We start from the raw sequence: 60,948 nt of genomic DNA, 5'->3' as shown, positions 1-60,948 counted from the left end.
TTCTGACTACTATCATCAGGGTGGAGGTACAAAAGAATTTGGTTCACCTAGAACCCTCGGGTTCTTAAACAGTGCTGCACAACACAAACACTACCTTGGCAATGGAACACTGCAGAACAGCCTTAGACAACCAAGAATTTATTTTCTGATTGTATTTGGCACTAATATTTTGGGGGGGTTTCAGTTTTTCCTTCCATTATCTTGTAGGGTATGTATAATTTATGTTTTTCCCGAGTCGGTGATGTTGCTGCAAGCAAAATTTTCATTGTACCTCTACCTCATTTTCAGTCTGAAAGGCCTCGACCCAAAATGTCACCCATTCCTGCTCTCCAGAAGTGATGCCTGTCCCACTGAGTTACTTTGTCCCATTGAGTTACTCCCAGCATTTTGTGTCAATCATCATTTTCCTTGCGACAATAAATTTGACTTGACACCTTGCATCATCAGAATGACTGTAGAGCAACAGTTTAATTAATAAATGAACTCTAAGTGGTGTGAACGCTCCCATCTGACTGGATAGATAAACACACGAACAACCAGTGTCAAGTCACTTTTGTTCTGTTGTATGGTTTTATTGCAGATGCATTTAATTCTGTTCATTAACATACTTTAATAAAAAGAATACATTATTAGTTCACAATTCTATACCAACATCAAAATGGCATACATGATCAAAAATGTACACCGGAGGTACATAATGGCATTACTTTGGTGCATTCCTAATTTGAATGCTCAATGTGCAATATTCAATGTAAAAAGAACCTCAGCTTGCGATGTCTCAGTTAAAACGTGGGTCTGTGCATAGAAGCATTTGAGTAGTTTAAATACATGCAGTGATATAGAACATGCTGATGTATATTACACCCTCTACAAATATTTCTAAAAGGCAGCCAAAGTAACAAAGCAACATAAGCAAAGGGAATAGAATGATGTACAGTTGTTTATAACAAGGAACTGCAGATACTGGTTTATACCAAAGATACACACAAAGTGCTGGAGTAATTCAGCGGGTCAGGCATCATCTCCGGAGAACATGGATAGGTGACACTTTGAGGGTGCCAACCTAAATGGGTGCTCGATGGTCGGTGTGGATTCTGTGGGCCGAATGGCCTGTTTCACTAAACTAAAAGACAGGAGCATCATGAAAGCTGCAGTTATCCAGGGACGCTGCCTGACCCGCTGAATTACTCTAGCATTTGGCATCCAAGTGTTTTCTGGGTTGGAGGGGATTTACAGTTGTGTATAATTCATATTTGTTTGATACAATTGCATTCATGATGCTCCTGTCTTTTAGTTTAGTTTAGTGAAACAGACCATTCGATCCACTGAGTCCACACTGACCAATTGATCACCCATTCACACTTGTTTTATGTTTCCCACTTTCTCATTCATTCCCTAGACACTAGGGAGTTAGTGATTAATCTACAATCCCACAGAGTGTACGGGTTGATCGCTGGTCGACACGGACTCGGTGGGCCAAAAGGCCTGTTTGCACGCTGTATCTCTAAAGGCTAAAGTCTGTCTGATATCAGTGACTTCCCGTGAAATTTCCAGCTGCACCTTTTACAGAAGGATCTCACCTTGTAAATCTTCTCTGCACCGTACCCAGTCGAGGAACCTTGATCCTTTGGTTAATCATCATTCTTTGCATTGATGTTGCTTTCATTAAGATCAGCGAGAACACCCAAATCATGCTTGAAATTTGCACATTGGTTGTGACAGCAAAACAGAAGCAATTCTTTATTTGGCATATTTACATCAACCCATTTTTTAATTCCTCCTAGATATTCATCAACTCCTCCCAGAGTCTACCACTCAGCTACCCGCCAGGGACAATTTGCAATGGCCAATGTTGGGGAAATGCTGAACTTCCTAAGCTTTCTAAGGAAATAGAGGCATTGGTGTGCTTTTGTGGCCATTGCATCGATATGGCTAGGCCAGGGCAAGTTGCTGGTGATATTTACTCCCAAGAACAAAACTTTCAACCATCTCTACTTCGTGCCATCAATGGATACTGGGGTATGGGTAGTGCTTTGCTTCGTCAGGTCAATCACAATCTCCTTTGTCTTGCTGACATTGAGAGAAAGATTGTCATCTTGGCATCAGGTTACAAGATTCTAAACTTCTTCTCACGGCAGGTAGTGAATCTCTGGAACTCTTTGCTCCTGAGAATGATTGAGCCAGATCATTAGATATGTTTAAGGTGACAATGGACAAATGTTTGTAAGGAGGAGGAATTGAGAGTCATGGGGATCTTGCACAGACGACGAGGCCAGCGGAGTCCAGCCATGATCACATTGAATGGAGGGCCAGGCTTGAGGTCCCTGCTGGCCATTCCTGCTCCTTTTCCTGTGTTCCATGTTGAAAGGAGTCTTCATATTGGGAAAAGTCGATGATGGATTGGACATGCATGGGAATGGACAATCAAGGATCCAAACTGGTTGGAGATATAGGTTTGGCTCTGGGGATGAGATTAGTTTAGTTTAAGGTAGACACAAAATGCTGGAGTAACACAGCGGGACATGCGGCATCTCTGGAGAGAAGGAATGGGTGACGTTTCAGGTCAAGACCCATCTTCAGACGGTTTAGTTTAGTATTGTTTAGAGATACAACATGGAAACAGGCCTTTCGGCCCACACCGACTAGCGAACCCCATACACTAGCACTATCCTACACACTGGGGACAATTTTTACCAAAGCCAAATGAATCTACAAACCTGTGCGACCTTGGAGTGTGTGAGGAAACCAGAGCACCTGGGGAAAATCCATGTGGTCACAGGGAGAACGTAAAAACTCCATGCAGACAAGCGCCCGTAGTCAGGATCGAACCCGGGTCCCTGACAATGTACGGTAGCAACATCCAACGCCACCCCACTTGCCTCCAGTCACCTCGCCCATCGCTCCCCACGCACAAGCAAAAGTTTTAAATACAAAAATATTTCTTGCTCTTTCTCACCACTTCCAGAAGGGCCAAAGAAAAGTTTCTTTACAGGATGCTTCAAATATATAAAATTTAAGCCATTTCCCTCAGACACAATACAAAAATAGTGAAATAATCTGAATTATTTGCAGCTATGTACATCTTCAGATGGAACATTTTGCCCACATTCATTGCCGATAAATAAATTGATTGGGAGGGTGAGGACATTGAGGATTCTACAGTGATCGATTCTCCATCAGAATCTTCCCATTATTGTGAGGGAATCCATCCTTTCGTCAGACTTTGTACTTCTGTCGGCCTTTATCACTGATCACACAAATGTGCTGTGTAAAAAGATGAAAAGAAAGGAGGTCAATGACAGTGGCATGTTTTTCCTTGGTCAGCAAGCTAAAGTTAACTTTAAAATGTCCACTGGAAACCAATGTTGGTGGTCGATGGTCGGCATGGATGCGGTGGGCTGAAGGGCCTCTTTCCATGCTGTATCTCTAAACTAAACAACCAAATAAGATCCCAGGAATGATTGGGTTAACATATGATGAGTGTTTGATGGCATTGGGCCTGTGCACGCTGGAGTTTAGAAGAATAAGGGGGAGACCTCATTGAAATCTACCGAATAGTGAAAAGCCTGGATTGAGTGAATGTGGAGGGGATGTTCCACTAGTGGGAGAGTCTAGGACCAGCGGTCATAGCCTCAGAATAAAAAGACATACCTTTAGAAAGGAGACGAGGAGGGGTTTCTTTAGTCAGAGGGTGGTGAATCTATACAATTTATTGCCACAGATGGCTGTGAAGGCCGTCAATTGATATTTTTGAGGTTGAAATTGACAGATTCTTGATTAATAAGGCTGTCAGGGGTTATGGGGAGAAGGCAGAAGAATGGGGTTGAGAGGGAAAGATAGATCAGCCAAAATTGAATGACAGTGTAGACGTGAAGGACGGAATGACCTAATTCTTCTCCTATAACTTATGAAATCAACAGTGCAGAAATCAACAGAGCAGCTCAGTTGTGCAGCTGGTAGAGCTGCTGCCTCACGGCACTAGAGATGCAGGTTCAATCCTGACCTTGGGTGAAGATTGTGTGGAGTTTGCACGTTCTGCCTGTGACCAGAGCACCCAGAGGAAACCCATGTGGTCATAGAATTGCAAACTCCACACAGACTGCACCCGAGGTAAGGATCGAATCCGGGTCTCTAGTGAGATTGCAGCTCTACCAGCTGCACCACTGTCATCTTCAATGAAGATCTGTTAATGAAATAACTTTTCCATCTGCGATTGTTCAGGAATGTAACCAATTTGCAACGGACAGCTGATGGAAAACTGGTAGATGCAGATGCTGGTTTATACCAAAGATAGGCACAAAATGCTGGAGTAAGTCAGCGGGTCAGGCAGCATCTCTGGAATAAATGGAAAGGTGATGTTTCAGGTCGGGACCCTACTTAGTAGCACTGGATACTTACGTTCAAATCCCGGAAATGTTCGTTGTAATCAAGGGCATATCCCACCACAAACCTATCTGGAATTTCAAATCCTACAACTGCAAAGGAAGAAAAATTAACACAAGATGATCCACTGATGCATTTTTCATCGCCAAACATGACTTAGTTCAAATCTATTCGCAGTTCATTGAACGCACCCTGATAAATATTTACTCCGCCATCTTCCCACCAGAGCATTTAATGGCTGGAGGGGTGGAGCCGAATGAAGAACGTCAATCACTTTACACTTGCAGAAAGGTCCAGAGACAGAGGATTTGGACTTAAGACCATTGCAAAATAAGATAAAGGTGACACAAAGAAAATTTAAAAAACAACTTTCCAAGCAATTAAATTTGTTTAGTTTAAAGATACAGCACGAAAACAGGCCCTTCGGCCCACCGAGTCTACGTTGAGCATCGATCACCCATTCACACTAGTTCTGTTTATCCCACTTTCTCATCCACTCCCTACACACCAGGGGCAATTTAAAGAGGGTCAATTAACCCAAAACCGCATATCTTTAGGATGTGGGAGAAAACAGGAGCAAACCCACACGGTCACAGGAAGAACATGCAAACTCCAGGCAGATAGCACCAAGGGCAGGATCGAACTCTGCGCAGGTTAAAACTCTTCAATATGGCAAGTGGCAGTCAAGATCTAGAAAATGCTGATGGAATTGGAGTGATCATTGCAGGTTTATGTGAAAAGAGCTCAGAAATGGGTAAACTTCCAAAAATCTCAGCCATGCCCTATAATTCCCCAGAGATATCTGAAAAAGGAGGCTATGCTATGGGCAACACAGTGGCTCAGCTGGTAGAGCCACTGCCTCACAGCACCAGTGACTTGGGGTCGATCCTGACTTTGGATGCTGTCCTTTTGGAATGTGCACGTTCTCCCCGTGACCGCGTAGGTTTCCTCTGGGTGCTGCGGTTTCCTCCCACATCCCAAATACGTGCAGGTTTGTGAGTTAATTGGGCTCTACAAATTGTCCCTTGTGTAGGAAGTGACTGAGAAAGGTTGGCAACATGGAACCAATGTGAATCATAGAACCAGTGTGAATCGATGGTCGGTGCGGGCTCTGTGGGCCGAAGAGCCTGTTTCCATGCCGTATCTCTAAACAATAATTGCTGGATGTATAGGTTTAAGATAAAGGATGAGGTTTCAAGAGGATCTGAGAACTGTTTTATCCACAGGTTAAAACTGAACTACTCAATATCAATCACATGGCCAACATTTGTATTATGGTCTCTAATTTTAATCCTAAAATTATTCATATATTTCCTAGATGCTCAAGTTTCCTCCCACATTTAAAAGGTATGCTGGCTGGTCAGTCGATTAGCTATGGTACATTACCCTTAATCTTTGGAACAGGTGTGAAGGAATATAGAGCTGATGTGCTACAATGTTGAGAACTATATTCTGCACACTATCTTTCCCTTTGCTCTACTTATTGTACAGGTCCACCACCGATTTTCCTGCACCCTTGGTTTATCCATTTTGCTGGATCAACAGAGGTCACGGCCTTAGGAGGGCCGAGATACCGGCCCACAAAGTTGGCGCGGAGGTCAGCTGTGGGAACGGATATGCCGGCTCCGGATGGGCCCGGGTTCCAGAGCCTCAGCGGTAGGAGGCAAATTCAACCTGCTGATCGGCTGCAGAAATTGTCCATGGAAATGGATCTGCTGGCACAGGCCAGACTGGAGTTCCAGAGCCCCGGCCGCAGGGGGCAAATTCGACCCGCCGATTGGTGTGGAGGTCCCAATGAGGTCAAGATCAGCCGCTTCACCCGGCCTAGGTGCCACATTTTTTGGGGGACTTACGGTACTGGGGGGGGGGGTAATCCAGATACACTCTGGAACCAAGGGTGCTGGAAAATTGGTGCTGAACCCGAAGCAGAGAATGGAAATGCTCCAAGAGATACCAGAGACTCAATGGACCAAATGGCCTCCTTTTATAAATGAAAAAGCGAGAGATCAAAGGGGTTTTGAGAGGGGTGAGAGTTCCCTGGATCTCTTTTTTTTTTCTGGGTAGTCATCTTAGAAACCAGTCAGAGTTAGGCAGGCTACCCCTGACTCTCTCCCACCCACCCACTGGGTGTAACTAATGACACTAAACAAGTTAATCTAAAACAAGCAGAAGGTGAATGGGTGTCGCACTTTTTGCGGTGTATTATCCAAATAAAATGACAGCCATACTTACAGTCAGGTCTGTATCCTGAGCTCCGAGGAGTCCTTTTCAACAATAAGCTGTAGAGAGATTAAACAGAAAGCCGTTTAACTCCAGAAATGTTGTGCAAAAACTCAACAAGCAAAGTTGGAAATTGATGATAGAGACAAAATGCTGGAGTAACTCAGCTTGTCAGGCAGCATCTCTGGAGAAAAGGAATAAGTAACGTTTTGGGTCGGAACCTTTCAGACTCCAGGAATTGATGAACGCGAGTGTAAAAGTTGGGAAGTCATGTTGCAGTTATATAAGGCGTTGGCGATGCCACATTTAGAGTATTGTGTCCAGTTCTGGGCACAATGTTAGAGAAAAGATGTTGTTAAATTGTTAAGGTTGCAGAGAAGATTTACAAGGATATTGCCATGACTCGAGTTCTGAGCTATAGGGAGAGGTTGAGCAGGCTGGGACTCTGTATTTGGAGTGCAGGTGGATGAGGGGTGATTTTATAGAGGTGTATAAAATTAGTACCTAATCAGATGTACAGCACTTTGGTCAACGTGGGTTGTTTTTAAATGTGCTATACAAATAAAATTGACTTGACTTGACTTGACTTGACGTGTATAAAATCCTGGGAGGAATAGATTGGGTAGACGCAGTCTCTTGCCCAGAGTGAAGGAATCAGGAACCAGAGGGCATAGGTTTAAGGTGACAATAGACAATAGACAATAGGTGCAGGAGTAGGCCATTCAGCCCTTCGAGCCAGCACCGCCATTCAATGTGATCATGGCTGATCACTCTCAATCAGTACCCCGTTCCTGCCTTCTCCCCATACCCCCTCACTCCGCTATCCTTAAGAGCTCTATCCAGCTCTCTCTTGAAAGCAGCTCTCTCTTGAAAGGTGAAGGGGAAAAGATTTGACAGGAATCTGAGGGGTAATTTTTTCACGCAAAGGGTGGTGGTGGTATGGAACGAGCTGCCGGAGGAGGTAGTTGAGGCAGGGACTATCGCCAGGGACAATGGCACTGAGTGGCATATCTGGAAAAAAGTGGAGGAGATGAGAAGAAACAATTTTCACTCTTAAGGGGAGTCGGGAGGACTGGTTAGCAAGGTGTAAAAACTACACTGAGGCCATTCAGGGGTCAAAGTAAAAACAGAAAAATGCTGGAATTACTCAGCAGGTCAGGCAGTATCTGTGGAAGGGGAAGCAGAGTTAACGTTTCAGGTCAATGGACCATTGTGAGAACTGGGAAACAGATGTACAAGGCACTTTTACACTGTACAGGTGGCAGGATGGGCGTCATCGAACATGGGACTTTGGTTCAGTGTGACACAGCAGCACTACCTGCTGTGCCACCGATCTCTAAGAGAACAAGGCATTATGGAAACAGACAGACCTGTGGGGTGAGGCAACATCATATCAGCCATTTACTTCGGCTAAGAGAGGGAAAGGACTGGCAGCTTAATGTTCCAGGGTAAGGGTGCCACAGCAGAGATAGAGGTGGGGGTAAATGAGGAAGGAGTGTTGCTTTATTGATTAAGGAGAATGTCATGTAGTCCGAGATAACATTATTGAAGGATTGTCCTGTGAAGCTATATGGGTGGAGCTGAGAAATAAAGAGGGGATGATCACCATATTGGGAGTGTACTACAGGCCCTTAAACAGTCAATGGGAATTAGAAGAACAAATTAAATAAAATCTACTATAATAACATTGGGCAGGTACATGGATAGAAAAGGTTTAGAGTGATATAGGCCAAAGGTGGGTAGGTGGGACTAGTTTAAATGGGGCATCTTGGTTAGCATGGGCAAGTTGGGCCGACGGGCCTGTTTCCATGTTGTATGTCTCTATGTCTTATTGAAGAGTGATGCAGGGTCAAAAAGCCACATAGCTTCCTCCTGCTGCTTAAGTTCTCCATCTTCACCGGATCCAGGTGATGCTGGTACAAGTGTACCACTGCACTCCTACCTTGCCACTTTGACCATTTGGGGCTTGTGGCCCTCCAGAACTTTAAGAAGCTTCTTCATCGTTCTCCCAGTTTCTACAATGTCCTGGAGGAGGAAAACAACACAAGGCATGAGTTTATTCCCACGTTAGAGATTTGTTAGCAAGCTTGAGGTAATAACACAATGGTGATGCGATAGAGAGAAGGCACGCGGGGTATCATTTCAGACGTCTAAGGCTATTGGTAATGTACATCTATCGCCATTGTCTCAACTTCACCTTTACCCCTGGCCCTCTCCCTAGTCTGGGCCCGGCACTCCCCCTTAGTCAGGTCCCGGTGCTCCACCCAGACCGGTCCCAGCGCTCCTCCCTTGTCTGATCCTGGCCCTCCCCAGACCTGGCACAGGGTTTAAACCCCCTGATGGGTTTCGTAAAGCTCGGATTCTTGATTAGTACAGGTGTCAGAGGTTATGGAGAGAAGGCAGGAGAATGGGGTTTGGAGGGAGAGATAGATCACCCATGATTGAATGGCATAGTAGACTTGATGGGCCGAATGGCCTAATTCTACTCCTATTCATTATGACCTTACACAGGAGGCAGAGACAAAGGTGAAGTTACTTTGTATAAACTAACTTTAAATGACTGAACACGAGGGACATTTAGAATTGGTGATTTGGTCCACAAGCTGTGAGCAGTGGGAAGAGTCAGACCCTTAAGGTTTTTGAATTTGGGATAACTTGCACGGACAGGAAGGGATAAAGTTCCGTAAATTTAGTCCCGAGTTAAATAACTTACGATTGATGAATTGTACAAGCCTTGTAATTAGCCATCCCCCGAGGACCGGAGAGGTGGGTGGAGGGAGCAAGTGACAGCAGGCACAAGGGAAAGGGCTAGTAAGAGGCCAAGGGTGAGGTCGGCTGTGGGAGTTGCGAGGTGACAAAGGCTGAAGGCGGCCAGGTGAGGAGACGATCGTTGGACAAGCTTGGGGCTCGCCTGGATTGGGTGCCGTTCCAGGGTGTGGACCAGACTGGATTTTCAAAATGGCATCAAAACCTGGCGACTCTTGCATGCGGTCTCATTGGACTATTTCTAAACTCTTTGTATTAAAGGGACTGTTCTTATGTATGGCAATACTTTGCTGAATTGCATGCAGTAAAAGCTTTTCACTGTACATGTGACAATAATGAACTAAACTAAACTAATCCTTCCAATGAAACCAGGATTACTATAAAACAATCCAAATGTCAAAGAACAGTGCTGTACACAGGGAAAATTAAAATACAAGCGACTTACTTCAACGATCAAGATGTTCTGTGTCATGTGTCGGCAGATGGAGGAGAGAGAGATAGAGGGGGAGAAATAAAAGTGATTTTATTTCATTCACTTTGCATTAAATATAACATTATCAGCTTGCACAATCTGCATACAAAACAATAAGTGAGCTGAATGCAGGCTTTGGGTCTTGGTTTTGGTTAATCAAGGATGAATCTCGCCCCAGGCATTCCTCTTCTCTCCTCTCCCATCAGGCAAAAGGTACACCTCCAGATTCTTCCCAGCTGTTATCAGGCAACTGAACCATCCTTTCAAAAACTAGAGTGGTCTTGAGCTACTATCCAGCCATCAAGTGATTCAGTTTGGTGACTTGTGTAATGAAGAGAGATAGGTGGACACATTAACCATTCAATGGAAAGGTAATGGTTTGTAAAATCTGTTCTATAAAGGGATGAAGTGAGAGAACCTCACCTGAAAGAGACTGATCTGAAGATCGCATGAATTAATGTCTACACATGATTCAGGAAGGAATGCAGATTTGGAATAAACATTTGCAACAATTCATTTGAATGGAATGTCTTCAAAAAATTCCAGGAGAAAGACATTTTGTGCAGCCTTAGCTGAGGCAACAGCCAATTAATAGAGATAGAGCTCTAGGGGCTAGTGGAATCAACGGGTATGGGGAGAAGGCAGGCACAGGTTACTGATTGTGGATGTTCAGCCATGATCATAATGAATGGTGGTGGTGGCTCAAAGGGCCAAATGGCCTCCTCCTGCACCCATTTTCTATGTTTCTATGTTAATCTCCCAATCCATACATCTTTGGGATGTGGGAGGAAACTAGAGCATCAAGAAAAAAACGACACAATCAGAGGGAGAACATGCAAGCCCCTGACGTCAGGACTAAACCCATGTGCATGGCACCACGAGGCAGTGGAGATGCCATTTAATTATTAAACTAATTGTTATCTTGTTGGAGTAAAGAGATCAACAAAACTGGTTTTACGGCCATGTTGTATTAGGTCTATCCAAACCCTCCTAGTTTTAACTGGTATACACAGACAATACGGGATGCTTTGATTACACCATTGCAGCAGTTATGGGAGCATTGTACCGACCTTCCCAGCCAGTGAAGACAGGTCATCTCCACCAATAACTTTCACTTCTTCTGCAGTTTGATCGTTCTGTACAATATAGACAACAAAACAGTGACAATCATAGAATCATACAGCCCGGAAACAGGCCCTTTGTCCCAACTTGCCCACGCCGACCAAAATGCCCCATCTACACTAGTCGCATCTGCCTGCATTTGGCCCTAATCTCTTTAAACCTTTCTTATCCGCATACCTGTCCAAATGTATTTTTATATTGTGATAGTACCTACCTCAACTACCTCCTCTGGTAGCTCGTTCCATATAGCCACCAAATTCTGTGTGAAAAAGTTGTCCCTCAGATGCCTATTAAATCTTTTCCCTCTCATCTTAAACCTAGGACATATGGTTCTTGATTCCCCTTCTCTGGGTAAAGGATTCTGTGCATTGTGTCCTATCTATTCCCCGAGATTTTATAGACCTTTGCATGATCACCGCTTTAGGGAATAAAGTGTTCACTTGACCAACATCTCCCTACAGCTCGTGCTCTCGAGTTCCATCCTGCAGTATTTATATCAGTTGAGTTGGTGCAACCTTTCCTCACAGTCCAGCAGCTTACCAACATTTTTCGACGCACTGGTCAAGAATAGCCACTTGGCCGAAATATGGTCCCAGCCACAAGTAGCGTAGATAGTCAGAACCTCTCTCCCCCAGTGTGGAAATATCAAAGACTAGAGGGTACACCTTAAAGGTCAGAGGGGCAAATTTTAAAGGAGATGTGCTAGGCAAGTCTTTGTTTTTGCACAGAAAATGGTAGGTGCCTGGAACCCACCGCCAGGGGGAGTTGGTGGAGGCAGATACGACAGTGGCATTTAAGCTTTAAGATTGACCCAGATTCGATCCTGACCTCAGGTGTTGTCCGTGTGGAGTTTGCACGTTCTCCCTGTGACCATGAGGGTTTTCTCCGGGCGCTCTGGGTTCCACCCACATCCCAAAGATTTGTAGGCTAGTTTTCCTCTGTAAAGATGGCCTTTAATGCATAGGGAGTGGATGAGAAAGTAGAACATATAACTTGTTTGGGTGGGTTATCAATGGTCAGCATGGACCAAGTGTGCCGAAGGGCCTGTGTCCTTGCCATTTCTCCAAACTAAACTGTCTGCAAGCCAACTTTTCTGCAAGTCAGAGACATCCACTTTCTAGAGAGTCCCATATCATAAGGGCTTTACATATAATTGCTATAAATTATTTCATGAAAATCCACCCCGACATCACCCATAATTGAATATACAGCCATTAATGAACATCACAAATCATTTTATTATGACAATCATTTTTAAGCGGCGATTGATGCCCTAACTAATCAAGAAACAATCAAAGGTTACACAGAGAAGTCAGGAGAATTGTGTTGAGAGTGAAAAGTAGATCAGTCATGATCGAATGGTGGAGTAGACTCGATGGGCCAAATAGCCTAATTCTGCTCCTATGTTTTATGAACTTACAAAATCCTTTAAAAATGCATGGGAGGATTTATGCCGTCACATTTCAGTAAATGTGGTCATAAGTTATAGAAGCAGATTTAGGCCATACGGCCCATCAAGTCTACTCTGCCACTCAATCGTGGCTGATCTATCTTTCCTTCTCAACCCCAAAGCGGAAGTGGCGGCGCCTAACGGCTGCGGCTCGCTAGCAGTCTGTTCGTCTTTTTTCCTTCTTTTTTTTGTTGTGTGTCGGTGTTGGGATGGTTTTTGTATTTTCTTTTGGTTGTGTATGTGTCGGGGGTGGTGGTGTGGGTGGGGGGGTGGCGGGGGGAAACTTTTCTCTTCCTCACGGCGCGGGGTGCGGCTCGGCTGCGGGACCTAACATCGCCCGGTGCGGCTCGGCCGCTGGACTTTACATCGCCCGGTGCGGCTTGGCCGCTGGACTTAACAGTGCCCGGTGCAGCTCGGCCGCGGGACTTAACATCGCACGGTGCGGCTCGGCTGTGGGACTTTACATCGCTGGTGCAGCTCGACCACGGGACTTTTCATCGCTGGTGCGGCTCGACCACGGGACTTTTCATCGCTGGTGCGGCTCGGCTGCGGGACTTAACATCGCCCCGTGCGGCTCGGCTGCGGGACTTAACATCGCCCGGTGCGGCTCGACCACGGGACTTTACATCGCCCGGTGCGGCTCGGCTGCGGGACTTAACATCGCCCGGTGCGGCTCGACCACGGGACTTTACATCGCTGGTGCGGCTCGACCACGGGACTTTACATCGCTGGTGCGGCTCGGCTGCGGGACTTAACATCGCCCAGTGCGGCTCGGCTGCGGGACTTTACATCGCTGGTGCGGCTCGACCACGGGACTTTACATCGCTGGTGCGGCTCGACCACGGGACTTAGCTGCGCAAGGCTTGGTCGCGGGGCCTTTCATCGCCCGGCTCGGCCGCGAGACGTTTCAGCGCCCGGTGCGATTCGGCCGGGGGGACTTCCATCCCCTTGCGGGGACTGTGCGGGTTGGTCGGGGACGAGCTGTCTGTCCGTGGGCGTGGGGAAGAGAGTGGAAGTTTTGTTGCCTCCATCACAGTGAGGGGGTGTTTGGAGTCACTGTGATGGACGTTTGTGTTGGGGCTATGTGTCTTGTGTTCTTTTTTGTGTATGACTGCTATGTAGTTTCGTTCGGTACTTCGGTACCGAATGACAAATAAAGCTCTGTTATACTGTTATACTGTTATTCTCCTGCCTTCTCCCCACAGGCAGGGATCTATCTCCTCACTAATCAAGGATCTGTCAATCTGCGCCTTAAAAAGACCCAATGGTCATGTGGACCCTCTGTACTTACGCAGTAACTCTTCAACCTGATGAAATCAATTGTCATCGGGAGCGACTCTTCATGGTTCCTGTTCAGAGCCTTGATGTAGTCCAAAAGATCCGCAAAGAACTTGTAGCCCCCCTTCAGCACGCAAAGGACCACAATGTGGTCGCCTCCCATGTCCTTCATTATATCTCTGGCCAAGCGCTCTGTCCTGTCAGAAAGAGAAGGAGCAAGGCACAGCTTCAATATGAGAGAGGCAAAGTTTAAAGATGTGCGGAGCAATTTTAAAAATCTATCCACCTACCTATCTACCAAGTTACTTGATTGTTTATTTACAGAGGGTGGCGGGTACCTGGAATGCGCTGCCAGAGTTGGTGGTGGAGGCAGATACGATAATAGCATACGACAGGAAATGGTGGGGTATGGATTATACGCAGGTGGATAAGGGATGGTCTTGGCATCATGTTCATCATCTCTGGGGAAAATGGATAGGTGATGTTTTGGGTTGGGACCCTTCCTCAGACATTTTCTCCAAAGATGCTGGGTGAGGCCACGCACAAATTGGAGGAACAGCACCTCATATTTCACTTGGGCAGCTTACAACCCAGTATGAACATAGATTTCTCTCATTTCATCAGTGCCAGCTCCGATATGTTCCGTACCTTTCTATACCTCTGGTTTTCATCTCTCCTGCTTCTCAGAATGAAGAAGGGTCTCGACCCGAAACATCATCTAATCCTTTTCCCCAGAGATGATGCCTGGTCCTCTGTGTTACTCTGGCTTTTTATGTCTATTTCTTGCCTGATCTGCTGAGTTACTCCAGCACTTTGTGCCCATCTTTGCAGAAATATGCTTCAGTTTTATTCACTATGTGTACCTGTTTACCTACTGCCTGAACTGTTCTCATAATAATATTGCTTTAACTGCAATCCACAAAAGGCTTTAACAAAAGAGGCATTTGTTCTGCTTCAATAGTTTTCCACAGTAAATAGTCTCTAATTTCTTCCTTCAAACTTTTCAGGGTAATGCCGAGTTTCTGACTTCTGTTACTGATTCACCAAATCAGTCCTTCACTGCTTATCCTTTCAAGGCCTAACCACTGTTCAACATGTTAGAGTTGCTGCTTTACAGTGCCAGAGACCCGGGTTCGATGATGACCTCGGGTGCTGTCTGTACAGTGTTTGTATGTTGTCCCTGTGACTGTGTGGGTTTTCTCCGGGTGCTCTATTTTCCTGCTACATACCACGGACTTGGTGGGCCGAAGGGCCTGTTTCCACACTGCATTTCTAAAGTCGAAAGTAAAGTCTAAAGTCAACAGTAGTTTGAAGAAGGGTTCCTACATCACCAATCCATGTTCTCCAGAGATGCTGCCCAACCCACTTAGTTACTCTAGCAAGTGGGTCCTCCAGTCCGTTTCTCCAGTCAGTGATTTCATGCTTGGTTTAGGTTAGTTTAGGGATATAGCGTGGAAACAGGCCCTTCAGCCTACCGAGTCCATGCCGTCCATCGAGCGTACGTTCACACTAGCTCTACGTTATCCCACTTTCCCCATCCACTCTCAACTCACTAGGGGCAATTTACAGGCAGCCAATTAACCTACAAACCTGCACGTCTTTGGGATGTGGGAGGAAACCGGAGCGTCCGGAGGAAGCCCAGACGGTCACAGGGAGAAGGTACAAACTCCACACAGACACAGCACCCGAGGTCTGGATCAAACCCGAATCTCTGGCACCGTGAGGCAGCATCTTTATCGGCTGCGCCAATGTGCCGCCCATCTGTTTCTTCGCCCATTCGTGTCTTGGTTCTATGTCCTATCAAAACCTACACCAGCAAAACTGAGTACTGATCTCCTAACGGTTCAGAGTGTCTACACACCATCAACCCCACTTCATAAGGTCATGTCATAGGAGCAGAATTACCCCCATTTGGTCCATCGAGTACTCCGACATTCAATCATGGCTGATCTATCTTTCCCTCTCTTCCAGATCTGTTTTATAAATCATAGCCTGGTGATAATTTGTCTTCAATTCCAACAGATTTAAGTGACAACCATTAACAGAAAATGGTGATTGTTATAAAATCACTTCCAGAAACCTACACCCAGAGCCGTTCCATTCTTCAATGTGTTAATTGCTTAAGAAATTCAATATGATTATTTAGACTACACCTTTTACAAGTCATTATTGGCCCTTTCGAAGCGTTGAGAGAAATTTGAGTTGTTAAGTATTCTTAATTGCAGTTTGACCTTCACAAAGGATGCTGGGCTAACAGTGCATCATTTCCCAGCTCCTTGCTTACTATTCTTAGGGTAACAACACAAAGTGGCTGTTGAATTAGTTGATTAGTCTACAAAGTTTACCTTTCACTCAAATCATTTCACGAAGTCCAAATGCCTGTACTTGTCGCTGAGCCTGTCTTCATTCCTGACAAGATCCTTTTTAAGCCTTCCGCCGATGATGGAAGACACAGAATTTCAGGGCGGAGACTCAGTGGGCAGAAGGGCTTGATTCCCCCGCAATATCTCTAAACTAATTCTCTATGTGGAATAGTGCACTTGCCTTCTGAAAATGAGCATCAACAACACCCTCTTTCGTTCCCTTATGAATGGGCATGGGGGAGGGAGGGATGGGGTTTATGGGGTTACTTCCCCAAATGCCAACATGAATCCAGTGGGCCGAATGGCATCCGTCTGTATCATAGAGTCATACAGCATGGAAACAGGCCCTTTCACTCAGTTTGCCCATGCTGACCAATGTGCCCCATCTATACTAGTTCCACCTGCCCGTGTTCGGGCCTTATTCCTCTAAACCTTTCCTATCTATGTACCTGTCCAAATGTCTTTTAAATGTTATAGTCAAACGATAGACTACAACTTTAAAAATTATCTTAAAAATTAACTGACTCTTATACACCCTTTATGATTTCAGACCAATCTGTTTGACTCAAGTCCTGAGCATTCATTAACTGTACAGGTTTGCACAGGGGCAAAGATTGATTAATTGCTTCCTTATTTCATGAAAGTGGAGTAGTTATTCCTGTCAATTAATAACTGACACAGGAGTGGCACAGCAATAGAGTTGCTACCTTATAGCACCAGAGACCCAGGATCAATCCTGACTACAGCTGCTGTCTGTGTGGTTTGTACGTTCTCCCTGTGACCTTGTGGGTTTTCACTGGGTGCTCTGGTTTCCTGCAACATTCCAAAGACGTGCAGGTTTGTAGATTAATTGGCTTTGGTAAAATTGTAAATTATCCCTAGTGCCAGGCATAGCGTTAGTGCACAGGGATCGCTGGTCGGCACCGACTCAGTGGACCGAAGGGCCTGTTTCTGCGGCGTCTCTAAAGTCTAAATTATATGGCACAATTTTACTTCCCCAAGTTAAGTGTGCATAAAGGATTCACAATGGTCATCTTATCTTGTTATAATGGTAGAAAAGGCCATTCAGCCTATCCAGACCGTTTAGCTCAGTTTTGAGAGAAACAGCGTGGAAACAGGCCCTTTGGCCTATCGAGTCCATGCTGACCAGCAATCACCTGTACACTAGTTCTATCCTACACACCGGGGACAATTTAAGAAGACAATTAACCTACAAACTTGCACATCTTTGGAGTGTGGGAGGAAAAATGAGCACTCGGAGAAAACTCAGGTATTCACAGGGAGAATATGCGAACGCCATACAGACAGCTCCCGCAGTCAGTAATCGAACCAGGGTCTCTGGCGCTGCAAGGTAACAACTCTACCACCGTGCCATTGCCACCCGTAACCTTGTAGCAAGACATAACACTTGCACCACTGTGTCCTCCCTCACAGAGATGCACAACGATGTGTTAATATCAAACTGCTGGAGGGACAAAGATTTTCAATGTACCTCCTCGGTACACTTGACAATAATAATAATAAACTAGGTCATGTGGCATCTACAGATTTAAAATGAGGACATACTTCGAATAAGGAAGGATTTTTTTTTTAAAGAGTCATAGAGCACACATACAGAGGGATCTTGGGTCTATAAATCCCCGAAAGTGGCAACGCATACTGATAGAGAGGCAAGGAGGCATATGATATACTTGCTTTCATAAGTCAGGGCATTGAGTATAAGCATCAGGAAGTCATGATGCAACTTTATAGGACTTTGGTTCGACCGCTTTTGCACTTATTGCGTGCAGTTCTCATCACCCTATTGCAGAAAAAAAAGGACGCACCTTTCGAAAGGAGATATGGAGGAATTTCTTTAGCCAGAGGGTGGTGAATCTGTGGTATTCATTGCCACAGACGGCTGTGGAAGCCAAGTCATTCGGTATTTTTAAAGCAGAGATTAGCAGGTTCATGATTAGTAAGGGAGTCAAAGGCTATGGGGAGAAGGCAGGAGAATGGAGTTGAGAGGGAAGGATAGATCAGCCATGATTGAATGGTAGAGTAGACGATAGGTTTAATGGCCTGCTTCTGCTCCAATGATTATGACCTTATGAAAGATGGAGAGGTTTTGGAAAGGGTACAGAGGAGTTTTACCAGAATGTTGCCTAGATTAGGGGGTACTAGCCATAGGGAGAGGTTGGACAGACTTGGATTGTTTTCTCTGGAAAGCTGGAGGTTGTGGCATCCAGAATTTGGTCCACTTCCCTCTGTAGATGCTACATGGCCCACCGAGTCCCTCCAGTACTCTGTTTTTCACTCAAGATTCCAGCATCTGTAGTCTCTCTCATCTCCATTCAATGTTTATATAATATTCTCCTTCATGTTTTTTCTGCAGTAAGTCTAACCTTTTCCACTCTTTTATTGCAGATAAGTGCTCGTGGGTGCGGGACACGTCAGGTCGGATGGGAGAGATAGCCAGCTCCCAACCCATTGCCTATTTTAAAGCTGATTTCACCTGCAGCTTCGGTAGAGGAACTGATGTGCCATCACAAGGATACAAACAAAGCCGCAAGTCTCAGGAGAGGAAAAAAACCCAACAAACACACGCATACATGGATAACAGTTTGAATGCAGGGAACTGTAGAGGTTTGAGCCAAGTGGGGAACATCTAGGATTAGGGAACAATGAGGAAGCATTTCTTAGGTTTTTTAGAACAGCTTAGTTTAGAGATACCGTGTAGAAACAGGCCCTTCAGCCCACCAAGTCTGCACCCACCAGCGATCACCTCCGAACACAAGATCTATCCAACACCCGAGGGGCAATATTTTACACGTCACAATTAACCTACAAACCTGTGCGCCTTTGGAGTGTGGGAGGTAACCAGAGCACCCGGAGAAAATCCATGCGGTCACAGGGAGAACGTACGAGCTGCGTACAGACAGCACCCGAGGTCGGGATTGAACCCGTTTTTCTGGTGTTGAGGCAACAACTCTACCGCTGCACCACTGTGTCGCCTCCAATAATATTGTCAATTTGGCTTGCTGTTGTATCCTACTGTGTACTTTGACAACTTTCCTCACTATCCACATCTTGTGTTATCTAGCATGTCAGATTGCATTTAAAGATACAAATAATGTTAATGGACAAATGCATCTCCAACACCACTGCTACGGCACAGTGGTGCAGCTGGTAGATCCGCTGCGTCACAGCGCAAGAGATCCGTGTTTGATCCTGACCTCGGGTGCTATCTATGTGGAATTTGCACGCTCTCCCTGTGACCATGTGGGGTTGGGTGCTCCGGTTTCCTCCCACACTCTAAAGACATATGGGTTTGTAGATTAATTGGCCTCTGTAAAATGGCCCATAATGTGTCGAAGGTGGATGCAAAAGTGGGATACCATAGAAATGGTACGAATATGTGCTCGATGGTTGGCGTGGACCCGGTGGGCCTAATTCCACACTGTATTTCTAAACTAAACACCCAATTTAAGTCGACATTAACCAGAAAATAAACAATTCAGAGGGCAAAACATTAAGTAATATCTCTTACCGATCCATAATAAGCCCGTGAGGAATGAAAACTCTTTCCAGGTCTTCTTCATAGTGTTTCGGGATACAAAACAGCTCTGGGTCATAACCCTTTTCATCATCACTGATCTGCAGAGATGAAAATGACATCTTCATTATCCAAATTATCCCATTGGAAATTTATTTGCATCTCCTTGGAAAGCTAGAATTGGATCAAATTCACTCAGCGACCATTGCCCTTCTTCGAGGTAATGTTATGCTTCACGTGACCAACGGAGGTGGTTCCTGCAGGGGGAGGTTAAAACCACAGCGAAAGGCGGCACAGCACAGACACCCAGCGGCCAAACAGTGTTGGAAGAGGAGAGGGGTGGGAGAAGGAGAGACGGAGAAAGCTTCTTCCCCTCTGTTATCCGGCTTCCGAGCAGTCCTTCCACAAGCTAGGGTATGACCTGCTTCTCCAACCTACCTCAGTGCACACATTACACTTTCTACCAACAACTAGACAGCAGTCCTGAGCTACTGATCTACCTTATTGAAGACCCCTGGACTATCTTCGATTGGACTTTAGCTTGCACTAAACATTATTCATGTTATTCCCTTTATCATGCATCTGTACATCGAGGATGGCTCAAGTGTAATCATGTATTGTCTTTCCACTGACTGTTTAGCACGCAACAACGGCTTTTCACTGTACCTCGGTACACATGACAATAAACTAAACTCAAACTAGTATTACCTGACCTGATGGGATAACGTGCAAAACAAAAACTTTTCACTGTACACGTGACAATAATAAACCTGAACTTAGATAAACAAAATGCAAGTCCTTCAGAATATTTCAAAATACTTTATAACCAAGTAAATACGCTTGAGGTGACATTCGGCCCTTCGAGCCAGCACCGCCATTCAATGTGATCATGGCTGATCATTCTCAATCAGTACCCCATTCCTGCTTTCTCCCCATACCCCCTGACTCAGCTATCCTTAAGAGCTCTATCTAGCTCTCTCTTGAATGTATTCAGAGAATTGGCCTCCACTGCCCTCTGAGGCAGAGAATTCCACAGATTCACAACTCTCTGACTGAAAAAGTATTTCCTCATCTCTGTTCTAAATGGCCTACCCCTTATTCTTAAACTGTGGCCCCTGGTTCTGGACTCCCCCAACATTGGGAACATGTTTCCTGCCTCTAATATGTCCAACCCCTTAATAATCTTATACGTTTCGATAAGATCCCCTCTCATCCTTCTAAATTCCAGTGTATACAAGCCTTGTTGAATGCTAACCAGCCAGAGGAAAGATAATACATGATTACAATCGAGCCATTTGCAGTGCACAGAAAAGTGTGGAACGATTGTAATATGTGATTGTAGATCTGCTTCTTCTGTGGCTAGCACGCAGAACACAGTCACTTTACACACAGCTACATTCCAGAAAGACCAGTAACCTAATGACTAAATAATTTGTTTGGTTAATATTAAGCAAGGATACTGGCCTCTTCAACGTGTTTGTTGCTCTTCTTATAAAGTAGTTAATTATTTTGTTCATTTATTCTGTCTGTTACAGCTGCCGAGTCACATTTATATGGAGCAAAAGAACTCTTTCTATTTCAGACGCTCATTGCTAAGAGACAGCTGTGTTAACTCTTGAAGATAGGCACAAAAAGGAATAGGTGGTTTCCGGTAGAGACCCTTCTTCAGATTGCGAGCCAGGGGAAAGGAAAACTAGAAGTACGAAAAGGTTCAAAGAACAAACGAATGAAAGGTGTGGAAAGAACAAATCAACACCAGCAACAATGATCAAGGAAAGGTAGAGCCATTGTTGGCTGTGGAAAAGGTGATAACGATTAGAAACAGAGTGAAACTAAGTGTTGTTAGTGATAATTTATATGTACAAAATGTGGACAAAAAAAATGTGGGTGACATTTGCAGGTGACGCAAGAATTAGCAGAGTTGTGGATGGTGAGAAAGGCTGTCAAATGACATGGCAGGGTATAGATCAGTTTGAAATATGGGTGGAGATATGAAAGATGGAGTTTAGCCTGGTCAAGTGCGAGGTGTTGCACTTTGGGAGTTCAAATATACAGGGAAAGCATAAGGTAAGTGGCAGGATCCTTAAGAATATTGATGTACAGAGAGATTTTGGGATCCCTGAAAGTGGCAACACAAGTGGACAGGGTGGTAAAGGCAGCATTAGGCAAGCTTGCTGTTTTCAATTAGAACATTGAATATAAGAGTTGCGAAGATAGACACAAAATGCTGGAGTAACTCAGCGGGACAGGCTAACTGAAGAAGGGTCTCGACCCGAAAAGTCACCCATTCCTTCTCTCCAGAGCTGCTGTCTGACCTGCTGAGTTACATTTTGTGTCCATCTTCGGTGTAAACCAGCATCTGCAGTTCCTTCCTACATACAAGAGTGGGGAAGTCATGTTGCAGCTTGCTAATCAGCCTTTCTACATTAATCAGGACACATTTGGTGTATTATGTGGAGTTCCAGTTGCCACATTACAGAAAAGGATGTGGAAGGTTCAGAGAAGATGCAGAAGGGATTCACCAGGATGTTGGACACACAAGGAACTGCAGATGCTGGAATCTTGCATTAAACACAAAGTGCTGGAGTAACTAGACAGGTCAGGCAGCATCTCCGAAGGACACGAGAAGGCAATGTTTCGGGTCGGGACCCTTCGGACTGATCAGTCTGAACAAGGGTGTCAACCTGAAACGTCGCCTAACCTTGTTCTCCACAGATGCTGCCTGACAGGCTAAGTTACCCCAGCAGTTTGTGTCACACATTGTTGCTTTCCTATCTTCTCTGTCGTATTAAAACTGCTAGGTACAAAACAATCTTGTTCAGAATTTTGAAACATCTAGTTCTGTGATGGGACTCCTTGCACGAACAAAAAGATCACAGGAAGACAATTACAACTGATTGGGATTCAATGCTGGATTTTGCAAGGCAGAGATGCGTGCCTCAGCTGTGACTAGATATATTCCTTTGTATTCAATAACTGAATGTTCTATTAACTTGAATACATAATTGTCTCATTACATAGTGATGACGTCACCAGTTTCTCATTTGGCTAACTGGCAACACTTTGAGTTGAGGACAAATGCCGACTTCAGTGGACGAGACCTTGAGTCAATCGAGTTCTGATCAATATTAATCATCTTATGAACCTGAGGCAGCACAGTGGTGCAGCGATAGAGCTGCTGCCTTACAGCGCCAGACCTCGGGTGCTGTCTGTGCAGAGTTTGTATGTTCTCCCTGTGGCCATATGGGTTTTCTCCAGGTGCTCCAGTTTCCTCCCACACTCCAAAGACGTACAGGATTGTATGATCATTGGCCTTGGAAAAAAAAAATTGCAAATTATCCTTAGAGTGTAAGATAGTGTTAGTGTACGGGGATCGTGGGTCTGCGTGAACTCGGTGGGTGGAAGGGCCTGTTTCCGCCTTGTATCTCTAAACTACACTAATATCTGGGTGTGCACAATATGAAACTGCATACTTGCTGGGAACAAACAAACAACAAAAAAAAAGGCCTAAACCCCGACATTAAAAACTTTCATTTTGAGATCCACAATCACAAAGCTCTCTTGGGACAATATATTGTCACGATACGATACAACTCTATTTATCCCAGAAGGGAAATTGGTCTTGCCAACGGTCATAAAACACAAGATACATGAGACATGAAATTAAAGCCACGAGTGTAAAGGATTGGAGAGGTGCAAAGATTGGGGCTGAGGGAAGGGGGGGGGGTAGGGGTAGTCAGTCTCAGTCTACCCACAACAGAAGGGGGAAGAGTTGTACAGTTTGATAGGCACAGGGAAGAAGGATCTCCTGTGGCGTTCTGTCCTGCATCTTGGTGGAACCAGTCTGTTGCTAAAGGTGCTCCTCAGGTTGACCAGTATGTCATGGAGGGGGTGAGCTGTATTGTCCAGGATGCTCTGCAGTTTGAGGAACATCCTCCCCTCCAAGACCACTTCCCGTGAATCCAACCCCAGGCCGGAGCCCGCCTTCCTGATGAGTTCTCCTCCTTAGGAGCTAATCAAAGAACTAATCTAAAGAGCTAATCCTAAAGAATCCTGATGAGTTTGTTAATCCGTTATATTTCATATAAAGACAATAAATAAATAGATCCACCCTCAACGTTACAAACACTGCATGTAGAATACAAACGGTTTTCAATTTGAACAACCATTCTGGGACAGCATTGTATTCCATCCAGCTACATAATTCCAGAAGACCCAAGGATCTGGCTTGAAAAGTTAACTCTATTTCTCTTCCCACAGATGCGGCCAGACCTGCTGAATAATCCAACAGGTTCTGTTTTTATTTTCGATTTCCAACATCTGCAGCTTTTATGTTTACACTGGTTAAATATTTCATTTGGACATTATGTTCACACAGATCTATTCTGGGTCCATCTTGCATGTTTAAGCAAATTACCACTGCAGCACAATATTTTTCAAATAAAACAAAATTCATATTGCCAACCCTCTCTGGTTTCTTTAGCCTCTACAAACACTGTCTGATCTGCTAAGTATTTCTAACATTATGTTTTTAAATTTAGTGTTGGCAAATACCACTTTAATTGATTACTATTGCAAATGGTCGCTGATCAGCTGAGTATTTCTAATATTATTTTTTATTTCAACTTTCACTTTCTAGAGTATTTCATATTGCCAAAACATAACTTTACTATTGCAAATGTTGCCAAGATCTGCCAAGTATATCTGACATTATTTTCTTATTTCAGATTTCACCAGTGTAAGATCATGAGAGGAAGTCATATAGAGCACAAGAGAAGGGTCAAGGTCCTAAGCTACAGGGAGAGGCTGAGCCGGCTAGGACTTTATTCCTTGGAGTGCAGGAGGATGAGGGTGATCTTAGAGAGGTATACAAGATCATGAGAGGAATAGATAGGTAAATGCACAGAGTCTTTTACCCAGAGTACAGGAATCCAGAACCAGAGGACATAAGTTTAAGGTGAGGGGGGAAAGATTTTATAGGAACCCAAGGGGCAACTTATCTACACAAAGGGTGGTGGGTATATGGAACGAGCTGCCTGAGGAGGCAGTTGAGGTAGGTGAGGTAGGTACTATCACAACGAAAAAAATACCTGTACAACTGCAGAAGGGCCTCTTTGCTCCTATACTGAACTCCTTTTGTTATGAAGGCCAACATTCCATATATCTCTGCCCACAAATAAGCCTGACTGTGTTAGCAAGCTGTTCCTGACGTCTGTTGAAGGCATTGGCCAGTGCATTAATCAGGATAAATGCGATGCAATTAAACCTGTAAAATAAAGCCCGCGATTAAGAGAAGGTTGCTGCGCACCAACAGTTTGGAAGCCATTGCAATAGATGCGCGGTTGTGCCATAACTCGATATAGACAATAGGTGCAGGAGTAGGCCATTCGGACCCTTGAGCCCTCACCAACATTCAATGTGATCATGGCTGATCATTCTCAATCAGTACCCCGTTCCTGCCTTCTCCCCGTACCCCCTGACTCCGCTATCCTTAAGAGCTCTATCCAGCTCTCTCTTGAATGCATTCAGAGAACGGGCCTCCACTGCCTTCTGAGGTAGAGAATTTCACAGATTTACAACTCTCTGACTGAAAAGGTTTTTCCTCATCTCCGTTCTAAATGGCCTACCCCTTATTCTTAAACTGTGGCCTCTTGTTCTGGACTCCCCCAACATTGGGAACATGTTTCCTGCCTCCAACGTGTCCAACCCCTTAATAATCTTATATGTTTCGATAAGATGCCCTCTCATCCTTCTAAATTCCAGTGTATACAAGCCTAGCCGCTCCAGCCTTTCAACATAGGACAGTCCTGCCATTCCAGGAATTAACCTAGTAAACCTACGCTGCACACCCTCAATAGCAAGAATATCCTTCCTCAAATTTGGAGACCAAAACTGCACACAGTACTCCAGGTGCGGTCTCACTAGGGCCCTGTACAACTGCAGAAGGGCCTCTTTGCTCCTATACTGAACTCCTCTTGTTATGAAGGCCAACATTCCATTGGCTTTCTTCACTGCCTGCTGTACCTGCATACTTCCTTTCAGCGACTGATGCACTAGGGCACCCAGATCTTGTTGTACGTCCCCTTTTCCTAACTTGGCACCATTCAGATAATAATCTGCCTTCCTATTCTTACCACCAAAGTGGATAACCTCACACTTATCCACATTAAACTGCATCTGCCATGCATCCGCCCACTCACACAACCTGTCCAAGTCACCCTGCAACCTCATAGCATCTTCCTCACAGTTCACACTACCACCCAGCTTTGTATCATCTGCAAATTTGCTAATGGTACTTTTAATCCCTTCATCCAAGCCATTAATGTATATTGTAAATAGCTGCAGTCCCAGCACTGAGCCTTGCGGTACCCCACTAGTCACTGCCTGCCATTCCGAAAGGGACCCATTGGATATTTCAAACAAAATAAGGAAACAGATAAGGAACAGGGAAAAAAAATCTGTGGAACCCAATGGGCGAGACAGCATCTGTGGAGGGAAATGGACAATAGATGTATTGAGTCGAGACACTTTTATCTAGTGCCCAATAAATATTAAGTGTAGGAAGGAACTGCAGACACTGGCATACACCAAAGATAGACACAAAGTGCTGGAGTAATTCAGTGGGTCAGGCAGCATCTCTGGAGAAAAAGAGTAGGTGATGTTTCAGGTCGGGACCCTTCTTCAGACTGCAAGAATTCTGAAGAAGGGTCCCAACCCGAAACATTTTAGAGTCGGGACCCTTCTTCAGGCCAAGAGACCTTTCACTAATCCACGTGAATTCCATTTTACATTCCCATCAATGTTCCCCCATCTGGGAAACAATTTTAAAAATGGGATTCACATGGATTAGTGAGAGGTCTCGTGGTTGGCAGGGACTCGATGGGCCAAATGGCCTGTTTTCATGCTACAAATGGCCTGTTTTCATGCTCTGAGGTCCTTCCTCAGCCTCTTGTGCTTCGAGAATGGCAGAATTTCCCTTCACAGGCCTCAACAACAACCCTTAGGATGTAAATGAGAAGCAATTCACCTCAACCCCAAGAGACAGGGTGAGGAAAAACCCCACTCACCCACTGCAGTGTCGAGGCAAGCGACTGACAGAAATGACAACCTAGTAATTCACCAGCGGGCAACGCTGGACATTAATGAAAATCCTGGAGGACACAGCACAATGCAGGAGACGGTGAGCTAGCTGGTGGAAGGACAACCAGCCCGAAATCTTAAATTGAGGAGAAGGGATGCAGACATTCATTCCAGCAATTGCCGCCAACCAATATTAAATCAACAACAAATGCTTGCGCGCCGATGTTATTGTTTACCAACCCCTGCAATGAATTGACCCCCCGTCCCCAGACCGTTAAATACCCACGCATATTTTGCAACTTCAATTAAATAACGTCCCAAAAGCACAATACAGTAGAACCGTGCATTAAACCGTGCAGCCCAGCCTTAGCAAGCTGTCCTCACTCAGTACACAGGCACAGCAGCAGCAGGCGGGTGCACTAATCAGGGTAAATGCGTTTGCAATTAAACCTGCAAAATAAAACCCCGCGATTAACAGAAGGGTTGCTGCTCACCAACAGTCCGGAAGCCATTGCAATGAGATGCGGGGTTGTGGAGGCTGTAGCTGGGTTGTTGTTGTTGCTGCAGAAGCTGGGTAGATAGCGGCTGTAGCAGCCCCTTGCACCGCCCGCCTGCCTGCCTGCCTGCCTGCCCGGCCAGCCACCTTCCCCCTACAGCTGATCACAGCGCCGCTCAGGTGCCCAGCTCCTCCAGTCAGTCAATGCCGCCTCTGCAACCTCACCTGCGCTGGCCCGACTCTCGCCTCTGCAACCTCACCTGCGCTGGCCCGACTCTCGCCTCCTCTCAATCACTGCAGAGCAGACAGTGGCTGAGATGGATTGCGGTGGCGAAACCGGCCACTCGGTCCCTTATGGCCCAGACTAGCCCTTCTCTAGATAGAAGAGAGAGGAGGGGGGGGGGGATTCTAGTATGATAATCAGGATATTCTCTGCCACAGAGTGGAATTCTCTGCCACAGAAGGTAGTTGAGGCCAGTTCATTGGCTATATTTAAGAGGGAGTTAGATGTGGTCCTTGCGGCTAAAGGGATCAGGGGGTATGGAGAGAAGGCAGGTACGGGTTACTGAGCTGGATGATCAGCCATGATCACATTGAATGGCGGTGCAGGCTCGAAGGGCCGAATGGCCTACTCCTGCACCTATTTTCTATGTTTCTATGTTTCTAACTGCAGATGCTGGTACAAATCGAAGGTATTTATTCACAAAGTGCTGGAGTAACTCAGCAGGTCGGGCAGCATCTCAGGAGAGAAGGAATGGATGACGTTTTGGGTCGAGACCCTTCTTCAGTCTGAAGAATCCCGAGCTTCTTCAGCATCTTCAGCATCCCGAGATGCTGCCCGACCTGCTGAGTTACTCCAGCACTTTGTGAATAAATACCATCGGTTCTAGTATGAGCTACAAATAACCTTTGGCATTGAATAATGTAATTTTTAAAAAAAAGGAACTGCAGATGCTGGTTTATACCAAAGATAGACACAAAGTGCTGGAGTAACTCAGCGGGTCAGGCAGCATCTTGGGAGAACATGGATAGGCGATGTTTCGGGTTGGTGACTGACTGTAGTTGTGGGGAGGGGGAAACTGGAAGCGAGAAAATAACCAGGACAAATGGGAGCCATCAACAGTTGACCTCAGGCAAGGAGGTTTGGTTTAGTTTCGTTCAGAGATACAGGTCGTTCGGCCCATCGAGTTTGCGCCGACCGACAATCATCCCGTATACAGGTTCTTTCCTGCACACTAGGGACAATTTACAGAAACTAATTAACCTACACACCTGCACATCTTTGGAAACCGGAGCACCCGAAGAAAACCCACGAGGTCGCACGGTGAACGTACAAGCTCCGTACAGATGGCACCCGTAGTAGAGATCGAACCCTGGTCTTTGGAGTTCCAAGGCAGCAACTCTGCCACTGTGCCACCCTAACCCTAACCCTATGGTACCCTATGGTTTATGGCACGGTCCCTTATGTTACATGTGGTCTGCACATTATGGTATGTGCATACAGTAAAATGCTAGAGGAATTAAATTCATTGGTTCAATGGTACTTTATTGTCATGTGCACCTAAGTACAGTGACATTTTTGTTTGCATGCAGTTCAGCCACAGTCCTAGTCATAGAGTGATATAGTGTGGAAACTGGCCCTTTGGCTCAACCTGCCCACACAGGCCAACATGTCCCAGCTACACTAATCCCACCTGCCATGTTTGGAGCATATCCCTCCAAACCTGTCCTATCCATGTACCTGTCTAACTTGCTTAAAATGTTGCGAAAGTCCCTGCCTCAACTACCTCTTCTGGCTGCTTGTTCCATACACCCACCACCCTTTGTGTGAAAAAGCTACCCCTCAGATTCCTATTAAATCTTTTCCCCTTCACCTTAAACCTATGTCATCTGGTCATACTATACACTGGGCACAATCATACTTTATAAGAGTGTAAGACATAGAAACATAGAAAATAGGTGCAGGAGGAGGCCATTCTGCCCTTCGAGCCAGCACCAGCATTCATTGTGATCATGGCTGATCATCCACAATCAGTAACTCGTGCCTGCCTTCTCCCCATATCCCTTGATTCCGCTAGCCCCTAGAGCTCTATCTAACTCTCTCTTAAATCCATCTAGTGATTTGGCCTCCACGGCCCTCTGTGGCAGAGAATTCCACAAATTCACAACTCTCTGGGTGAAAATGTTCCTTCTCACCTCAGTTTTAAATGGCCTCCTCTTTATTCTAAGACTGTGGCCCCTGGTTCTGGACTCACCCAACATTGTGAACATTTTCCCTGCATCTAGCTTGTGCAGTCCTTTTATAATTTTATATGTCTCTATAAGATCCCCTCTCATCCTTCTAAACTCCAGAGAATACAAGCCTAGTCTTTTCAATCTTTCCTCATATGACAGTCCCGCTATCCCAGGGATCAATCTCGTGAACTACGCTGCACTGCCTGAACCCGCGTTGCACTGTAGACCACACTGAGTCAGTTCACAAGAATCACCAGTTTTTCAGGCAATGCTTTGGTTTGGGATCTTTCTCCATCCTGACCCGAAATGTCGCCTATCCATGTACTCCAGAGATGCTGCCTGAGTTCCTCCAGCAGTTTGTGCTTTTTGCTCAAGATTCCAACATCTGCAGTTCTTTGTCTTCCATCTGATCCTATCTACATGTCTTTACACCCTTTTTTAGGTATTCAATTTCCTCGTCGTATAGTCATGGAGTTATGCACCATGGAGACAGGATCTTCGCCCCAACTCATCCATGCATGGACGAATTGGGCCGATGGATATATTTACCTGCAATGTAACTCCATGCCAACCAAGTTGTCCACTTGAACTAGCACCATATATCTCTCTAAACTTTTCCTATCCCTCTATCTGTCCAAATGTCTTTTATTATTATATTTGTACCCACCTCTACCACATCCTCTGCAAACTTGTTCCATATACAAATCACCTCCTGCACAAAAAAGAGGACGCGGTAGAGTTGCTGCCTTACATCGCCAGACCAAGGTTCGCCCCTGACTACCGGTGCTGTCTGTACGGAGCTTGTACATTCTCTCTGTGACCGCATGGGTTTTTTCCAGTTGCCCTGGTTTTCTCCCACATTCCAAAGACATACAGTTTTGTAGGTTAATTGGCTTCGGTAATAATTGTAAATTGCCTTAGCGTGTAGGATACTGCTAGTGTACGGGGATGATTCCTAGTCGACGTGGACTCGGTGGGCCGAAGGACCTGTTTCCACACTTTATCGCTAAAGTCTAAAGGTCCAAGGTCGAAAGGTGACATTTTGGGTTGGGACCCTTCTTCAGATTGATGTAGAGAGAGGTGGGGTGGGGGGGGGGGGGGGGGAATAGAAAACTGAGAAAGTGGAGAGACAGGACATATCGTGGAAGGTAATGAGTGAACATAGGTGAGAGGGAAGTTGTGATAGGCAGATCATTGGAACAAAGGCCTGAGATTTAAACAGAAGGCGTAAGACAAAAAGATCTCATGACCATTTTTAAACTTTGCCCTTTCATCTTATATTGATGCTCTCTAGTATTAGACACCCTATCCCGGTAAAAAGACTGTGACCATCCACGTAATTTGTACTCCTTATGATTTTATATACCTCTGCAAGGTCACTATTCAGCCTCCTATGCTCGAGGGGAGAAAAACTTTAGCCTCACGATATCAAAGTTGTGCAATTCCAGTTACATTCATATTTTAGTTTAGTTTAGTTTAGAAATACAGTGTGGAAACAGGGCCATCGGCCCATTGAGTCCACGCCAACCACGATCATCCATAAATTGCCACTGGTTGACAATTTACAGAAGCCAATTAATCTACAAACATGCACGTTCATTGTTGGCTGTGGAGGAGGTGATGATGAAAGAGATGCCACCAGTGAAACTAGCAGGATGACCAGGGTGGGGGAGTGACAGTCGGAGAGGGATTAGAGGGAATACAGGGGTTACTTAAAATTAGAGAAATCAATATTCATACCGCTGCTGTGTTCAGTTTCGGTTTGTATTCCTAAATAAAGTGTACTTTCAAAGCAGAAGTGCAGAAGCGGGACAACTGGTTTGGAATAGGTGGAGATATCAGCATGGCAGGCATGGATCAGTTGGGCTAAAGGGCCTGTTTCACTGCTGTATAACTCCAGGACCATGAAATTAAGCAGAGAAGAAAATTCATTGCAAGATCAAAGCTATTACAAGGCTCGACCAACTGGATGGATGGATGGATGGATGGAGAGTGAGTATTCTGGCTGAGGAGTCTAGAATGCGGTCAGCATCTCTGAATAAGAGACGTGCCATTTAGGGCAGAAATGGGAAGATAATGTAAGAATGGTGAACCATTGGAATTCTCTTTTCAGGAGGGCTGCCGTATTTCAGCCACTGAGTTTGAATAACGTAGGAACCAATCGATTTCTGGACATTAAAGAAATACAGTAAACCCTTGTTATAATGGACCATGAGAAGGGCGGGGGGGGGGGGATGGTGTCCATTGTTACCAATTGTCTGCTATAACCAAGAAAGGGATTATCATTGTATTAGAAACAAACATCTGCAGTTGCTGGTTAATGCAAGAAAGGATGCAGAGTGCTTGTGTGACTCAGCGTGTCAGGCAGCATCGCTGGTGAACATGGACAGGTGAGATTTCGGGTTGAGACCCTACTTCAGACACTCGCTCCACAACTGGGCCTGGTATCCAAGTGAGTTGACGACTCCAGTCTGCTGGCGGCCGGGGGAAAGGTGAGGACCAGCGCTACACTCGGCAGGTACATCGCCGACTGGAAGGATGGGGGCAATGAAGTCTGAGCAAAGTCATTCAGCTTCACTGAGCCAAATGTGAGTGTCCTCCCACAGGCCCCAGACTAGAGGCTCCAGTTACACTCAGTCAGTTGATTTGGCAGCCATGTCACTCACAGACCTTAAAGCGGGCTCCCAAAACAGACACACTATTCCAAACTGCGTCAGGGGAAGAGATAACCAGGAGGTCAGTGCAATGGGTTCAATAATGCACTCCTCTGTGGAAGATTCCACAGTTCCCACTTTAGTTTCATCAGCCTCCTCAGAACCCATAAAACTGGAATGGACGTAAGTTTAGTTAAGGAAGGAACTGTGGATACTGGTTTACACTGAAGATAGACAAAACATGGTGGAGTAACTCAGCGGGTCAGGCAGCTTCTCTGGAGAAAAGGAATGGGTGATTTTTTGGGTCGAGATACTTCTTCAGACTGAGAGCCCTAACCCGTTGAGTTACTCCAGCATTTTGGGTCCATATTTAGTTTAGTTTAGTTTAGTTTATTATTGTCACAGGTGTTTCAAGGTACAGTGAAAAGCTTGTTTGTTGCGTCCTATCCAGTCAGCGAAAAGACTGTACATGATTACAATCAAGCTGTCCACAGTGTATTTGACATTATATCATAGAGAACATTTTACAAGCACTTAGGTGATTTAAATGTTTTTGGGACATTATACATTTTGAAAGCATGACACAAATTTCTGGCTTATACCTTCTTATCTGATTGCCACATGCTATCTTTAGATGTATGTGATCTCTATGTGTGTGCTTATGTGTTTCGTTTAGTTCATTGTCTTGTGTACTGAGGTACGGTGAATAGCTTTTTGTTGCATGCTATCTAGTCAGCTGAAAGACTATACATTGAATTGAAATGAATTGAATACATTTTATGGGCCAAGTATGTATACATACAAGGAATTTGCCTTGGTGATTTGCTCGCAAGTAACAACACGACATATAGTGAACAATTAAGAATAAAACATAAAACATTAAAACATTAAGAATAAAACATTATAGTTTAAACATGTGATTGAAATAAAATACCAGAGCAAAAGGAGGCTACAGATTTTTGGCTACATGTTTACAAACAAGCCGTCCACTGTGTACAGATACAGGATAAAGGGAATAACATTTAGTGCAAGATAAAGTCCAGTAAAGTGGTGTCGGGGGAGGTGATATATATGTAATTGTCATAACTAAGGCAACATGCAGAACAAATTAAATGCTGATTCCCTTCCAATAGTCTGGGGAGGAAGGGTCAGATCTGATCTTATGAATTTTTCTTAATTCCTTAAACCCTTAAAGGAGAGGTGCCAGGAATGGGAAACATTCTTCTCAAAGGAATGTAAGAAAGGAAACCAAATTTTAATGAAGGCAACAGCAAGCCATGGGGGCAAGCAACTGCACCGAGTGGCAGCAGCATTGCAGCAGAGGTAACAGGCTTTGAGCACCACATGATTTGGAAAAGCAACAGCTACGTACATTTATATATAGCGCAGAAAAACATGGCAAAGGATAGCTTCACAGCTGAATGTTCTTCCAAAAATAGACACACAACCAAAATAGACACACAACACACAATCATTACAACAACATCATTTTGCTTTGATTTGGAATTTTAACATAGTGAAAAAGTCCCTGGGCAATTAAATTAGGACGGTGACCAACATTTAAGTTTTTGTGCAGGACCCAAAGAGAGAGAGAGAGAGAGAGAGAGAGAGAGAGGTGAAGAAGTTTAAGGAGATACTGTAATTCCGTAGCATTATACTGGTGAAATTCCCGGAACAGTAATCCAAACACTCAAGTTTCAATCCATCACGGCGGATAAAGCATTTTAATAAAAGTAGATATATCTGGTATAAAAAAAATAATGGTGACTGTGTAGCCTCTGGATTGTTGCACTGGAACAAATCTGCATCTCTGAGGTGTTGCAGGGAAGAAAATCCATCATCGTCAGCCACCCGGGTGCCCCCTAGGTTTGGTGAGGTGGTGACTGCATGAATTTCTTTGTCCTGTTCCTGGTGCATTTGACAATGAACTATTTCTGACTCCTGATTTTCACTCCTGACCCTTAACTCCTGCCTCCTGATTTTGACCTAACTAACTTGACTCCTGACTCCTGCCTGATGTAACATGCCTTCGTGGCCAGCTACAGCTTGGGCTGTAAAATAGCGCCAAAGTGGCTCCTTTTCCATGTGGACTCAGTGGCCTGTTGTGGACATTCAGTGCTGACCAGGGTGATAGTACGGGGATAGTTTTGCTGAGCTGCATGCATAAAATGTATTTCACTGTACCTGGAACACGTGGCAATAAAGAAACCATCAAACCATTGAGAAGCCATTGAGCACTGAAAAGATACTTGGACAGGTACATGGATAGGAAAGGTTTAGAGGGATAAGGACCAAATGTGGGTAAGTCAGACTAGCTTGGATAGGGCATCAGTTGGCATGGCCAAGCCGGGCCAAAGGGCTGTATCACGTTATAACTCTCAATCATTTAATCAAATTTAAAGGAAATTCTTAACTATTATATTGTTTATTACATTGTTTACAATGTGCTATGACTACAGTGTACTATGTTTACATATTCTGTTGTGCTGCTGCAATTAAGAATTTCATTGGTCTATCTGGGACACATGACAATAAAACACTCTTGACTCTTAACTAATTGGAAGGCCACAAGAACATCTAAGGTTTGCAATGATAGGGAAGAGTGAGGGCAAGGAAGGTAATGAAGAAGAGACAAAGTGCTGGAGTAACTCATCAGGTCAAGCAGCATTTCTGGAGAAAATGGATAGCTGGTGATTTGGAACAAGAGCCTTCCTCAGTTCTTTAACATTTTGCTCTGTGGACCGTGAGACAATGTAAGTCAGCGTAAGAGAGGAACTTAAAGCATAGAAGAAAGGAAAACTACAGCAAAAAATTTTTTTTTTTTACTTCAGACATGACTTCACCATTGAAACACTTTGCCAATTGTCTGGTTGGTTTGTTGGTTAATAGTAATCCTTTCTCGTTTATGCGATTTGGATCAGAAAGATAATCAACTGGAAGCCCAGGGTTTTCCACAGTCCCATCACGGATAGAACAGGGTGGGTCCTGCAAATAATCAGGACTTTGAGGTTGTGGGTTTCTCTGCTGTTCATGGAAAGAGTCTAGCGTGTGTCTTCTCGCGGGTCACATGAGATCTCACTGCATGACCACAGTAATTAGCAGCTAAGTGAAGTTTCCAGACAGCATTCCTTTCCTTGCCTGGATTAAAGGGTATTAGCTACAAGGAGAGGTTGGACAAGCTTGGATTGTTTTCTCTGGAGCGTCAGAGGCTGAGGGGAGACCTGATGGAATAGTATTGAATTTTGAGAGGCGTAGATAGGGTAGACAGATAGGGTAAATAGGGTAGACCCTTTTATCCAAGGGTGGAAATGTCAAAGACTAGCACGCATAGCTTTAAAGTGGGAGGGACAACGTTTAAAGGAGATACGTGGGGAGTGGTGAGTATCTGGAATACTTTGCCAGGAGTGGTGGTGGAGGCAGCTATGGCAGTGGGATTTAAGAGGCGTTTTGATGGGAACATGGATATTCAAGTAATGGAAGGACACAGATTATGTGCAAGCAGATAAGATTAGTTTAACTTGACATCATATTCGGCGTGGACATTGTGGGACAAGTACTGTTCTATGTTCTATGTTTGATTTTCTAAGTTCTATGTTCCAATGTTGCCAAGTACAAATATTTCACACTAAATAAAGGAAAACCTCCACTTATATGATACCCTTCACAATCACAGGACATCCTCAGGACACAACATGCTGCAGTAACACAGCAGGTCAGGCAGCATCCCTGGAGAACATGGATAGGTAGTGTTTTGGGTCGAGACCCTTCTTCAGGCTGATTGTGGGTGGGGGGGACGGGGGGGACGAGAAGAAAGCTGGGAAAGGGAGCGGCAGGACGAAGTGTGTCGACATTATTGCAAGTAATATATCGACACAGGCAAGGGGACATCCTAATCCACTCTAGCGTCAACAAAGTGCTTGGGTGGAGCTGTTGTCCAGAAGTCCAAAAGTTCTAGGAGAAGAATTAGGCCAGCATGGAAACAGGCCCTACGGCCCAACTTCCCCATGGCAACCAAGATGCCCCAACTACAAGTTCATAAGTTCATATGTTCTTGTAGTGGAATTAGGCCATTTGGCTCATCAAGTCTGCTCTCATTCAATCATGGCTGATCTATCTTTCTTTCTCAACCCCATTCTCCTGCCTTCTCCCCATAATCCCTGACACCCGTACTAATTAAGAACCTGTCAATCTCCGCCTTATAAATATCCATTGACGGCCACCATGGCCTTCTCTGGCAATGAATTCCATAGATTTACCACCCTCTGACAAAAGAAATCATCTCTGTTCTAAAGGTATGTCCTTTTGTTCTGAGGCTGTGCCCTCTGGTCCTAGACTCTCCCACTATGGTGGCTCAGCAGTGGAGTTGCTGCCTTACAACGCTTGCCGCACCAGAGTCCCGACTACGGGTGCTGTCTGTACAGAGTTTGCACGTTCTCCCCGTGACCTGCATGGGTTTTCTCTGAGATCTTCGGTTTCCTCCCACATTCCAAAGACGTGCAGCTATGTATGTAAATTGGTTTGGTATAAGTGTAAATTGTCCCTAGTGTGTTTAGGATTGTGTTAATGTGCTGGGATCGCTGGTCGGTGCAGTCTCGGTGGTCCGAAGGGCCTGTTTCCGTGCTGTATCTCTAAACTAAACTAAACTAGAGGAAACATCCTCTCGATATCCAGTTGTTTCTGTAACACTGGAAACACAGCAGTCAATTTGAACATAGCTGGCTTCTACAAATAGTATCTTCATAAGTGATGGAGATTATGAGGATTAAAGAAGAGGAGGTACGGACACTTTTGAAAAATATAAAAGTGGATAAGTCTCCAGGTCCTGATAGGATATTCCCTAGGACATTGAGGGAAGTTAGTGCAGAAATAGCAGGGGCTATGACGGAAATATTTCAAACGTCATTAGAAACGGGGATGGTGCCGGAAGATTGGCGCATTGCGCATGTTGTGCCTTTGTATAAAAAAGGTTCTAAAAGTAAACCTAGCAATTATAGACCTGTTAGTTTGACGTCTGTGGTGGGAAAATTAATGGAAAAGATACTTAGGGACAATATATATAATTATATGGATAAACAAGGCCTGATTAGAAACAGTCAACATGGATTTGTGCCTGGAAGGTCATGTTTGACTAATCTTCTTGAATTTTTTGAAGAGGTTACCAGGGAGATTGATAAGGGCAAGGCTGTGGATGTTGTCTATATGGACTTTAGTAAGGCATTTGACAAGGTTCCACGTGGTAGGTTGATTAAGAAGGTTAAATCGTTGGGTATTAATAGTGAGGTTGCAAGATGGATTCAACAATGGCTGAATGGGAGATACCAGAAGGTAATGGTTGACAACTGTATGTCAGGTTGGAGGCCAGTGTCTAGTGGAGTACCCCAAAGATCTGTGTTGGGTCCACTGTTGTTTGTCATTTACATTAATGATCTGGATGATGGTGTGGCAAATTGGATTAGTAAATATGCAGATGATACTAAGATAGGTGGTGTAGTTAATAATGAAGTAGAGTTTCAAAGTCTACAGAGAGACTTGGGCCTTTTGGAAGGGTGGGCTGAAAGATGGCAGATGGAGTTTAATGCTGATAAGTGTGAGGTGCTGCATTTTGGTAGGACAAATCAAAATAGGACGTACAGGGTAAATGGTAGGGAATTGAGGAATGCAGTGGAACAGAGGGATCTGGGAATAACTGTGCATTGTTCCCTGAAGGTGGAATCTCATGTGGATAGGGTGGTGAAGAAGGCGTTTGGTATGCTTGCCTTTATAAATCAGAGCATCGAGTATAGAAGTTGGGATGTAATGTTAAAATTGTACAGGGCATTGGTGAGGCCGAATCTGGAGTATGGTGTGCAGTTCTGGTCGCCAAATTATAGGAAGGATGTCGACAAAATGGAGAGGGTACAGAGGAGATTTACAAGAATGTTGCCTGGGTTTCAGCACTTAAGCTACAGAGAGAGGTTGAACAGGTTGGGTCTTTATTCTTTGGAGCGTAGAAGGTTGAGGGGGGACTTGATAGAGGTTTAAAAAAATTAAGAGGGATGGACAGAGTTGACGTGGATAGGCTTTTCCCCTTGAGAGTGGGGAAGATTCCAACAAGGGGACATAACTTTAGAATTGAGGGACAAAAGTTTAGGGGTAACATGAGGGGTAATTTCTTTACTCAGAGGGTGGTGGCTGTATGGAATGGGCTTCCGGTGGAAGTGGTGGAGGCAGGCTCGTTTTTATTATTTAAGAGTAAATTGGATAGGTATATGGATGAGTGGGGATTGGAGGGTTATGGTCTGAGAGCAGGTAGATGAGACTAGGTCAGGGAGAGTGGTCGGCGTGGACTGGTAGGGCCGAACGGGCCTGTTTCCGTGCTGTAGTTGTTATATGGTTATATGGTTATAAATGACCAGGTAATCTCATTCTCACGGTGCTCCTGAGTGAGGCGTAGGTATTGATCTGCAGCTGCAAATACATAACAATTACAGGGTCATGGAGTCTGCACCAGAGATCCGATGCAGTGGAGAACAACAATTATACAATTACTTCAAATTCTTTAAAATTAATTCACTGTCATACTCATAGACACAGAGAGTCATACAGCATGGAAGCAGGCCCTGAGGCCCAACTTGCCAACGTCGACCAATGGGTCAGAACATTTTCATACCTCTAGTTTCCCTCCCACTTGACTCTCAGTCTGAAGAAGGGTTTCGACCCGAAACGTTACCTATTCCTTTTCTTCAGAGATGCTGCCTGACCCACTGAGTTAATCCAGCATTTTTTGTTTATCTTCGATGGAAGGGAGGTTGGTTTATGTGATGGTCTGGGCTGTGTCCATAGTTCTCTTGTAGTGAGTTTGGGGGACTTGATGATTAATGTCCGTTAGGGAAGCCAGATAGATTCTTCATACAATCCTGTAATTTGATGATCACCATTGTAAATGCATGGCTTTTTTCCTCAATAAATTATTTAATTGAAAAATAAGCACAAAGTGCTTATTCCATTCCAGCAGCGTTACCAAGTGCCAGTAGGTGGCGCTATTGGCCACAGATGGACATCCATTGCCAGTGATTCATGGAGTGGGTCATAGAGTCGTACAGTACAGAATCAAGCTCTTCATTCCATCTCGTCTATGCCGACCATGATGCCTTTCTATGCTAATCCCATTTGTCTGCACTAGACCTATACCTCTCTGCCCCTTTCCTATGCATATTCAAATGCCTTTTAAATGCTGTAATTGTACCACTTCCACTGGCATTCTTGTTCCACACAATCATGATCCTCTGTGTGAAAAACTTGCATCTCAGTTATCGTTTAAATTGCTTCCCTCTCACCTTAAACCTATGCTTTCCCATGTTAGTATTCCCTCGAGTGTAAAGTCACCCCTCAGCTTCTTACATTCCAATGTGATTAATCCTCGCCTATCCAATAACTACCTATAAACCAAGACCTCCATTCCCTGCACTTTCGTGGTAAATCTCTTCTGCACTTTGTCTAAAGCTACCACATGGTTCCTGTAATGTGGCGACCAGAACAGTATACAATACTTCAATTGTGACTTAACCAATGTTCTGTAGAGTAGCAACTATCCACCCCAAATAATGCTTTGATGTGTGAAGGCAAGCAAGTCTTATGCCTTTTTTACCCCCCTGTGTGCCACTATTTTCGGGAAACTCTGAACTTGCAAAATCCCTTTGTGCATCAACACTTCTAATGTCCTGACCATTTTGCTGTCTATGTCCTGCTGCTATGTGATGTCCCAAAATGCATGACCTCACACTAGTATGGATTAACTTTTATCTGCCACCCCTTTGTCTATCCCTGTTTGTAACCGCACCTGTTACAAAAATTCCAAGCCCTCCTCTCGCAACCACTTTCTGGAATCCTAATCACTACCCCAAGTCTCAACACCATTATTTCCTAAAATCTCTTCCCAATTCACAATTTCTCCTTCAATGACTCCCACGTGCACATCACCCTCCCATGGTTCCCAACCTATTCCTAACCTCCTATCCTCCTCCCCAGGGCCTTGTCACCTTCCAAATTCAACAGGTGATTGTTTGAGAAATGCAAATCTGCTCTTAACGTGCTTGTTGAAAGGATTCAAAGAATCACAGTTATACAGCAGAGGAACAGGCCCTTTGACCGACCTTGTCTATGCCAAGTTGACTTACTGGACTAGTTCCATTTGCCTGCATTGGTGGTATGTTGGCATTCATAGCGAGGGGATTTGAGTATAGGAGCAGGGAGGTTCTGCTGCAGTTGTACAGGGCATTGGTGAGACCACACCTGGAGTATTGCGTACAGTTTTGGTCTCCTAATCTGAGGAAAGACATTCTTGCCATAGAGGGAGTACAGAGAAGGTTCACCAGATTGATTCCTGGGATGGCAGGGCTTTCATATGAAGAAAGACTGGATAGACTCGGCTTGTACTCGCTGGAATTTAGAAGATTGAGGGGGGATCTTATAGAAACTTACAAAATTCTTAAGGGGTTGGACAGGCTAGATGCAGGAAGATTGTTCCCGATGTTGGGAAAGTCCAGAACAAGGGGGTCACAGTTTAAGGATAAGGGGGGAGTATTTTAGGACCGAGATGAGAATGTTTTTTTTCACACAGAGAGTGGCGAATCTGTGGAATTCTCTGCCACAGAAGGTAGTTGAGGCCAGTTCATTGGCTATATTTAAGAGGGAGTTAGATGTGGCCCTTGTGGTTAAAGGGATCAGGGGGTATGGTGAGAAGACAGGTACGGGATACTGAGTTGGATGATCAGCCATGATCATATTGAATGGCGGTGCAGGCTCGAAGGGCCGAATGGCCTACTCCTGCACCTATTTTCTATGTTTCTATGTTTCTATGTTTCTCAACATTTTTACCCTTGCGGAACCTTTGAAATAATTTTTATGTCTCAGGGAACCCGTATATAAAAATTAATATATATCTTTATTAACTTGATAAATAACACTGAAACAAATAAAACGGAACCCTCCGTGCAAACCTCTCCTGCGGGCACGGCAACACCCGTTGGGTGTAAGCCTCTCCTGCGGGCCAGGCAACCCTCCCCCAACTGACGATCCGTGAACCCGTTGGCAGCTGGGGAGTGTCCCCCGGGGCCATGGGCGGGCAAGGGGATACAGGAAAGTGGAGAGGGAGCCACTCACCTTGGCCACGGGCGGCCATCGCGTCGGCCAGAGCGAGCCGTGGACCGGTTGGATGGAAACCTCTCCTGCAGCGGCAGTTCAGCGGCCACGGCCATCTTGTTTGTCCCTCTGCCGCCGCACTGCACCACAGGAGGAAGGTCAGGCGCGGGGCATGCTGGGACGGGCGCCGGCCCTCCCGGCGAGGGGGGAGCAAGCTCATTTATTAAAGTTTCAGCTCGACGTCTCAGCAGCAGCAGCAGTTGGATGGCTTAGCAGTCCCCCGCCCCCCCATTGGCCGCCACTCCCGTCACTCTGGTGGATCCCGCCCCGGCGGCCATTGTGCCCCCCCCCTCATTGGCCGCCACTCCCGTCACTCTGGTGGGTCGCGCCCCGGCGGCCATCGTGCCCCCACCCTCATTGGCCGCCACTCCCGTCACTCGGGCGGGTCCCATTGTGACGTCGAATGCGGCTGATGGCAAGGAAAAATTGATAACAGGTTGAAGATTTTATTATAATAACCAAGAATTCTCCAAGAATATGCCGTACGTGTATAATAAAATTACGAATATGAAATGAAACACATAAATGACTCAAAAATGCATTCACATATGATTAACCTATTTATCTCTATTTCTCTCTGAACCCCTAGCGACCTCTTGTGGAACCCTTGGGGTCCGGGGAACCACGGTTGAGAAACGCTGCTCTAAAACCTTCCTATCCACATATCTGCCCAATTGTCTTTTAAAAGTCATAATTATATCTGCTTCTCTTGCTTCCTCCGGTAACTCATTCCAGATAAGGACTCCTCACTGAGTGAAAAAGAGGTACCCCTGAGGACCCACATAAATCTTTCCCCTCTCCCCTTAAGCCTATGCTTTCTCGTTTTAGAATACCTGGGAAAAAGATGTTCACTTCATCCATCCTATGCATGATCTTGCACACCTCAATCAGATCACCCCATCGCCTCCTGCACTCCAAAGAAAAAAATCTCTCACCCTAGCTAACCTCTCCATAACTCGAGAGTGCAAGTCCAAATAACATCCCAGCAAATCTCTCGTGGACCCTTTCCAATTTAAGGACATCCTTCCCAGTTGGAATGGAATGGAATACTTTATTGCCACTTGTGACAAGGCACAGTGAAATTATTTTGCTTGCATTCCCAATAGTCGCCACTTACGGCACTGACAAAGTTACAAAATCCCCCCACCGGCTCCTCCTTTGCTCTCCTCCCTCCCCTCACCTGAGTTGAAGGAAGATTGTGTTTCTCTTGGTCAGTGTTCAATAAATGTATTATTGATGTTATTTAAAGTAATTGGCATTGAAGTAGACTGCTCATGAGAATTTACTCCAAATGTTGAACCACACAAAGTTCAATTGCTCTGTTGGTAAAGATTGAGTCTGAGAAAGGGTCACGGCCTGAAACATCACCCATCCTTTTTCTCCAGTTACTGAGTTGCTGAGTTACTCCAGCACTTTGTGTCCATCTTCGGTAAATATTGTAAGCCAGGTTTCAGGCACTTTCAATTGTAACAATAAGAGACTCCTCCTCACTCACCACATTCAAAATATCACTGAAGTCTCACCTGTTCAGCACTGCCTTCAACCACTGAAGGTCACCCCACCTTCTGTCTCCTTTTTCTGTTCGTTTACTTATTTATCTATTTATTCACTTCTCTATGTTCTAGAAATCCCTGTAAAGCGTCTTTGAGTGTTTGAAAAGCGCTATATAAATGTAATGCATTATTATTATTATTATTATTAATAACCAGAGTATTCTAGAGTAGCTGCACTTCAAAATTTGTTTTAATGGAGAAACCAGATAAAAGTTTGGGTAGGTGGTATAACAGGAAGTTGGATGACACTAAACAGGTTCAGCAACTTAGAAAGGATGTTACTGACGGATTAGAAAGGATAGAGAAGTCAGGGGTTCCAGGCAAGTTGGAAGTTGTGGTGTTTGCACTTTGGGCTATTCCCTAGGTTGATGTGGCCATTGGCAGTATTGACAGTGCCAATTTCTATGGTGGAAAGGTATGTCGTGTAGAGGTGGGTTGTGGAGATTTCAGAGCGAGGGAGGTCAGACATGTCACTATTTCGAGAGCTAAGAATTTGCGTTAGGCTGTAAAGCAAATGTCAGAGGCAGTAGAGCAAGGCAGTAGGTGGATTTGGTGGAGAAGAAAGAGTGTCAGTTGGGGGCAGAAAGGAAACGTATGACATGCAGTATGTGTATTTCTTTGTAATTGTAGTCTGTGCAAGTGTATTCCGGTCTTCTGCAAGGGAGATATGTTGGGATGCCAGAACCAACTGTTGAGCCTACCTGAGGTGTTGTGGGCCTCACTCAATGAAACACCAATGAAGGGAGGTTGCCCACTTGATAACCCCAATGATATACTTGCATCTACAGGATTAGTTTTTTTTTTAAAGAGAATTAATATGTACGTAGCTGAGTTTTTTTCCGCAATTGGAGTCATTTATTGTAAGTTGGTGGATTTAGTTAGATAATACTTTGGTTTTGGGCTTGGTTTTCTTTGTTCAGTGCTGATCCTGGAGTTATAGCACAAGTACTTTGCGTTTTAATTCTAATTTTTATATGTCTCGGCAAGGCCACAAAACGTCCTCAAAATACAAATATTTCCCTCTGCATTATCTTCCCATTCATTTGATCACGAACACCAGAGGGCAGTCTTGCCTCACAATCCTATTTGTAAAAAAAATGCTTTACAATTATTTTAATGCTCTGTGGTTCATATCTCTTAGATCATTAATTATCTTTGGGCTAAAATCCCAATGCAGAATGTCTTTTATTCACATTTTGGATCAAAGGCTGGCGATTATTTGCTCGGCAATGGGGCATAACTAAGGATGATTTTCACCCCAGTCACTCACTCTTCTCCCCTCTCCCATCAGGCAAGAGGTACAGAAGTGTGAAAACGCACAGCTCCAGATGCAGGGACAGTTTCTTCCCAGCTGTCAACAGGCAACTGAACCATCCGATCACCAACTAGAGAGCGGTCCTGAGCTGCCATCTACCTCATTGGAGACCCTCGGACTATCTTTAATCGGATTTTACTGAACTTTATCTTGGTCTAAATGTTATTCCCTTTATCATGTAGAAACATAGAAACATAGAAAATAGGTGCAGGAGTAGGCCATTCGGCCCTTCGAGCCTGCACCGCCATTCAATATGATCATGGCTGATCATCCAACTCAGTATCCCGTACCTGCCTTCTCTCCATACCCCCTGATCCCTTTAGCCACAAGGGCCACATCTAACTCAAAAGATCCAGTAACTGTACCTGTACAATGTACACTGTGGACAACTTGGTTGTAATCATCTATAGTCTTTCTGCTGACTGGATAGCAGGCAACAAAAACATTTTCACTGAACGTCGGTACACATGACAATAAACTAAACTAAACAATGGACAAGGTGGACACAAAAGCTGGAGTAACTCAGCGGGACTGGCAGCATCTCTGGAGAGAAGCAATGGGTGACATTTCGGGTCCAGACCCTTCTTCAGACTGATGGGCCTCGACCCGAAAGATCACCCTTTCCTTCTCTCCAGAGATGCTGCCTATCCCGTTGAGTTACTCCAGAATTTTGTGTGTATCTTCGGTTTAAACCAGCATCTGCATTCCCTTCCGATGCAAAGGACGAGGTGGGTTGGTCCTGGGACTAACCATATAGGTTAGTGGGGCCACTTGCAAAGTAAGGTCCCAACTCCTGTATCCAGTACCCTGACTGTTGAAGGCAGATGTGTCAAATACCTTCATCCCCACCCTGTCTTGCTGCATCACTACTTTCAGGAAGCTACGTTAGTGTACTCTGAGATTTCTCTGTTCTAAAACACTCTCCAGGGTTCGACTATTTACTATATGAGTCTTGCCCTGGTTTACCTTACCAAAATCCAACACCTCGTACTTGTTCAAGTTAAACTCCATCTGTTATTTCTTGGCCAACTTCCCTAGTTCATCTGGATCCTGTGGTGACCTGAGAAAATCTCTTCACTGTGCACTACATTACCAATGTTGGCGTCATCTGCAGACATACTAAGCATGTAAACTGCATGGTTGAAGGCCGGTATTGGCCATGGTACAGCTGGTAGAGCCGCTGCCTCACAGCTCCAGAGACCTGGGTTCAATCTTGACCTTGGGTGCTGTCTGTCTGGAGTTTGCACACATTCTCCCTGTGACCTCGTGGGTTTTCCCTGAGTGTTGAGTTTCAGACAAGTGCCCTTAGTCAGGATTGAACGCGGGTCTCTGGCGCTTTAAGGCAGTAGCTATACCTCCATGCCACTATGCTACCCTAGTGCTCCGGTTTCTACCCACACTCCAAAGTCTTGTAGCCTGGTAAATTAATTGACCGATGAAAACTGTGTGTAGATGAGTGATAGAATCTGGGGGTCATTTATAGGAAAGTGGGGGAAATAAACGATAAATAGGAATAATGTAGGATTATTGTAAATGGTTGTTTGGATTGCTGGTGTGAACTCAATGGGTTTAAGGATATGTTTCCATGCTTTATGTCTCTATGACTCAGTGGTCAAAGGATCTGCTGAATTCAGACAGATCTGCAGAACTCAGTCTGAAGAAGGGTCACCCATTCCTTCTCTCCAGAGATGCTGCCTGTCCCGCTGAGTTACTCCAGCATTTTGTGTTTATCTTCGGTATAAACCACCATCTGCAGTTCCTTCCTACACATTTGATCTGCTGAACTCAATCATTACTGGTCTTCAAAGAACAAGGAAATGATTGAATGAACTTCGACCCTGGTTCATTTATACTCAGAACAGATTTGATCCAGGCCGTTCCCTCCTCTCTTTCTCTCGCTGTTTAATTCCATCCACAAGACAGGTTTCTGCTTTGTGGTAGCGCTAACTCTCGGGCCCATTGTAGCCTGTCTCCTGTTCTCAATAACTGCAAGTGACTAGCAGGGAAATCTGAGCCACACTACTGTAATATGATCATTCAATTCCCATGACGTAGGAAGAAAATGCCTGAGATTGTGGTGTTGGAATCTGGAAGGTCAACAAAATACCGACCAATGGAGACAGTAAGAATCCACCCTCCCCTCCCATCACTCATACACCTTGCATTTCCCAACTCATCTTGCCAAAAACATTTGGCGCCTCAGGCAGAGGCTTAATATAGACTTTAGACTTTGGAGATACAGCGCGGAAACGCGCCATTTGGCCCACCGAGTCAATGCCGACCAGCGACCACCCCCATACACTTGCACTATCCCACGCACCAGGGACAATTTACAGTTTTTTGTACCGAAGATAATTAACCTACAAGCCTGTACATCTTTGGAGTGTGGGAAGAAACCGGAGCACCCGGAGAAAACCCACACAGTCACAGGAAGAACGTACAAACTCTGTACAGACAGCATCCATAGTCAGGATCAAACCTGGGTCTCTGGCACTGAGAGGCAGCAAGTCTACCGCTGTGCCACCGTGCTGCCCGAATATGTCGTCGTAGTCTTGATGTCAAGTATCCCAACAGGCTTTGGGAGGATGTATCGGAAGGAACTGCAGATGAACAGAAGATAGACACAAAATGCAATAGTAACTCAGCAGGTCAGGCAGCATCTTTAGAGAAAAAGAATATGTGCGGCAAGGTGGTGCAGTGGCAGAGTTGTTGCCTTACAGCACTTACAGCGCCATAGACCCGGGTTTGATCCTGACTACGGGTGCTGTCTGTGTGGAGTGTGAACTTTCTCCCCGGAACCGCATGGGTTTTCTCTGAGATCTTCGGTTTCCTCCCACACTCCAAAGATGTACAGGTTTGTGGGGTTATTGGCTTGGTATAAATGTAAATTGTCCATCGTATGTGTAGGATAGTGTTAATGTGTCGGGATTGCTGGTTGTTGCGGACCCGGTGGGCCAAAGGGCCTGTTTCCGCGCTATATTTCGAAACTAAACTAAACTAAAAGTAAATAGGCAACTTTTTAGAATCAGAGTCTGAAGAGGGGTCTTAACCCAAAGCACCACCTATTCCTTTTCTCCTGAGACGTTGCCTGACCCACTGAGTTACTCCAGCATTTCGTGTCTGTCAGGCTTTGGGAATAGTGCTGGTGAGTGTGAGAGACAGAGAGAGAGAGAGAGAGAGAGAGAGACAGACAGAGACAGAGACAGAGACAGAGACAGAGACAGAGACAGAGACAGAGACAGAGACAGAGACAGAGACAGAGACAGAGACAGAGACAGAGACAGAGACAGAGACAGAGACAGAGACAGAGACAGAGACAGAGACAGAGACAGAGACAGAGACAGAGACAGAGACAGAGACAGAGACAGAGACAGAGACAGAGACAGAGACAGAGACAGAGACAGAGACAGAGAGAAATGCTGGGACCATGAAAACAAACAAAACAGTGAAAGTGATCATGTGATTGATATTTGGTGAGAGCATTGTGGAAGATAATTTCATGGCTACGTAGTGTGGCCTTGAGAAGATAAGGTGCCTGGGAACAGTCATTTTGAAGAGGGAGAGATCTGAGTTTGAAGCTCATTTCCTACCAACAGCATGAATCTAGCCAATTCATCCTTATGAATAATATCTGAGTCCAAGTCTGTCCTGTGATAGACACAGAATGTTACTCCAGCACTTTGTGTCTATCTTTGTTATAAACCAGCATCTGTAGTTTTTTGTTTCTATACTTCATGAGTTTTGTGATTTTGTGTATGAAATAATAAGCTTGAATGGTAGAAGCAAATAAAGAAATCAGTGGTTTGCATGCATGCTTAAATAACATGAATGCTAATATACTGTAGATTAATTTGTACTAAATCCTGGGTCTGAAGAAGTCTTTACAGTCTGAAGAAGGGTCCCAACCCGAAACATCACCTACTCTTTTTCTCGAGAGATGCTGCCTGACCTCCTGAGTTACTCCAGCACTTTGTGTCTATCTTCAGCAGTCTTTCCACTGACTGGTTAGCACACAATATAAAAAGCTTACCGCGGCTTACCGAGGAGGGAGAGAGAAAACGGGTAATTATAGACCAGTTAGTCTGACATCAGTGGTGGGGAAGATGCTGGAGTCAATTATAAAAGACGTAATTGCTGAGCATTTGGATAGCAGTAACAGGATCATTCCGAGTCAGCATGGATTTACGAAGGGGAAATCATGCTTGACAAATCTACTGGAATTTTTTGAGGATGTAACTAGGAAAATTGACAGGGGAGAGTCAGTGGATGTGGTGTACCTCGACTTTCAGAAAGCCTTCGACAAGGTCCCACATAGGAGATTAGTGGGCAAAATTAGGGCACATGGTATTGGGGGTAGGGTACTGACATGGATAGAAAATTGGTTGACAGACAGAAAGCAAAGAGTGGGGATAAATGGGGCCCTTTCGGAATGGCAGGCAGTGACCAGTGGGGTACCGCAAGGTTCGGTGCTGGGACCCCAGCTATTTACAATGTACATTAATGACTTAGACGAAGGGATTAAAAGTACCATTAGCAAATTTGCAGATGATACTAAGTTGGGGGGTAGTGTGAATTGTGAGGAAGATGCAATAAGGCTGCAGGGTGACTTGGACAGGTTGTGTGAGTGGGCGGATACATGGCAGATGCAGTTTAATGTAGATAAGTGTGAGGTTATTCACTTTGGAAGTAAGAATAGAAAGGCAGATTATTATCTGAATGGTGTCAAGTTAGGAGGAGGGGGAGTGCATCAGTCAATGAAAGGAAGCATGCAGGTACAGCAGGCAGTGAAGAAAGCCAATGGAATGTTGGCCTTCGTAACAAGAGGAGTTGAGTATAGGAGCAAAGAGGTCCTTCTACAGTTGTACCGGGCCCTGGTGAGACCGCACCTGGAGTACTGTGTGCAGTTTTGGTCTCCAAATTTGAGGAAGGATATTCTTGCTATGGAGGGCGTGCAGCGTAGGTTCACTAGGTTAATTCCCGGAATGGCGGGACTGTCGTATGTTGAAAGGCTGGAGCGATTGGGCTTGTATACACTGGAATTTAGAAGGATGAGGGGGGATCTTATTGAAACATATAAGATAATTAGGGGAATGGACACATTAGAGGCAGGAAACATGTTCCCAATGTTGGGGGAGTCCAGAACAAGGGGCCACAGTTTAAGAATAAGGGGTAGGCCATTTAGAACGGAGATGAGGAAGAACTTTTTCAGTCAGAGAGTGGTGAAGGTGTGGAATTCTCTGCCTCAGAAGGCAGTGGAGGCCAGTTTGTTGGATGCTTTCAAGAGAGAGCTGGATAGAGCTCTTAAGGATAGCGGAGTGAGGGGGTATGGGGAGAAGGCAGGAACGGGGTACTGATTGAGAGTGATCAGCCATGATCGCATTGAATGGCGGTGCTGGCTCGAAGGGCTGAATGGCCTACTCCTGCACCTATTGTCTATTGTCTATTGTCTATTGTCTATTGGCACACAAAGTTATGATTTTCTGCACAATGTTTTCTAACTTTGCCTCAATGTGTTTCTGCTGGGTGATGGAGTTAAAATTCCTTTCCTTCAAATATTTCTTCCTACATCCCTCCAGCACTAAATATGATTCGAGATGGGGGAGGTTAGACAGGGCTTAGATTGCCTGGAAAAATAGAGCCCTTGTTGAGACAGTCATTATTCAGTCAAGAGGAGCAACAGAGAGAGACTAGAATTGGAATCTGTTGGGCGGAGTGGGTGGGGAGAATGTTGGACCTTTGCCTTCTGGGTGAGGTTAATACTAAAAAAAACTCCACTGTGATGGACAAACAAGTCTTCCGATAATTATGGACTAAAATATCGTGGAATCTTGGAATTAAGCCAGGAATGTGAAGATTTTTAATTTCAGCAACAGATGGCGAAATTTGCAAAGACCTAAAGACTAACGCGGCACAATCAAAGTATTTACTCAGGGAAAATAGACCCACTGAATAAAGGAGTTTCTCTGGAACGTCGGAAGCTGAGGAGAGACAATAGAATTATAAGGACCTATCACCCCCCTGTGACTAAAGATTAGGGACAATTTACGAAGACAATTAACCTCCAACATTAGGGACAATTTACAGAAGACACTTAACCTCCAAACCTGCACGTCCTTGGAGTGTGGGAGGAAACCGGAGCACCCGGAGAAAACCCACGCAGTTACAGGGAGAACGTACAAACTGTGTAGACAGCACACGTAGTCAGGATCGAACCCGGGTCTCTGGCGTTGAAAGGCAGCAACTCTACCATTGCGCCACTGTGCTGCCCATCTGATTGGATAAAATGCAAAACAGAGCTTTTCACTGTACCTCGGCACACGTGACAACAATAAACCTATATCTCAGTCTAAATATGAACAAGTAACCAAATGTTATACCTGCAGCCACACTCACCTACCACCAGATGGAGCTTCATTAGCATCTGATGATCCAGTTTCTCATGTGAAATGTTAGGTTAGATCTGAATGTCATGAAATATATGAAAAGATATTGGATCTTTTTTCTCCCTCATGGTGCAGGCACTGTCCTTCACAAGCCTATTATCTTTCATTTAAATAACATTTTGTCTGACTTCCTAATGGATCCCAATCAGAAATATTTAATTTTAGACAGACTAACCAGCTGATCCCTCGCAAAACCTAGCAAACCGTGACCCAGATCTGGCACCGACAGATTTCAAATTATAGAGCATGGAAACAGGCCCTTCAGCCCAACTCATCCACGCCGATCAGTGTTGTCCTGAGCTAGTTCCATTTGTCTGCAATTCAACCACATCCCTCTCAACCTTTACAGAGTTATGGTCATAAAGTCATACAGCACAGAAACAGGCCCTTCGGCCCAATTTGTCCATGCCGACCAAGATGCCCCATCCAAATGAGTTCCATTTGCCTGGGTAGAGCTCTTAAGGATAGCGGAGTCAGGGGGTATGGGGAGAAGGCAGGAACGGGGTACTAATTGAGAATGATCAGCTATGATCACATTGAATGGCGATGCTGGCTCGAAGGGCCGAATGGCCTCCTCCTGCACCTATTGTCTATTGTCTATTGTCTATTGATTTCATCTATATCTCTCTAAATCATTCCTGTCTATGTACCTATCCTCGTATCTTCTAAATGCTCTTATTGTATCTGCTTCAACCACCTCTTCTGGTAGATAGTCACAAAATGCTGGAGTACCTCAGCGGGACCGGCAACATCCCTGGAGAGAAGGAACGGAGGACATTTCGGGTCGAGACCCTTCTTCAGACCGTAGCTTGTTCCATACACCCAGCACCCTCTGGGTGAAGATAAAGTATTCTTTGATTCCATTGACCTGATCTTGAACATTAAATTCTAAGTTCATAAGTTCTAGGAACAGAATTAGGACATTCGGCCCATCAGGTTTACTCCACCATTCCATCATGGCTGATTTATCTTTCCCTCTCAACCCCATTCTCCTCCATTCATACCAGAACCCCTGACAAGAATCAAGACTCAAGAATCTGTCAATTTCTGCCTTACAAATATCAATTGACAGCCTCCACAGCTGTCTGTGGCAATGAATTCCACAAATTCACCACCCTCTGACGAAAGAAATTCCTTTGTATCTCCTTTCTAAAGGTGTGTCTTTTATTCTGAGGCTATGGCCTCTGGTCCCAGACTCTCCCGTCTCCAGTACAATCCTAGATTCTACTCAGTTCTACATTAAAATGGACTGATTTGAAGGAACTTTTCCTGCAGAATTGACTTGAGTGCAAATGACTACACTTTGGAAAGTAATTCACTGTAGGGCAATTTGAGAACCCAGCAAACCTGTCCAGAAATTTCCTCCAACATAACCCTGAATGAACTGAAGTTGGCAAAATAAAAATTAGAAAGAGCAATTAAGGTTTACATTCTCAGAGAAAAGTGCAGGAGTAATTCAACGTGTCAGACAACATCTCAGGAGAATATGGATAGATGATGTTTTAGGTCATCAGACTGATTGTGGTGGGGAGGGGGAGAGAAATCTGGAAGAGAGGAGGGGCAGAATAAAAGATAGACTACAAGTAACTCAGTGGGTCAGGCAGCATCACTGGAGAAAAGGGATAGGGGATGTTTCGGATCCGGAACTTTTCAGATTGCTTTTTGCACAAAGCTTGGCAAGTGATAGATGGATACAGGTGAGAAGGGTTTGTTTGGTAGATGGTTGACATAGATTGCTGGTGCTTTAACATAGGGCAGCTCAGTGGGCAACTCAGCAGGTCAGGCAACATCTCTGGAAAAAAAGGATAAGGGACGTTTTGGGTCGGGACCCTTCTTCAGACTGATTGTGGTGGTGGGCGGGGCACGGGGAGAAAGCGGGAAGAGAGGAGGGGCAGGGCAAAGCCTGGCGAGTGATAGGTGGACAGACACGAGGAGGGGTATTTTATAGGTAGACAGTTGGGCAAAGGCAAATGAAAAAGCAAAAAGGGTGAGATAAGGATAGAAGAGGTGAGAATTGTGAATGCAGAGGAAGGAATAAAGGTGGAAGGGGATGGGGTGGGGAGGGGGGGGCGGTGGTAGCTGGGGTGGAAGGGTAAGGGGAGAAATGGGTACGAATCCAAGTGGGGCACAGGGAGGAGATGGCGGGGAGGGTTATTGATCGGTTAATTACCTGAAATTGGAGAATTGCATGTTCATTTATTTTACATTTGTCTCACCTTGACTGACATTTTCAGAGAGAGCTTGCACTCCCCAGTCTTCTCTCCTCCCACTGCTGCCCCTCAGGTCCTGCACAAACATTTGAAATGGCGCTGATTGGAAAAATCACAATGGGTGCAATTTACACAGAGTCCGTGTTGACTTAAAACCCCTTGTAGCTTTATAACATCATCTAAAGTATGAGTTGTTTCTGCATTTGACTTTGGGTGGAAAATCCACGAGGAACAATTCGTTCTTTCAGCATGGTGCAGAAAGCACCTTGATTTTCCTTAGCTGTGAAGTGAGTAATCAAAGAATAAATTATTTCTGATTTTTTTTTAATGACTGTCTCGGCAGCGATTTCAGACAAGGGACCGTAACATTAAAAAGGAGAGTTGCAGTGTCCTGGTGTTTGTAACTCTGTTGCACGGCTGCAACAGGTAATTTATCCGTTCCTGTTCCATTCGCCTATTTTTCCCCTCATACTGATTCCCCGACCGAGAATATTATTGCGTGCTGCTGCTGCTGCAAAAAAAAGGCAGAAATAATTTGGATTAACGTTAATCTTTTATAATCTATCATTAGTTTACTTTAGTTTAGAGATGCTGCGTGGAAAGAGGCCCTTCAGCTCACTGAGTCCACGCCGACCAGCAATCCTCATGCACTAGTACTATCCTGCACACACTAGGGACAATTTGCAAGTTTACAAAGCCAATTAACCTACAAACCTGCACGTCTTTGGAGCAAGGGAGGGAACCAGAGCACCCAGAGAAAACCCACGAAGGTCACAGGAAGAACATGCAAACTGGATCGGACCAGGGACTCTTGCACTGTAATGCAGCAACTCTACCGCTGCACCGCCCTGCCGCCCAGCGTTTAGGTTCGGGTTTATTATTGACACCTATACCAAGACACAGTTGTTTTGCATGCTATCCAATCAGATTAGATAAATCAGATCGGTGAAGATAATATATTAAATTATGAGAGGCATAGATAAGGTAGACAGTCAGAACCTTTTCCTAGGGAGGAAATTCCATCAGTAACTATAAGGTCATAACTATAAGGTGGGAGGGGGAAAGTTTAGTGGAGATGTGCAGGGCAATTTGTTTTTTACACGGAGAGCAGTGGGGGCCCTGGAATGAATTGCCAGGGGTGGTGGTGGTGTCAGATATGATGGTGGGATTTAAATATAAGAGGCATATAGATAGGCACATGGAAGTGCAGGGAAAACGGGGATATGGACCATGTGCATATGAGATTAGTTCAGCTAGGCATCATGCCTTCCATCCCCTTGCGGGGGCTGTGCGTGTCGGTTGCCTCGGTAGGGGTCGAGCTGCCTGTCCGTGGGTGCGGGGGGAAGAGAGTGGAAGTTTTGTTGCCTTCCATCACAGTGAGGGGGTGTTTGGAGTCACTGTGATGGATGTTTGTGTTGGGGTCGTGTGTCCTGTGTTCTTTTCTTTTTTGCTGTGTCTTGTGACTGCTGAAATTTCGTTCGGTATTTATACCGAATGACAATAAAGTTCTGTTATACTGTTATGTTATGTTATATGTTATGTTCGGCACAAACATTGTGGGCCAAAGGGCCCTTTCCTGTGCTTTACTGTTCTATGGTCTATATTCTATGTTCCAATACTACACAAAAGTGCAATCAAGTCAAGCTCAAATACAAAAGATAGAGCAAAGGGGAAGATACAGTGCAGAATATAGTTCCCTGCATTATAGTGCAACAGTTCTGTGGACAAAGTCCATTGTCCGCAACGGGGTAGAGGTGAATCGGACAGTGGCCTAGCTGAGGGAAGGACCATTCAGAAACCTGATAACAGAGGAGAAAAAGCTGCTCCTGAATCTGGCGGTGTGTGCTTTCACCCTGGTTCGATCCTGACTACGGGTATTGTCAGTATGGAGTTTGTACATTCTCCCTGTGATTGCATGAGTTTACTCCGTAGGTCAGCACAGACTCGGTGGGCTGAAGGGCCTGTTTTCACGTTATATCTGTAAAGGAAACTGCTATAGTTTCATTTCTAAAGGGGTTTGGTGTCAATAATCACTGTATTGGGCTGTGGTTCCCCTGTTCCCACCAAGGAGGAGATACTTCCAGTGAACGACTCAGATTAAACACAGTCATAGCATTTTAAATGAAGCACGTTTTATTCCGAGAAGTAAATTCTAACGGAAATTATAATTTTACACAGGATTTCAATGGTGCTTTATTGTCACATGCACTGAGGTACAGTGAAATTCCCTTTTTGAATACAGTCCAGTAAAAGTATAGTTAAGTACAGTGTATAGGAATAGTACACTGAGACAGTAGTCAAGAGTCGTCATGTCTTGGCGCCATTCTTCATGATTTTTTTTGTCTGTTATTTTGTTCTACTCTCATTGGGCAGATAACCTTCTTTGTAGCATCTCCGGAGAAAATGGACGAGTGATGATCAGAAGAAGGGTCTCGACCCGAAACGTCACCAGTTCCTTCTCTCCAGAGATGCTGGCTGCCCCGCTGAGTTACTCAGCTTTTTGTGTCGATCTTCCTGATGAATTTGCCTCTGTTTCCGAAACACAGTACTATTCTTACAAACTCAAACAAATATCAATGGGTTGCAGGTGAACAATACATTCATCATAGGAAGAAGGCTTTGGGAAGAGGTCCTCCTTGCACCCAGGGTGAGGAGAGGATTCCTTATCTTCTTTTCTGTAACTTCAAACACCCTTCCTCACTGCATGGTAATATTTATATGGCTTTTACTTTATTCAAGAAATAAATATATACAAAACATGTTCCTTTCAAAACTCCATCTGACATTCCCGGAGGCTATACATTTATTCAATACGAATTTTATACAAAATTAACCATCACCATTTCCACTCATGTGGCCCTCTGGCATGGAAACCCTTCCCTTATTTTGTGGCGCGTCTCCACCATACCCTGCACCCCATGTCTGGCAGCGGAAGGACCCTAGTATGTGGCCCTCCCCCACAGAGCCTTGGCGTTGGCTGCACCAAGCTTCAGTGCGTCCCTCAGCACCTATTCCTTTTTTTTTTTTTTTATTTTATTTTATTTTATTTTTTTTTTTTTCAAAAAATACTTTATTCAAGTTATAAATATCATTTACAAACCATCATTTTTAAAACAAACCCATCCGACATTCCCGGAGGTTACATATTCAATACAGGCATTTACTTAGACCTTTACATACATTTACATACATATCCCTTATTTGGAGGGGCGTCTCTCTCCACCACACCCTGCCCCCCATGTCCAGCAGCGGAAGGACCCTAGACTGTGGTCCTCCCCCACAGGGCCTTGGCGTTGGCTGCACCAAGCTTCAGAGCGTCCCTCAGCACGTACTCCTGCAGTCTGCAGTGGGCCAGTCGGCAACATTCCTTGACGGACAGCTCGCTCCGCTGGGAGGTCAACAAGGATCGGGCAGACCAAAGAGCGTCCAGCACCTATTCCTATTAGTCGACATTATCTTCATGTGATGCTGTGCAACTATAATGATCTTGTTTCTGTTGCTCAGGTCAAGTGGATGGAGTCTTAATTAGGTCAACATGGACAATATTATTCCTCTTGATCAGTTTAGTTTAGTTTAGTTTAGTTTAATTTAGTTTAATTTAGTTTATTTCAGGTGTACCGAGGTATAGCAAAATGCTTTTGTTGCATGCTGGCCAGTCAGCGGAAAGACAATACATGATTACAATCGGACCATTCACAGTGTACAGATACAGGATAAAGGGAATAACGTTTAGTACAAGATAAAGTCAGTAAAGTCCGATCAAAGATAGTCAGAGTGTCTCCAAATGAGGTGCATTGTAGTTGAGGACTGCTCTCTAATTGTGGTTCAGTTGCCTGATAACAGCTGGAAACGAACTGTCCCTGAATCTGGAGGTGTGCGTTTTCACACTACTATACCTCTTGCCCGATGGGAGAGAGGAGAGGAGAGGAGGGAGTGGCCAGGCTGTGACTCATCCTTGATTATGCTGCCGAGGCAGCGTGAAGTGCAGATGGATTCAATGGAGGGGGGGTTGGTTTGAGTGATGGTCTGGGTGCCAGGTCAAGTAGATGAGGAAATATACTAATTGGAAGGTTAAACTACATAACCATATAAAGATATTTGGACCGGCACATGGTTAGAAAAGGTTTAAAGGGATATGTACCAAATGCAGTCAAATGAGACTGCCTCAGATGGATATCTGGGCTGGCATGGATGAGCTGGGTCAAAGGGCCTGCTTCCAAGCTGTGTAACACTATGAATTTATGGTAGACACAAAATGCTGGAGTAACTCTTCTTCACTCGACCTGAAACGTCACCCATTCCTTCTCTCCAGAAATGCTGCCTGTCCCGCTGAGTTACTCCAGCATTTTGTGTCCACCTTCAATTTAAACCAGCATCTGCAGTTCTTTCCTACTATAAATCTATGACTCTATAAGCATCATTGACCTTGAACTGTTTGATCTGCTGAAGTTAGTAAATAAGTATTTTGGGCCTGGAGGGTAAATATCCACCATAGTCTTTAGGATGTGGAAGGAAACTAGAGCAACCGGAGAAAACAGGGAGAACGTACAAAGTCTGAACAGACAGCACCCGTAGTCAGGATCGAACCTGGGTCTCTGGTGCTGTAAGGCATCAACTCTACCATTGCACCAATGTGCTGCCCCAGAGTTTACTTGGCAGAAGAAATAGCTTCTCTCCATATAACCGTTTTTCAAAGTTTTAAGCACCTTGATCAGATCATTCTTCAATTTCCTTTGGAAAAATTGGCTGTGTTGCTTGCTTGCTTGCAAAGCAACAGTGGGTAGACTGCAAGAGCACCTCACCAGGACCTTGGCACACTGTAATTAAAATGTTGCGTTGAATCCCAGACTCCAGACTGGGGTGAGCTGTCTAACTCATGAGATCACCTGGTGGAAGGGAGAGTGAACGAGAAAGTGGTGACATACACTTGGCACAATAATGCCGCTTTTACTTATCATTTTCCTCAAGCAGATTCCGTGAAGTGATTTATCAGATGTCAGAGCTGAATTAAAAAGCTCCTGTGTGTAACGCATTACAAATTGAAGGATGCATTCTCTGCCTCAGAAGGCAGTGGAGGCCAATTCTCTGAATGCATTCAAGAGAGAGCTAGATAGAGCTCTTAAGGATAGCGGAGTCAGGGGGTATGGGGAGAAGGCAGGAACGGGGTACTGATTGAGAATGATCAGCCATGATCACATTGAATGGCGGTGCTGGCTCAAGGGCCGAATGGCCTACTCCTGCACCTATTGTCTATTGTCTATTGTCTATTGCATGAACAAAAGCAACCTGAACATTTTGAGACACAAGGAACTGCAGAAGCTGGTTTACCAAGGAAAAACACAAAGTGCTAGAGTACCTCAACGGGTCAGGCAGCATCTTTGGAGAAAAGGAATAGGTGATGTTTCGGGTCGAGACCCTTCTTCAGACCTTTCTGCTTATTTAGTGTTATTTTCTTTGTACAACATTTCTGGAGAAACGGCTTTCTGTTCAATCTCTTCACAACTTATTGTTGAAAAGGACTCCTCGGAGCTCAGGATACAGACCTGGCAGTAGGTTGTGGCTGTGCCATTATTTGGATAACACACACACACAAACAGTGTGGCACCCATTCATTCACCTACTGCTTGTTTTAGATGAACTTGTTGGATGTCATTAGTGACACCCAGTGGGTGGGAGAAGTCAGGGGTAACAGTCCCACGTCTAGCTCTGCCTGGTGTTAAGACACAAGGAACTGCAGAAGCTGGTTGACCAAGGGAAAACCACAAAGTGCTGAAGTACCTCAATGGATCAGGCAGCATCGCTGGAGAAAAATAATAGGTGACATTTCGGGTCGGGATCCTTTGCTCTGAATTTAAACGTGACCTTTTAGTTCTTCCCAGAGATGCTGCTGAGACCCGCTGAGTTACTCCGGCATTTTGAGTCTATCTTCGGTATAAGCCAGCATCTGCAGTTCCTACCTACACACAGCATCTCTGCAAAACATGGATAGGTGACATTTTGGGTTGGGACCTTCCTCAGGCTGATGGTTGAAGAGCACGGGTATAACAGGAATCACAGAGGAGGAGCAGTGAGAACATGTTTTCTTCAAAGTAGGCATATCTTGAGGAGACTTTGCAGTGAAGCAGTAAAATAGGGGGGACAAAAGGAACAGCAGATGTGGGTTTACAAAAAAAAGACTCAAAGTGCTGGAGCAACAGCAGTTTAGGCAGCACCTCTGGAGAACGTCACCTATCCATGTCCTCCAGAGATGCTGCCTGACCCGTTGAGTTACTCCGGCACCTTGCGTTTTATTGGAAGATATCATTGTTATGAATCTTGCTGAACTGAAACTTCATGAGTACATTGCATGTTTTATTTTTATAAAAATTCCGACACAAGGGATTATTTAGCGTGCAGTTCCAGGTGGCTCCCCAGTCAAATCACACGCACTTCCCAGCTTCTCCCTGTAGCCTTGTAAGTTATGGCACATTACGTGTTCATCCAGATATCACAAGCAGCATGATTGCCTTCGTCAGTCAGGAGGTTATGCGATCCAGCCCTACTCCTATTACAGTGCCAGAGACCTGCGATCGATCCTGACTACGGGTGCTGTCTGTACAGAGTATATACATTCGCCCATGTGTTCCGAGGTACAGTGAACATTTTTTTGTGAAGGGCCTGTTTCCACGCTGTATCTCTAAAGTGTAAAGAGGTCTGAACCCAATCAGTCTGAAGAAGGGTCTCGACCGAAAAGTCTCCTATCCATTAACTCCAGAGATGCTGCCTGACCTGCTGAATTACTCCAGCACTTTGGGTTTTGTCAACACCCCAGGTTATCTGGTCAACGTTACACTGCCCCCTTTAAGTGCAAATTGGCTGCTCTACAGATAGAGTGACTATATTTTCACAGTGATATGTTTTGTGTCTCTATCTATGAAAGACAATGTACAAATTCAAGCTCTGACCAGAATACTCCTCTTAAGACACAAGGAACCACATGCATGCTGGAAACTTGAGCAAAATGAAGAGTGCTGGATTAACTCGGAGGGTCAGGCAGCATCTGCAGGTCTGAAAAAACATACCTCCAGATTCAGGGACATTTTCTTCCCAGTTGTTATCAGCCAACTGAACCATCCGAGCAGTGCTGAGTACCTCATTAGAGACCCTTGGACTATCTTTAATTGGACTTCACTGGACTTTATCCTGCACTAAACCTTATTCCCTTTATCAAGTATTTATACACTGTGGTTGGCTCGTTTGTAATCATGTGTAGTCTTTGTGCTGACTGGTCAGCATGCAACAAGGTACCACTGTACCTTGCCACACGTGACAATAAACTCAACTAAAAACGTTTTGGGTCGGGATCCTTCTTGAGAACCCTCTACTTCTCCAGAGAGTTTTTACCTCTTTATTCTGCCCTCTCAGTCTGGGTCTTGCCCCTTTCCTGAACCCTGTCCCTCAGTCACAGGAAACGCAGAGAATATGAGACAGGTGAACGGGTACATTTTTACCAGTGAGTTCATCCCCTGAGAGGCAGTGGGTATTGGGTGTCACCCCTGTTCATTTCCAATGGGTGGGGGTGACTTGACAATTAAGTCTTTGCTTTCAACGTTGTAACGGGAGTGTTAGGTCAGAGGTTTAAAGTTACTGCTACATTTACATAGCAATTGTTCCCTCACTAAAGTCATTGTGAATTTTAATATAACAACGTGCAATGTAATCCCCCATTAGCTAGCGATGTTTTGTAATCCCCAAAGGAGTAAAATAATAAAAGGCAGCATATGCGTGTCTTCCTGAGTCTGCCATGAAGCAAGATATTGTTCTCGATAAAACATGTTCGGCATATTTTTATGAATTGCTGCAATCTACACCCTCCTTTCGGCGTTCGAGGGGTGAGCTGGTAGTTGTTTGTGTGTGGTATGTTCCGTACTGGTTGAGGTGAGGAAAGATTGATCACGGTTGAGCTGGAGCAATCCCAAACCTTCCACACAATAGGATGAAATGTGAACTTCATCAGTCTCTTCCTTCACCTGGCGCTGGGCACGTCCATCTGTCGTTGAGCCTGTTGCCAACCTTACTTGACCAGGTCGGAAGGTAGTCATGTGGGGAACATCAGAGGTCCATCCAAACCCTTAACCATGCTTCACTTTGAAGAGCAATTTTGGACCCCAGATCGGAGCAGAGATGTGCTGGCGTTGGAGAAGAGGAGGTTTA

General features: G+C 44.9%; 1 protein-coding gene and 1 long non-coding RNA gene across 3 annotated transcripts in view; both read right to left on the bottom strand.

The window, feature by feature from the left end:
- Positions 1 to 552: 552 nt before the first annotated feature.
- On the bottom strand, positions 553 to 27,422 carry LOC144594343 (hypoxanthine-guanine phosphoribosyltransferase-like). 2 transcript variants are annotated; one of them, XM_078400725.1, is made up of 9 exons: positions 27,164 to 27,422; positions 19,584 to 19,690; positions 13,705 to 13,888; positions 10,912 to 10,977; positions 9,815 to 9,832; positions 8,546 to 8,628; positions 6,616 to 6,662; positions 4,399 to 4,475; positions 553 to 3,264 (listed from the first exon to the last, which is right to left on the bottom strand). In XM_078400725.1, the coding sequence occupies exons 1-9, from the start codon at positions 27,179 to 27,181 to the stop codon at positions 3,217 to 3,219; spliced, it is 648 nt and encodes a 215-aa protein (XP_078256851.1). In that variant the 5' UTR covers positions 27,182 to 27,422; the 3' UTR covers positions 553 to 3,216. The 2 variants fall into 2 exon arrangements, with proteins under 2 accessions (XP_078256851.1, XP_078256850.1); XM_078400724.1 differs by lacking the exon at positions 27,164 to 27,422 and having other exon boundaries at positions 19,584 to 19,711.
- A 25,679-nt stretch (positions 27,423 to 53,101) lies between these two features.
- The window catches only part of LOC144594834 (uncharacterized), a 73,815-nt gene continuing 65,968 nt past the window's right edge, over positions 53,102 to 60,948 (bottom strand). Inside the window, exon 3 of the long non-coding RNA XR_013547427.1 lies at positions 53,102 to 53,263. This is a non-coding gene — a long non-coding RNA (uncharacterized LOC144594834). The remainder of the gene's footprint in view (positions 53,264 to 60,948) is intronic.

This window comes from Rhinoraja longicauda, chromosome 6, assembly GCF_053455715.1.
Source record: "Rhinoraja longicauda isolate Sanriku21f chromosome 6, sRhiLon1.1, whole genome shotgun sequence".
Taxonomy (NCBI): Eukaryota; Metazoa; Chordata; class Chondrichthyes; order Rajiformes; family Arhynchobatidae; genus Rhinoraja; species Rhinoraja longicauda.
This window is presented reverse-complemented; position numbering and strand designations above follow the sequence as displayed.

Coding starts and splice junctions, on each gene's coding strand:
- LOC144594343 (XM_078400724.1), bottom strand. CDS start 19,711: ATGTCATTTTCATCTCTGCAGATCAGTGATGATGAAAAGGGTTATGAC. Junction 13,889..19,583: donor CACGGGCTTATTATGGATCG/GTAAGAGATATT, acceptor TCTTTCTGACAG/GACAGAGCGCTTGGCCAGAG. Junction 10,978..13,704: donor TCAGGTTGAAGAGTTACTGC/GTAAGTACAGAG, acceptor TATATTGTACAG/AACGATCAAACTGCAGAAGA.